This window comes from Marmota flaviventris, chromosome 11, assembly GCF_047511675.1.
Source record: "Marmota flaviventris isolate mMarFla1 chromosome 11, mMarFla1.hap1, whole genome shotgun sequence".
Lineage (NCBI taxonomy): Eukaryota > Metazoa > Chordata > Mammalia > Rodentia > Sciuridae > Marmota > Marmota flaviventris.
In genome coordinates, this window is record NC_092508.1 from 21,045,073 (window position 1) to 21,117,161 (window position 72,089).

Sequence of the window (72,089 nt, forward strand, 5' to 3'; positions counted from 1 at the left end):
CTCAATGGCTGCTAGCTTTGGTCTGGGACCTTTGCTCAGGGAGGAAGGCTGGACTGAAAGACCTTTCAACAAATTATTCTAAAAATACCCCACTCTGCCATGGTTTGCACGTAGTTCTCCTTCTAACAGCTTAGATACATTAAAAAAGTTTCTAGTAAATCATGTTGCATATGGTGAAAGTGAGTTCCATAAAGATCATAAATTTATGAGGACTGGCACTGGAATTTTTACAAGAAGAAAGACCTGCATTTTGAGTTGCTTGTCATCCATCTTCATCTATAAGGTCTCACCAACATTTCAGACTTGATCAGAGCATAAGTAAACTCGTCCTCTTCTTCCCATGACACATCTGTCTATAAGGTTCCCTGCCTTTTTAACAATATCATTAACTTCTTCATCACCCAACTTCCAAAATTAGGGATGTACTTAAAATCATTGTTTGCTTATTTCCAAGTCCTATTGGTTCTTCCTTTATACCTCTATTAGGCTACTATTTCTGATTTGTCCTGTATGGGGTCCTGGGTCACTCTCCTAAGGAGTTTAAATTCTGTCATTCTTCTGCTTACTTCCCTATCACAAATTCTGCCAGAACTCCTCTAGTAGTCCATGTACACTCCTCCCCATATCTTTACATAGTATTGTTGCTGTACTTCTAAAAATATGGATCTCAAATATATTGTTATTTTTCTATAAACATTCATTAGTTTTTCAAGAAAAATTTTTTTCCGTGTTTACCCATGTTTTTGCCTTTATCATATCCTCCCTCATTCCCGTCTGTAGAACTAAATTTCCACCTCCAACTATTCCCCTTCAATCTGAGTATCTTCTCTTAGTACATCTTACAATGTGAAAAATTATCTTAGTTGTTTATGAAAATATCTTTAGATGGCCTTAATTTTTGGAAGATATTTCATTGATAATAATTTTAAAGGTAATGCTGCCATTTCTTTCTGAGATAAATTCAGATTACATTCTCATCTTTTTCCCCTTGTACCTTATCTGTCTTTTCCCCCTCCCACTCCTTTTTTTAAAGATTTTTTTCTTTCCCTTTGTTGTGCTTATCTGTGGCTCATTGAGCTTTCTGTAGCTCTGAGTTGCAGTTTTTGATCAATTTTAGAAAACAGTTTTTCCAGTTTCTCCAAATATCTGTTTTCTCCTATCCTCCCTGCCTTTCTTAAACATGAAATATATGATTTAGACATCTCAATACTATCTCATAGGTCACTGGAACTTTGTCCATTATTTTGCAATGTTTTTCTCTGGGTCAGACCCAATGATTTCAGTGACCTGTCTTAAAGTTCAGTAACCTCTGTTGTCAACGTCCACTCTATTCTTAATCACGTGCAATGAGTTTTTTAACATACATTTTTCAGTTCGAGAATTTCCATTTTGCCAATTATATGGTTTTCATGCCTGTCCTTATCTCTTCACTCATGATGGTGATTTTTTATGTAGCACCCTTGACATAGTTTCATATTTTCAATTTTGTATCATCTAATTTTAATGTCTGCATAACAGACACGAGTCTTGTTTCTGTTCACTAACTCTCCCTGACTCTAGATCACATTTTCTTGTTGATTTGCCTACTTAGTAATGTTTGATTATATACCAAACGTGGTGATTGAAGTATTGTAGGGAATATGGTTTATGTCTTGCTGCTCTGCGGGGCTGAGTTTGGTTCCAGTCAGGAGTTAAATTAATCATGAACCAGTGTTTGCTTTCCCTCAATCCTGGGGTGAATTCCTTCCTACCTGAGCATAACTTTGACTCCTAAGGCATGGCTTTTCTTGGGTTTATCTGAAGTTGAAATTTTTACCGAGCCTCCTCTAACTCCAAAGTCTGTTTTTTCCTGCATCGTCTTAGATCTTTGCTGCTAAACCATGTCTTAGCTCTTTCAACATTCAAGGTGTCCAGGCTCTTCCTGCTGAGTGACCCTGATTCTCTCCTCTCACATGCATCCTTCAACAGTCAGCCAAGGATTAAGAAAATCTTATATGCAGATTTGGGGTTTCCCCCTCTAGAGCTCCCTTCTCTCTGGGATATCATTCCTAAATTTCCAGCCACCATAGCAATCCCAAACTGTACGTTTGACTCCTGTAATAAAAGCATGGTTTTACTTACAGCTCAGTGGAGATGAAGATTACCCCAGTGCGCGAGTCAAGTGTGTCTCTCACATTTGGGGGTCGCTTTTCAAGGATCAAATCACTAGTTCAGTTTGCTTTTGATTACTCTCCAGCATCTTCAAACAGTTGTTTGTAATATTTTGGCCAGAGTTTCTGGTTGTTTTCTTTGAGGATGTTACAGCATACAGGATGCTCTGCAATTGCAAGGAATCAGAACCTCTCTATTAATCATGAATGAATTCTGAAGCCTCACCCCAGGTTTCAAGATCCTCTAGGAGCAGTCTTCCTGAGGGTTAGTTTTATGTGTCACTTTAATTGGCTAAGTGATACCCAGATGACTGGTAAAAAGAAATCACTGGGGGCTGGGATTATGGCTCAGTGGTAGAGCACTTGCCTAGCATGTATGAGGCACTGGGTTTGATTCTCAGCACTGCATATAAATAAATGAATAAAATAGAGGTCCATAAACAACTAAAAATTTTTTTTTTTTAAATCATTGTTTCTAGGTGTGTCTGTGAGGGTGTTTCTAGAGGAGATTAGCAGTTGAATTGATAGATAGGGTCAAGATCACTCTTACCAACAGGTCAAGCATCACCCAATCCATTGAGGGCACAAATAGTACAAAAAGTTGGAAGAAAAACAAATTTGTTCTCTCTGCTTCAAGTGGAATATCCATCTTATCTCCCTAAGAAATCAGTCCTCCTAGTTCTTGGGCCTGGGAACTCAGGCTGGAATTTATACCGTTGACTCCCTGGCTCTCAGGCCTGTGGGTTTGGACTGGAACCACACCATCAGCCAGCCTTCCTGGGTCTTCAGCTCATAGCAAATTGTCAACTTAGCCTCTATAGCTGTGTGAACTTAGCCTCTCTAGTTGTATGAACCAAGCCTCCACAATAAATCTCTTTCTGGATATCTGAACATGTATCTCACTGGCCCTATTTCTATGGAGAGCCCTGACCTAGTCCCCAGTCTTCCTTTTGACTTCATCTTCTGTTTCTGTCTTCACTCAATTCCTGCCAATTCAGCATGCTCAGTGTTCCTTGACACTTTGCATCTGTGCCTCTGCTTGTCTGGTCCCCTCACTTCTTCTACCTCAACAAGGCCAAAGTCAATTATTAACAACTTTTATGAGCTAATAATAATACCCTTTTCTTCTTCTTCAATAGGCTCAGGAGACAGGCAGAGAAATGAAATAGTTACCTTTATCATTGATAAAATTAGTTGGAGAAGGAAGCATTAAGGAGTTCTTACTATATGGCAGAAAATAGATCAGAACATAAGCATCCTGCAGATAGGTTCCTGCAAAATGGGCTAAGCCAGGCATATCAGTTTCTGCTCTTGACCTCACTGAATTCTCTGTGGGAGGAGTAATGAGCAGGAGGTCACTCAGAAATGCTATTCTAACTCAAGTGTCACCACATGGAAACAGGAAGGAAGAATCAACTCCCCTTCTTCACACACACATCAAATATTAACAAAGACCCAAAACTCACTATCATTTTTGCACATCCTTCTAAGCTTGCTGCACGAATGTAATCTTATTCCTGCGAATGTTCATTTTACTTTATCTGATGGTTTAGTATTTATTATATCATGGAAGTATAATAACTTATTTCACTGTGCCACCTCTTTTTCCCTGGGATTTCCTTAAAGTTGGGGGCTAATTATTATTGTTTACATTGTAATACTCCTTAACTATTAACATGGTAACTGATAAATGGTAAGCCCTCGATGAGTACTTACCAAATGAACAAATGAAATAATCCGTGAAAAAAAAAAAAAGATGGCCTATTTCAAGCAAGCTAAAGCCAAGAATGATCTAATAATTTAAGCAAGAATAAGCAAGCCCATCATGGGAATGAAAGAACATATTTTGTTTAGAGTAGCTAATTGCTTCCCACTGGGAAGCTGTAATGACATCACCAGCACTGTGAGATTGCGCATGCCCATCATCTTCTAATCTACAGTGTGGGAGGCTGCTCTAGCAGGTGTGCTGAGAATAGGACCCGAGGGACAGCTGACAGCACCTTTCTGGAGCCTAACACCAGCTTCTCCGTGGGATTCAAACATCTTAAATTACATTAAAAAAAATAGAATGAGGGAAATGAATGAATTACAATGAGGAAGTGGAATTCCTGTTGAATGTTAATTGGAGACTATTTCTGGACTGTTTTGTCCAACTCTCATGCTATAGTTTAGATATAAATGTTCCCCAGAGCCCATTTGTTAGGGGCTGGAGGGTGGGACCATTGGAACGTAGTGGAACCTTTGGGAGGGAAGACCCAGTGGAAGGTCCTGGGACCATTAGACATCATGCTCTTGAAGGGGACTGTGGGACCCTGGTCTCTTCTTTTACTTTCTGCCACAAGGTGAGTCATTTGCTGCGCCATGTGCTCCCTCACACTGCCATCCAGCACGCACTCCAGAAGCCTAAAAGCAACGGGTCTGTTTGGTCATGGCATGGAACCTCTAATACCATGACCCCAAATTAAGATTTTTTTTTTCTTTTTTTCTTTATTTTTTAGTTTTAGGTGGACAACACAATATCTTTATTTCATTTTTATGTGGTGCTGAGGTTTGAACCCAGTGCTTCATGCGTGTTAGGCAAGCACTCTACCACTGAGCCACAACCCTAGCACACCCCCACACCTTTTTTTTTCCTTTCTAAGTTAGTTATCTCAAGTATGTTGTTATAGAGATAGAAAACTGATGGTATAGTTCGGATATGAGTTATTCTCCCCCAAAAACTCCTCTATTAAAATGCAAGAGATGAAAATTATTATGAGACCTGTAACCTAAAGCGGATTAATCCTTTTGATAGATTAATTATTTGAATGGACTAACTGGGTGGTAACCATAGGGAGGTGGGGCATGGCTGGAGGAAGTTAATTCACAGGAAGTGTCTTTGGGGTTTGTATTTTGTCCCTGGCTCCTCACTTGCTCTCTTTCTCTGATTCTTAGCTACCATGAGAGAAGCCATTTTTCTCCACCATGGTCTTCCATCGTGATGTTCTATGTCACCATGGGCCCAGAGCAGTGGAGTCAGTAGGCACAGACTGAACCTCTGAAACCATGAGCTAAACTAAATGTTTCCTCCTCTAAATTGTTCTTGGTGGTATTTTGGTCACAACAATGGAAAGCTGACTAAAAGCAACAGCTAATATATGTCAGTTCAAGACATAGCTATTTCTTTAACCTGTATCCTCAGGTCTATCAGAGAACATATTGGGAAGAAAATTATGAATCTTAAAGTAATTTTTATATTTTTCCAATGATAGAATTATTCCATAATGTTTTCTTGTTAAACATGTTTAGAAACATTAAATATAATTCTTTTTGTCTGTGTCAAATGCATATTTAAAATTTCTTTTTTTTGCAATACAGCTATCTGCATACCTGAACAAAATAAGAAAACGTTACTAGTCACTATCAGCAATAACCAATGTTAATGTCTTGATAGAAAAACTTTCATCTTTTTTTCTATGTTCATATGTGAGTTTAGTTATATTATCTGTCTATATACAAATTGGGAAAATTATAGTGTATGCTCATCAGTAAACTTTTTATTAATAATAGTTTAAGATTATAGAAAAGCTGGGAAGATAGTACAGAGAATTCCCACATAACCTGTACCCAGTATGCACTATTGTTAATATCCTACATTAATATGGTATTAACATCACATTTAACGAACAGAGCTAATGAACAAATATTAACACATTGCCATTTTGGATACCAATACTAGTACAGTACTACTGGCTAAAGTCTGTTTTATTTAGACATCTTCAATGTTTACCTAGTATTCTTTTTCTGTTCAGGATCTCATCTAGGATGCCCCATTACCTTCAGTCATGTGTTTCTAGTTTCCTCAGTTTTTTGGACTTTCTTGTTCTTGGTAGACTTGACAATTTTGAGGAGCAATGGTTCTGTATTTTGTAAAATGTCTGCATTTGGATTTGCCTAATGTTTTTCTCTTGCTGGCATTGAGATTATGGACTTAGGGTAGGAGTACTGCAGGGGTAAGGTACCATTCTCACCCTGACTCTTTTTCTTTCTCTCTTTCCATACCATGGTATTTGGAGATCATCATGTGGAGCCCACAATTAAGGGGTAGGGAGTTATGTTGTACTCCTTGAATCTTCATGAATTATTTGGAATTCTTTATCATGGATAATTTACATACTCTTTGCACATTTATTTATTAATTTACCCATTTATTTATGTTAGTATGAACTCACAGATATTTAGTTAATACCTTGGACTATAATCCAATGCTATGTTACTTATTTCGTTGCTCAAGTTGTTCCTGCTTTGAACTTTGGGAGCTCTTAGGTTGTTGGCTATGTCTGTTTGGCAAGTCCTCACTGTTGTGAGTGTCCTTGAGCATTTCCTTTTTCCTGGCACTACAGGATATTCCGGACTTGTGTGTTTTTCTGGATCCAGACCTAAAATCAGCCATTTCTCCAAGGAGCCCTGGTTCCTTTTACTGGAGAACAGTATCAGAGATTGAGATCTGGGGGTTAGGCATGCTCTTTGGTACTTGAATATTATTGCTTATTTTAAGCTCTCTCAGCTAACAAATCGAGGAAATATGAATATATATAATAACTGCTGTAGATACACATATCTATAATTATTTATTTCTCTATATTTGTATCTATGTTAAACTGAATGTGAGTTAATACTGATGCCTCAAGTCTAATCCAATAAATACTATAGGATTCATTCTAAATTCTTCCCTTGTTTGTCTATAAACTCCCACTCCAAGCATAGAAAACCATCTACCATCTGCCATCCACTTTCTTAGTCACTCAGTTCTAATGTACATGTATAGTGTTTTCAGAATTGTTAACCCACTCTCATGGAGAACAATTCTACCAACTAGTGAACAGAGCTTATGTAGTTTTAGTTCCTACTCTTATTTTTTATTATTATTATTATTATTATTATTATTATTATTATTATTATTATTATTTTGGTACCAGGGATTGAACCCAGGGGCATTTAAGCACTGAGCCATGTCCCAAGTCCTTTTTATTTATTTGTTTTTTATTTAGAGACAGGGTATCACTAAGTTACATAAGGCCTTGCTAAGTTGCAGAGACTGGCTTTGAACTTACAATCCTCCTGCCTCAGCCTCCCATGCACCACCATGTCCAGCCTAGTTCCTACTCATTTTTAAAGTTATTTAGTTCAAAAGTTTTATACTGGCCCTCTACAGTGAGGTCATTTTGTACACTTCTAAGTTTGATGGATTCCTTGGTCATAGTTTGCACTCCATCTTGGCATTCTCTTATCTCCTAAATTATTACGTTTTTAAACTTGTATACATTGTTTTACTTTTATGCTATAAAATTCTACTGGTTTAGAAAAACGGATAGTGTCTTGAAATCATCATTACATTATATACAGAATAGTTCTACCACACCATACCCTTCCTTCAAGTCCTGACAACCACTTATCTGTTTAATGTGTCTTGTTTTATTTCCAGAATGCCATTAAAGTTGTATGATACAGTATATAGACTTTTCAGATTTCACTTAACAATATACATTTTAAGAATTATGTATATTTTTGAATGATTTGATAGCTCATTCCTTTTCATTGCTAAATAGTATGCCATTGTATTGATGTAGCACATTTTATAGATTGCTTGTAGTTTGGGGAAGTTATGAATAAAGCCACCATGAATATTCTCACATGTTATTTTTTGTTTGTTTGTATGTTTGTTGTTTTGTTGTTGTTGTTGTTTTGTTTTGTTTTTTTTTTGTATGTGGGTGTATTTTCAGATCAACTGAGTAAAATACTTGAGCCTGATTGTGGGGTCATATGAAGACTGTTTTGCTTTGTAAAAAAAGTGCTAAATTGCCTTCCAAAGTGATTGCATCATTTCTTATTCCCACCAGCAATGAGTGAGACTTCTTATTGTGCAGCATCCTAATCAGCAATTAGTATTGTTAGTTTTTTTTCTTTTGTTTGTTTGTTTTTAGGTATTCTAATAAGTGTATCTATTCTTATTGGTTTTTAAATTTGCTTTTCTTTAATGATGATGTTGAACATCTTTTCTTATGCTTATTCCTCATCTGTTTATCTTCTTTTGTGATGTATTTGTTCAGATCTTTTGCTTATTTTTAGTTTTTTAAATTTTTGAATTGTAAAAAAAAATTGTTTTTTGTATTTTAGATATAAGTTCTTTATCAATTATGTGATTTGTAAATATTTTGTCTTTACCCTCTTAACAGTGTCTTTCCTAGATTACTCTTTCAATCTGCTTTTTTTAACTCAAAAATATGTCATTATCATCTTTTTATATCATTCTTCCATAACATCACTTTTTAAAGACTGACTTATTCCACTACTTGAATTTCCTATACATTGTAATATTGTTGGATAAATATTTAGATGGCTTCCAACTTTTCATTTCTTCAAAAACAAAGTAGTGATGGATATCCCTCTAACTAAAACATTCTTTACCTACTAATTTATAATAAATTTAAGTCAAAATTTGATATTTAAAGGTATCAACCCTTTAAAGACTTTTACTGGGAGATGTTGTCCTTCTCCTTGATTTTCCATGCTTATGAAGCACTTTGCTCCCATCTTTAGGTAAGGGTCAGAGGAAGGCCACGAGGGTCTTCTGATGTGTCCCATGCTTTGATAACCAGGCTGTTCAACTCACCTATAGCTAAGACATTGAGTGACAGCTGCCTTCTAACCCTCCCATTTGTTTCAGTTTGCATTCTGAACCTTAACCGAGGCCTGTGTCTTCTATAATCTTCCCATCTCAGTACTGGCTCAAAGTGACAGAGTTCACTGAGGCATTCCAACAGGTATGCCCAGCTACTTAGACTGTAGAGTCATTTGGGGCCCTTGAGGGACCCGGAGAGACTACTTTGGGTCACCATGGCCTTCCCTGCTTTCTAAACCTGGGTTAATGCCCTTCTGTTGCCTTTCCCATGACAACTGATCTGAGATTTAATATTTAATGTGTCTGCCAACCTATAAGATTTTGAATATCTTAAACTGAGTTACCTAAACATCTTGTTTTTGCATTTTAAAAAAGTACAGTAAATGGGGAAAAAAAAATGTTCCTTGAATGTTCCACAACCTTCTCTGAGAGCTGTTATGAAACAGACTTGTGCATCTCCCTCCTGGGGGGAGGGGGAAAGAATCATCCAAATTTCAGTTTCTGCTTTGTTTTTAAGCATCCTATAGAGTCTATAAACTTGTGTTGGGGCAGCATTCACCCAGAGCCTGAGTAACAGAGAGAGAAACTGTAAGAAGAATCGGGCTCTTTGGCCAACCTTAACTTTTTAGGTTTGGTTCTGTGCTGCCAGACGCTGCTGCTAACCTTTGGCCTACAGTAGTTTTGACAAATATGGAGGCTGTTAGTCAAAGGAACTCTGTTTCCCTAAGAATGTGTTGCAACACATTTCACTCAGAGCCATGTCAGTTGCAACAGAGCCTGTGCTTTAACAAGGACGTTGGATCTTTGAGAGAATAAACCAGTCATGGCTTTACAGGCCTTTTAGGGAAAGCTACTGCTGCGCTGAGTGCTCTTGGTGCTTGGGAATGTGCAGCAGTGCTGGATGCCAAGAATATAAACAGCCAGAACAATATGTTCAGCACTTACGGAAATGCAGCTGGATCTAGCAAATGTATATGACTGCACCGACTCCGTGACCAAAGGCATTTCCTCTGCACATTTTACCCACCAAAGTCATGTTGAACTGGAGGTCCTCACACACCTCTGCAGCCCCATGTGGTTTTGAAGATATGCTCATGTGTTTCTATGCACTTGTGTTTTTCACTAGATTGGGGTTGCTTTAAGGTAGAGGATCATATGTGTAAGTAACTATAAATCTTGCCACTCCACATGCCACCAACTCAAGTAAATTACTAGGAAGATAGAGTGAAGACTGATCGGGCAAATTGGTATTGTCAATTTGAGAATTGAAACTGCCTGAAACTTTTGGATCCTGAGTATCCCCTACCTTCTCCGCTATGTGCTGTTTTCTTTAAGTGTATGTAGCCACAGGAGTATACTCTCAAAGCCTGAAATTAGCACTTTTATCTAGAATATGTTTTGAGTCTCATCATTTAAATATAATTGATAAGAATAGACAAAAATCATCCATGATTTTAAAATTTGGGTTTAAAGGAAATTTTTAGACCCTGTTTTATTGCTATTTCTAAGCTTTCATGTAAGGGTTTTCGTCTTCGATTTCGTCATTCATTCTGCCTGAGACCTTCAGTGTTCCTGTACCAAAAGAATGCAGAAGAGGGACAGTGCATTAAGGATTTTGTTGTTGTTGCTAAGCAAGTGGATTTTAGCTGCTTTTGTCACCAAATAAATAATTGTGAGATGACAGAATGAATCAGTTTCACTGTCTAAACATTTCACAATCTATATGTGTCCCATAACATCATGTTGTAAACCTCTAATATATAAAATTTATTTTAAAATAAATAAGCAGAAGAATGAGGCAGAAAAAGTGAACAGGGTATTACAACCAAGGCCTTATTCCCAACTTCCTCTCCATCTCTCAACTTCTGATACTAATGGGGGAGGGAGGAAGTTGATCAAAAATAGAATTAATTTCCACAGTTTATAGAGCTCCTATAGCTTTCCAGATACTTTATGTACATCACATCACCTAGTTCCATGACAATTTTAGCAAAGTGGATATTATTTGTCCTATTTCACAGACAGGAAAAACAACGGGCTAAAATAATAAGTAAATTATTCAAAGACACAGAGCTATTGTCAGTATTTGAAGCCAGCTCTGTCTGGTTATGCAGAGCCCATTAGGTTATTCCCTACCTATGTCACATTGAACCCTTGGCCTGCACTTGGCATAAAGTTCTGTCGTGGAGGTTGGGGATTGGGGTTCTGGCTGAACACCAGAATCATAGGCAAACATGAAGGAAGCAGCTGCCTCCTGAGAGTGGAATTTGCAAAATCCTCTAGTTACAGCTAATGTAGTTCTGAAGACTAGACCCAGATCAGTCCAGGGAGATTTTGGTGGAGCTGGTAGGGAACAGGTGAGAATTCCCTACTTCGAATTTTCTGTTTGAGCAGAACTTCTCCTTTCCTGCCCCTTCAATTAAAAGGCAAACTTGGCTATGTCACTGTAATATGCTGATTTTAAGTCCTTTGGGTATAGGAGGAGTAGGATAACTGGGTCAAATGGTGGTTCCATTCCAAGTTTTTTGAGGAATCTTCATACTGCCTTCCAGAGTGGTTGTACCAATTTGCAGTGCCAGCAGCAATGTATGAGCATACCTTTTGACCCACCAACATTTATTGTTATGTATATTCTTGAAAATTGCCATTTTCAGTCAGATGAAATCAGTGTAGTTTTAATTTGCATTTCTCTTAACTGCTAGAGATGTTGAACATTTAGGTGCCCTTCAATAGATGAATGGATTAAGAAAATAGGTGTGTGTGTGTGTGTGTGTGTGTGTGTGTGCATTCACACACACAATGGAAAACCACTCAGCCATAAAGAGAAATGAAATGGTGTCACTTGCCAGTAAATGGATGGAACTGGAGACTATCATGCTAAGTGAAATAAGTCAATCCCAAAAAAGCAAAGGCTGAGTGTTCTTTCTGATATACAGATACTAACTCACAAAAGGGGAGGAGGGAGGAAAGTATAGAAGTATTTTGGATTAGACAAAAAGGAAATAGAAGTATTTTGGATTAGACAAAAAGGAATGGAGGGAAGGGAAAGGAAATGGGAATAGGAAAGATAGTAGAATGAATCAGATATTACTTTCATATGTGCATATATGATTACATGACCAATGTAATTTCCAAGTCATGTACAACCAGAAGAATGAGAAGTTATACTCCATACATGTATAATATGTCAAAATATATTCTATTGTCATAATAACTAAAACAACAAATTTTTAAAACATTGAACATTGAACAAAGTTAGGAAAGAAACCTATATTAAAATATAAAACATATTAAACATATACAAATCTTATATAAATATATTACAAGTATAAATCTTATAATATGCAAAGAAACTAAAATCAGACATAGTAATAATAATTTTTTAAAAAACCTCAGATTCCACATAAGTGTTCACTATTGCTTTGGGAATCTGTGCGTCTCTCCATGTTCAAGAGAATGTGTGCCATCTCTATACAAGGGAGACACTAAAGGTAACTTACCCCAACATAGAAAAGAGAATTCAAAAAGGAGTGATATTTTTGAAGTATTTATCTAAAATTTTACATGGGCCGTGCTTAATGCCCTGATTTCAAAATTAATTTCTCCCTCACACTAGTGACATCCCAGGAATCACTATCACTGCAATGACACCACACGTTGTGCAGGGGTGGCTGAGGGACATGCAGGGAGGGATGGATAGAGAGGAACAGGGCAAACATAATGCAGTGTGCATCCCTTGTAAACTGCAGACATAATTACCTTCAGGGTGACAAGGCAGCCAGACCGTGCCGATGGATTATTAGTTTGTTGCCTCACTGCTCTAAGTCCTGTCTGCTTTCTGGCTTTCTATACATTTGTGGGAAAATGAAGTTCCAGTTAAATCTTTGTTACTCTCCCCCTGAAGCAAAAATTGTGGGTAAAGCCAAGACTTATTTAGAACAAATCTTATTTCTGGACACTGCTTTTCTTCCAAGACCCCTTTTCCAAAATACCACTGATCTATGTAGACCATTGCTTTGCATCATGAATTGGTTCATTAGCCACTGCTTATGGGACACACTTAATGCACCCATCACTGTGCTAGACATCAGAGCTATAAAGACAAACTGCATCCTCCATGCCCTCAGGGAGTCCATGCTGAGTAGAGAAAGAGACAACTGAATAGGCACTATATAGAAGCTCAATAATCAAAGGCTATACAAAACCCGGTGAGCACATTCACTATATACAAGTACCCTCCAGACAGAGAAAATTCCTTATGTTTTCTGTGGGAAAAAAAATTTCCCTTATTAAGAAAAATAAGTTGGCACCATTCAAATGATCAGCCCCAAACTAATCAGTCTGCAGTCATTGGTGCCCTGTAGCTAGAATGGCTTTAGTTCTCCATTACTGAAATCTACTGACATACAGCCAAACCCAATATAATACAATCCTAGGGGAAATATCACATTTCTCTGGGTATGTAATTGAAAAAACTCCATACTTAGAATCTATGACATTTTCATTGCATAACAATTTGGGGAACTCACATCCGGCCACATATTTAGAAGGTAACCCATGGCAACCACAAGAAGTTGCTTTGGTTTCCCATAGCAGAACTTCAAAATGAATCCTGGTTTATCTGACGGCTGGAAGAAGCAGGGGCCACAAAACTCATCACAGCTCCTTTGCATTATTAAATCAAACACCCCTCTGGGCCTACATGAGTTTTTGTGAAGCAAGAAATCTGTATCCTTCACTTGGTCCCATGGATGTGGAAGATGATCTTTGTGTTTGATTTTTCTGAGCTTTTATGAAATGTTTTGCACACACATAGGGCAGTGTGGTTCAGTGAACACCACATCAATTAAGCAATTGGAGGTTCCTCTCTGTCAGTTTCTCTGTCTCTGTCTTTTCAACTCACTAAAAAACACTGTAACCTCTGATTCCATTTCTTCGCCACTAAAGGGATTCTCCCTGAAGGTTCATTGAGTTATGGGACATTTGAGCTTGCTGAGAAGTTCTGATGTGGTTCTGCGTGGCCTCTTCCAGACAGCCTCAAGTCACCCATCTCCCAGGTTCATTTAACCTTGAAGGAGGGAGGAGTTAGTTTGGAAGCACAGACTGAGAGGAGAGAGGGGCATGGAGGGTGGGGCAGAGGGAATAATATTTGCTGTCTTTTTGGCATCTTTTATCAAGTTGGCAAAATGCGCCATTTTACCTAGGTACCTTGTGAATGTGAGGCAGCATCAGGGTCAAACACAGGCAGGACTACTGGAGCCTGGTTGTGCTACTCTGGGATACAAATAATAAAGCAGGAGGCAGAGTTGGGTTGAGGCCACAATTCTCTGTACATTGAGGGATACCTCAAAGAGTCACCATAGTACCACAAGGACCGTCTTCCTTGGAGGTACCTCTAGCTATGCTGGTACTTTCCTGGTGAACTCCTTGGAGAGGCCATCATGAGAGCCCTTGTGGCCAGTGGTCACCTGGACACTGGAACATGAAAGAAATTGGGTGGCCATGATTATAACTGGTGGACTAGTTTGTGGCCCACGTGAGACCCTTTTCGGGGGTTTGGAGGAATAACTACAGTCACTTACAAGGACTGTTCAATCTATTCCTTCTACACTAAAATGAATGTACAGTTTCCCAATTATAAGTATTGGCCTAAAAAATTTTAAATACCTGTGCACCAAGAGGACAGAGCCAAAAGATCAGAGTTTATTTTTAATGACTGTGAAGACCAACCCACTTCAGACTCCCTCTTACCTCCTGTTATGTTTTGGATGTGACGTGTCCCCCAAAAGCTCACATGTGAAACAGTGCAAAAAGTTCATAGGAGAAATGATTGGGTTGTGAGGATCTTAACTGAAATCAGTGAATGAATCCACTGATAGGGGTTAACTGAAGTGGTAGGGTGTGGATGGAGGAGGTGGGAATTGGGGGCATGGCTTTGGGGTAAATATTTGTATCTGGCAAGTGAAGACCTTTCTCTCTGCTTCTTGATCACTGTGATATGAGCTGTTTCCCTCTGCCACACTCTTCCACCATGATGTTCTGCCTCACCTCGAGCCCCAAGAAATGGAGATGGCCTTCTATGGACATGGATCTCGAAACTGTGAGCCCTCAAATAAACTCTTCCTCCTCTCTATTTGTGCTGGTTGGGTTCTTTAGTCACAGCAGCAAAAAATCTGAGTAAAACACCTCCAGACCCCTACTAATTAAGATAGAAAATTATCGTGTTTAAACCACTGTTTTTCTCATATTTTTGTGATATGCAGCTCTCTAATTCATGCAAACATATGCCATGACACTGTTTGGGAAAGAATGGCTATGCATAGTAATTATTTTAGTTGAAAAAAGCATTACTTACATATTTGTATGCTACCCAGTTAAATAATAATAAGTGTTTAAACAATATATCAAGACAACAAGGTAGAAGATTTATCTGGTAGTAGATGGTTAATTGTCCGAAAAAAAGGATAAAACCCCAAGGATCGTGGGAATTCTACCATTAGCTGAGATAGAGAGAGGTTTTTTTTTTTGTTTGTTTGTTTCTACTAAGTGGGGGGGTCTTTTCTAGTAAGTGGGATTTAAACTCAGCAGGCAAAAGAATAGAGACACATAAAGGAGGGAGGAGTGTGAGTAAACATCTGAGTGTGGCGAGGGCAGCCCAGGGGGAGTTTTTGGGTTGGGAAGTAGTGAACGACAGACCCATTAAAGCCACTCAAGGAAGGGCTGGGGTTGTGGCTCAAGCGGTAGTGCGCTCGACTGGCATGCGTGCGGCCCAGGTTCGATCCTCAGCACCACATACAAACAAAGCTGCTCAAGGATCTCTAACACAGATCACCATCTCATTTGTGCTCGATACTGTTGCTTAGGGCCATCCAGTAGGTCTCTGCAGATTGAAAAGTTCTGGTCTTTTCCTGATTTGCTTCCCAGGGCATCTTCCATGCCCAGCTCCCTTCTGGGAAGGGCCCTTCCCCATCTCTATGCCTCCCTTCTGGGACATGGCGCCCAGAACAAAAACAAGCCAGCTTTCCTTTTTCCATATCAGTAGCCTTCCTGAAACTTGGCTCCAGACTGCAGGGGGAGCATCACTGTTGCTGAGTACATGGAGATATCGGAATTGGAGTTAGCTCTTGGCCCTGGCACAGACTGACTCTGCCCGTCCCATGATGGTTCCTGACCCCCTCTCACGGTGCTGTGGTCTCTCCCACTGCACAAGCCACTATGCTCAGTTACTTCAATACAGCAGGTTCTGAATTGATCTAAGGCCTGGGCATGATGAGTCCTCTTGCTTAGGACTCTAAATTCCTAAAGGAATCTCCTTCCATGTTGATCGAGAAACTGGCTCTACTTTTCCTATTTCTCCATTTGGGAGCTGTATTATCAACAGGCAGGTGAGGCTTCATGAATACAGAGGTTCCCAATTTACAACAGTTGGATTTAATAGTATCTCAACTTTATAATGTTGTGAAAGTCACATGCCACCAGTAGAAATCATACTTCAAATTTTGAATTTTTATCTAGTCCCAGGCAAATGATCGTGATACACGGTCCAATACTCTCCAGACACTAGGCAGTGTGATGATGAGCCCCAGTTACCAATCAACCATGTGATCTTCAGGATAGACCACCAATACTCTCCAGTGTACTATGTTGCTATGCTATGATGTTCAGTAGATGAGGGGTATTAAATGCATTTTCAATTTACAACAGGCTTATTGAGACATATCCCTATTGTAAGTCAAGGAACACCTGTATTCTCAGCAGTTTTCACAATCCAAGAACTGGAAAACATGCTCGGTGAACTACCTTTTGTTAGCAGCTTGCAGATGCAGGCAAAGTGAGTAGCTTGCAGATGCAGGCAAAGTGAGTAGCTTGGTTTTCCTTTGCAGCTGGCCCCTCCTCCCATCTCCAGCTTCAACCCTTCCTGGCTGCTCACTCATCAGAGGGTACGTCTTTAATGTGCCACTCTGACAAGGCATTTCAGTCATGCAGCTAATTAAAATCATTCTGGGGCTTCAGTGTGACAGGTCTTTCAGACTCATAAATCAGAAACCACTAACAATGTGCCTTTCCTGATCTCCTTCTCTTTTTTTAACATGTTGATTTGCTCTCAATGTGCACAACCCAAAAAACAAGCCAATAAAAATCCTGATGAAAACACTGGTGCCATGGCTTGGATGCATTGTGGACTCTGAGACACCAAGACGACAGCAGGAAAAACAACAAAACAGAAAAACCTCACCCTTGTCTTTCAGGGCATGAACACGCGAGGCAAACTTGAATTGCTAAAAATCAGACAGTGGTCTATCAGTGACAGACCTATGAGTCACTCCAGGGCTGTATTGAGACAGAGCCAGTGTTACCTGCAGAATGCAAAAAAAAAAAAAAAAAAAAAAAAAAAATGTTCTGGCCAAAGTCCCATCACCAGTGACCAAACAAAAGGATTCCCAGGAAAGAAGAGGGAGTAATCAAAGCTGGACAGCACCCAGCCCCAGTGAAAAATGACTGTGGAGATTTCCCATTAAGGATATTTGAAACCACAGTTCTTATCTCCCCCTACTTCTCAGCAGGGGGCATGCTGACTATCTCCCTTCTCCAATTTTATCCCTGTGCCTAGAGGCAAGCTGTGTTCACTTAGGTCAGATCTGGTCAGGGTGGAGGAATTAAATTACTGCTCACAGTTGATGAAAAACAGCAGCTTCAAAGCTGCCTGGTTTGCCAGTTCTATCAAAAAGATCCACACCCAGTAAAAATAATTCTTCGATTTACCCTACTGATGGGAGCTTCTGGAACAATAGAATGATTAAAAAAAACAAAACAAAAAACAAACAAAAAAAACCCCTCATACATCAAGTTTGAATAAAGCTGATCATTAGCAGCCTGAAAGAATGTGTTACAAGATTTTCAGAAAGATTGACTTAAAGCAAATAGTGGAATATTTTTTCATTAATTCATGGACACAGTAGTCGTATCCTTAGAGAGCTTTCTTTTCACAGCATACAATGGAGAATTTTTCAAACATTAATTTCCTGTTACTAGTTCCGTTTCCTTGTGGAATTTATTAAAGGGAAGAAGAGTATAATCTCCGACTTATTGTGTGGTTGCCAGATAAAAGTTCCAAACCCCAAAATGAAAAATTTGCTTAGAGTTATTACGTAGATATAGACACCTAAATTTTAAAATACAGTGGTTGAAAAGAGAAATTTATCAGTCCTATTCATGGAAATGTGCATTAAGCTTTCATCAAAAAGATCTTAAGAAATAACAATAAAGCTGGATGTGGTGGTACACACCTGAATCCAAGTTCAAGTTCAGCATGGTTAACTTAACGAGGCCCTGTCTCAAAATTTTAAAAAATCAAAAGGGCTGAGGATGTAGCTCATTGGAAGAGTACCCCTGGTTTAATCCCCAGTGGGGGGTGCGGGGGGGTGGAGAGAGAGAGAGAGAGAGAGAGAGAGAGAGAGAGAGAGAGAGAGAGAGAAAGAGAAGAAGAAGAAGGAGGAGGAGGAGGAGGAGGAGGAGGAGGAGGAGGAGGAGGAGGAAAAGGAAGAGGAGGAGGAGGAGAAATATCTATAACTAAGAGAAATGATAAGAATACAAAATTTTTAAGTATTTTTCAAAAAAGCATTGCACAGTTTAAATGTCTCTTAAAAGGAAACATGAAATATTAAACAATTTAAATAGGGTAAGTTATCAAAATATCTAAATCCCTGATCCAAATTATGGAAATAATAATGCACATTAACTCTTTCTTCGGAGAACACTTAAACATGGGTTTTTTTAAATGCATAAGCCAGGACGGGTTCTGCAACATTTGGGTGGCCTAGGCTATGCTACAATAACAAACAATCCCCAGATCTTAGTCACTTAAAACCCAAAGATTAATCTTTGGTTTTATCACATGTTGTTTTTTGAGTTCTTGTTATCCCCCTGCAAACTGTACTAGATCCCAAATTCTTCTAGTTTCTTCTAATTTCTTTCTACAAGTCTTATCCAGCTCATTCTGGTTGTTTAGTTGTTACTTGGTTCCTTGAGGTTTCATGGTTTAAAACTGTTCTACAAAACAGGTTTATCACATCACTATCATGTTTTGCTTTGTATTGTCCTTTGAAGACTTTGCACCTATTGCCTGTCAAACTTTCTCAGAACCACAGCTCCTAACACAATAATTTTAGTCCAGAGCTTGAGACAACATCCGATGCCTACAGAACTGACTCAATCGAACTTTAAGAACTCTGGGTTTAGTCTGAAAGTCTAATTGTTCTAATGTGGCCAAAAAGATCTTGACATCAACTCCTAGTTTTTGGCATTCTTCCCAATGTGGGAACAAACTCTACCAAAGGGTTGATCAGTGAGGCTTTCAAAGAAATATCACTTTGATGCCAAGATGGAGTCACTTATGCCAGATGGAAACCAGGAGGTCACAAGAGAGGAGATCTCATGCTTGCATGCCTGACATATGAACTATTAAAAAGACTCTCTGAAGATTCTTATGCACATATGCCTATGGTGAGAGCTCTTAAAAGAACTCCCTGGCAGCACAAACTATTCCAGATAAATTGCTTTTGTGAAGGCCTCACCCAGCAACAATTACTGGTATTGAAGAGTGATCGCTAGTTCCTGCAACGAGTCTCCATGACCAATGAACTTCGTTTCAAAACAGTTTATGTGAACTTTTCCTTTTTCCCTTTGAAAGTCTTCCTTTGCCTCGGTTTTTCCAGATATGTATCATCCATCATATTATACACAGCCCAGATTTTAACCCCAGCTCATCCCCTTGTCTGTGTTTTACTGGCAGAAGTAGAACTTGGTTCAACTTTTAGAACATGCTCTCCAAGACTTTTGGCGTATCATCGCTACTATATTTTTAAGAATAATCATATGCTACCATAATAGACCCAGACTCTGGTGTCCATGAGTAGAGGAAAGAGTTTAGGAAAATTTACAACTAAAAAATGACTGGAATCAATGCTTTCTTGTCAAAACGAGATATAACAAAAACTACACCTTTTCTTTACTCAGAAGGTGTTAAGGCTTTGATATGAGGCATCCCCTGAAAGCTTATGTGTGAGAGAATGAAGGAATAGTCAAAGGTAAAATGATTAGATTATGTATTAATGTATTAATATTTGAATGGATTAACAATGGGTGATAATCTCTCTGCTTTCTGGCTGCCATGTCCTGAGATGCTTTCCTCTGCCACACCCTTCCGCCATGATGTTCTGCCTCACCCTGGACCCAGAGCTATGGAGTTAGTCAACCATGGACCGAGTCTCTGAAATCATGAGTCAAAATAAACTTTTCCTCTTCTAAGATATTTTTGCCGGGTGTATTGGTCACAGGAAGGCAAAACTGGTGAATAGAGGTATGTGAAGTTTAGTTGAGAACACTGAGGAGTGGCATTCACAGAACATGCTAGTTTCTAACCATGCTTAAAAAGCATTAGAATAAAAAAAAAAAAAAAAAAAACATCCAAAGAAAGATGAACAACAACTAAAGCATGAGAATGAAAAAGGAATCTAGGCTTTTTTTATCAAGCCAATTCAGATATGTATTTGAGATAGGATGTGCAAGTAAATCACAACACTTACATCAACAAGTTTTTTAAAAGTAGTTTTATTGTAAAAGTGATACGTGTTTATTGCAGATAACTATCAAAATAATAAAACATATAAAGAGGAAGAAAAGAATCACACATAATCCCCTAGAAAAAATAATAAAAACATTTACTCTATTACTCCTAGCATTTTCGCTTGGTCTGCCATTTTTACACAATTGGAAAATATACTGTAGCTGGGCGCAGTGGCACATGCCCATAATCCCAGCAGCTCAGGAGCCTAAACCAGGAGAATTGTGAGTTGGAAGCCAGCCTCTCAGCAAAAGTGAGGCCTAAGCAACTCAGTCAGACCCTGTCTCTAAATAAAATACAAAATAGGGCTGGGGATATGGCTCAGTGGTTGAGTGCCCCTGAGTTCAATCCCTGCTAACCCCCTGAAAACAAAAGGAAAATATAGTGTAGAGGGCATACTGATCAGTCCATAACTTGAAATAACTGCCTTCATTTTTCCAAGGCCTAACCTAATTTCTATGTCCATCTTCACCCTGACTGGGAACAAAAGTTTGATCTTGTCAATCTGAGACAACCTTTTTCTTCTGGGGGTTCATTTTTTCAGGTACAGGGACTCGTTGATTATCTACCTACTCTTCTCAGCTCCAAGTCCACCCTTTCTACACTCTGCAGTGCTGAGACTGAGATTCCAAAAATGCATTTTCAAGTCGTCTTTGCCAACTGGCTCCCAGAAATCCTGAAAACTGGAAGCGGCCCAGAAGAGAAGGAAGCAGGAAGGGAGCAGTGGCTTCCTTCCTGTTTAGGGCTGGTCCTGTCAGTCCAGGAATGGCAACTTGTCCCAGGAGGGGCAGTTGGCTTTTGATCTGTGTCTCAGCACTTTTCAGCTCTGCCAGAATCCACATCAAGGTGGACCTCTTAGACCAATCACCCATCTCTGGGCCTCAGCACCATCTCCACAAGTCCCTCCCTGGAGCTCCAAGGTTTCACCAGCTGCTCCAAGGTTTCACCAGCCTGGATTCTTCCTTTTCTTACCCATGTCCCTGAGCCGCCAGTTGGAGCTCCCTTTTGTTTGTGTGTTGTTGTTTCCCTGATTCTTACCATAGAGCCTCCTTCTGTTCCTCTAACCAATTAGAGCTTGGAGAGCTAATTTCCAAAATTAAACCCACTCTTTTTGAAATAACGAGTGAGATACAGGCTTTTATTTCAGGAAACTTTGATTGTGACATTCTTCCTCAGTGGGAATTCCTGGATCAATTATGTTTTGCATCCCAGGCATCTGGCATGAGCTCCTTAAAAGTTTCATGCAGTTGGAAACACAAAAGCCAGAGACTCCCTGGCTCTCTCTTTTTCCTACCTTGAGATACTCTTCCTCCGGCATTGGGCTATGTGCTTGAAAGGGGGAAGGCAAATAAAGAGGAAATTATTACTCCTGTAAAATGCTTTGTAACCATAGTACGTTATATAAATGTTGAAATTTTTCCTGTTCCCAGCCACATCCCTATAGTCCTTTCCTGTGCTGAGCCCTGCCCAAATTTCAGACTTATGAACAGCGTAAATATTGCTAAGGCTTTAAGACATTAAGTTTTGGAGTAATTTATACATACCTACATTGTTCAGTATTGCCCCTATATTTTGTGTATGTGTGTATGCTTATAAAAATAGATAAATTTCAATATTCTGTTATGGGATGGCTTTCATGGGTTAGAAGTAAGAGTTTTCACTAACACAGCTTCAAATTCGACTTGAGAAGCTTCTGAGAAACATTAAATTTAGGGCTGAAAAAATCTATGGTTCATTTTTCTATGGGTACATAGCTTTGCTGAATATATTGTTAAATTCAAGGTACAATTTTCTCTTGTTCTGAATTATCAAGGATTCAAACTTTTTCTCCCCCATTAAAGTTGATTTAAACATACAGACTTACACAGGTTATATGGGATTTAGTTCCATGGTTGCTTGAACCAGAGGAAACTCAAGATGGATGAGCTGTGTTAACTCTATGCATCCATATGTGTATTTATGAAGCTGGAAAGCAAGCCTGAGATTTTATGTGCCCTTTAAAAGATAAAATCTTTAGAGAGAAGCATGTTCCTGCTTCTATAAATACTGCATCAATAACTTATGCATCATCTAATAACAATAATAAATATTTCCCTGTCGAACACGACTTTGAGTTTGCAATTGATTTTTGGCCATTATCCCACATTGAATAACTGCAGGTTGTAACAAAGCCAGAATGATGATGTAGACCAATATGCAAAGACAATTTCCAGTCAATTTGAACAGCCTATTTAATTCTCCAAATAGCTGCAAAGATAGGATTTTAGGTACTGAGAGGCTGAAGTACAACAGATAAAAGAGGTTTGATGAGGAAGACAGAATAGAAAAAGGTGTTACAAGTGACTTTAAATATGGTACCAGAATAAAGAGCATATTTCAAACACATTTAATTTTGAATGAGAAGCAAGTACAAATGAAGGTAACTCAAGAATTGTGTAAACAAGCATACAAACAAAATTCATTCTTTTTTATTAATTTTTTATTTATAAATGACAGTGAAATGCATTACAATTCTTATTACACATATAGAGCACAATTTTCCATATCTCTGGTTGTATACAAAGTATATTCACACCAATTCACGTCTTTATACAAAATTCATTCTATAGAAAGAAAATTATCCATTTTTCTAAAAGCGTGGAAGAATTTCTTGAAGCAATTTTAAATGCTAGCATGCTGAAATGATAGCTTCATTTCACAAGAATTCTGCTTAGTTTGTTGGAAGTCCCCTTGAAGAAGTCAGTCTGAGAACAGGGGAATTCCATTACTGGCAAAGGAGTTGTTCAATCACAATTGGAGTTGGGTTCCGACTAATGGTCCACAGGATTCTTGGGTTTGCTAAGACTCATCTGAAAGGAGTCTAGGGAAGTGCAGTCTGGTTGGTACTTATAAGGTTAGAATCAAAGTAGAGAGAATTTCATATTATTGGAGGGCCTGGAAGGGAACCCACAGGATGCTCAGCCATGACTAATGCCTCGGCTGGTTTGGCACTGCTCTGGGATGTAAAGATAGAAGTTATAGCCATATATGTATAGGCCCACTCTATTGTCATGGAAAACTCACTTAATAGTGTTAAATTTTGAATTTAACAATATATTCAATAAAGTTATATACTTTTAGAAAAACAAACTACAGATTTTTAAGCTCTATATGTATTAAATACATTAATATTCTTCAAAAGTCTTACAATAGGGGGGATTAGACAATCTTTTTATATAGCAGCAATCTTAAACAGAACTGTAAAACGACTTTTAAAACCAGAAGCCCAGGTTTCTTAAAGTAACAACCAATAACATACATCCTTTATATTAGAGTGAGATAAAAGTATTTAAATTTTTCCCCTTTTTATTTATTTTGTATTAAATGATGCAACAAATTGCAAGTGGACAGGTCAATGAACTTTTATGTATGCATAAACTATGGTCACCATACCCAGACAAATATAGAAAAAATTTTCTCTTCCCTGGAGGTTTCCTTGTGACTCTTACCAGTCAATATCTCTAAAGATAACTACTCTCTGACCTCCATTGCCACAGATTAGTTGCCTTTGTTTGAATGCAGTGTTTGAAATGTTTAATATAACTACTAATTAATTACTCATCTCCCAGGGATAGCACAGATAATATATTTCTTTTCCCTCATTCATTTATTTGCTTGTTCAAAATGCTACTTAGTACCAATGTTGTTCAGCAGGCATGACTGTCCCTCCTTCATGACCGTTTTGCTCAGTTTCCCAAACCCAGCAGTGGGAAGATTGGAAAAAGACAAACAGATACAAATAGAGAAAAAGTGGGACCCAGTGGATCAGCCAAACTCTGATGGAAGAAGACCATGCTCAGCATTTTTATTATATAGGTTTAAACATCAAAAGGATTTATTGTGAGAAAGCTTCCTTTAGATAAACAAAAATCAAAGTTGTGGGTAAAACAGCTCTATTAGAGCTTATCAGCTTGCACCTATAACTCTCTACCACCAGGCAGTTGGCGTTGGAACCTAAAGCTATGAACTAATAAATTCCATGGCTCACACAGAATTCCCCCTTTGAACAGAGCATCACCATCAGCTGGGTGTTTTCCTATGGGCGCCTCAGCAGGGAGAAATTCCCAAGGGAGGTGTCACCTCTGTGTTTGGGCAGTTCAAAGCAAGGGCTCATTCACTGCTCCCCAGAGACAATGTCGAAGAAAGAATCTGCATCTGCAGAGATTCTTGGAAGAATACACAGTAAGCTTGCAGTGAAGGCAAGTGTGGTAGGTGCTGCCAAATGACCAGAAAGGGTGCATAGCATGGATAAGGAGAGCACGGGGGCTTCTGGGACAAATGACACCAAGGCTGCAACTGGAAGGATATGAGCTAGGGCCAACCACACAGCAAGAGGAAAGAGAAGCAGAGGGAGCAAAAGTGCTGAGGCACTTGAACATTTGAGGAACTGAAAACAAACAAACAAAACCGTCCTTATAACTAGACAAGTGAACAGGGGTCAGAACGGAGGGGCTTTGCCATCACGTTTCAGGTGGACTTTAAGGGCCATGGGGAGCCACCAAAACAATTTCAGCAAGGGACTGTTATCGCCAGATTGCTTTCTGTTTTAAAATAGTATGCATTAGAGGGAATAACAAGATGGCCAAAAATATTTTTTTGAAAACCAACTTTGATATTTTTGTTTAGGATGAAAGATCTGAGACAGTATCTTTCTCATTAGACACTTTTTATGACATTTATTCTTTGAGTACAAGTGACAGACAAGTTAAGTGTACAAAAAGTACACCTAACAAAATAGGCATGATTGATTGGACATAGAGCCGTGATGTGGAGGATGTGTTATCTCAATTCTATCTTAGCAGAAAGCCACTGGGAGTAGACACCACTTCAGTCCTGTGCCAGCCTTTGCAGTGGTAAACGCAGGACACATATCTGCCTTCCACATGCCCGTGGTGTCCTCCGCCACACCTGGGATTTTCTGTTTCACATGAAACTTTTATCTATTTTCCTGATGTCTGAGATTTGGTGACAATCAGTACTAGCTTGAAGAATCTAGGAGAAAAGTTACAAAATTATCTTTACTGACCTAATTTCTAGATCTTCTTCTTTGAGATATTTCGATGAATGTTTTGGAAAATTTTTTCTAACACCTGCCCTGTTCACTTTGCACTTGCATTATCCAAATGGATATTCAAACTAATTAGATTAACTAGATAATCATCTACGTTCCACATTAGCAATTTTATGTAAAGTGCTACATGCTTTGTTGTCTTAGCCATGGGAAATTGAAATGCAATGCCTTCGTCCATATAATTCCTATTTACCTCTTTGTTTTACATGAATCAAATCCACTATTAAGCCTTTTTTACTTTCTCCCTTTACTAAGAGTCAACATTTCTTTATATTAATATTATTAGTAAGTTTTTTGTCATGGTTAAAATATTCACACAAGGGGCTGGGGCTGGGGCTCAGCGGTAGTGCACTTGCCTAGCATGTGCGAGGCACTGGGTTTGATTCTCAACACCACATATAAATTAAAAAAATAAAATAAAATAAAGGTCTATCAACAACTAAAAAATAAAAAAAAATTAACCCAATATTGAAGTGCTTATATGTCAATGTTCCTTGCTGTCTTGCTGACAGAGAGTGGAACTAATGGTTGGTAGGTAGATCTCATTAGAAAATCTTGGCTAAGGGAAGAAATTCTAGCATTATTTGCACATGGGCAGAACCTTATGCAAAGACTGGATTGATGCTGTCAAGGAAGTATCAGAAGCAAGGGGGAGTCTGTAACAGATTCCCCTTACCTTAAAGCCCTTCAGAAAGAGCATGGTTCTGCCAGCACCTTATTTTGGACTTCTGGCCTCTGGAACTGTGACACAATAAATTTCTGTTGTTCAAAGCCATCCAGTTTGTGGCACTTTGTTGTGGTATCCCTAGGAAATGAATACAGCAAGGATTGCTGCTCATTCATTCTTTTATGTCCTCTAGTGACTCACGGATGTTAACTGAATTGAAGTTGCATCCATAGGTCCTAGCTATAAAACAGAATGTCATGAACCAGATCATCAAGATTTAGAACAATTCTAGCACCCAGAAGATTCCCCTCTGTTCTTTCCCCAGGCTTTTGAATCTACAATATTTAATTAACTTCTAAGTTTTTCCTTCTAACCCTACTGACAAAGAATGTTTCTGTACTAAGAATCTGGGGCGGTTCACAAGGAATGTGAAATATAAAATCTGACCCAAAGCATATATTCTTTGTGCTGTCTGCAGGGACCAGGGCTTGCAAACTGACTGCCTATAGGTGAAATCTGCTCTATGAACATGATTTTTGTGCACTGCAAAATGTCTTTTAAAAGTTGAACCTAGGGCTCAGTTAGAGTGTTTGCCTAGCATGTGTGAGGCACTGGGTTTGATCCTCAGCACCACATGTAAATAAATACATAGAACAAAGGTATTGTGTCCATCTACAACATATATATATGTTGTGTGTATGTATATATCTCCAAAACTAAAACTAAGGCATTTCACATGACAACCCAAATTTAGAGAGGAGAAGACATTTATATCTTTAAAGTACAGAAAATTTTACGTATCCTCTCTTGGAAAAAAAATTCCCGTGGCAATAAGCCCCCCTGATGTTAGTGAGGCAAGGAGTGCTATTTCTCCACCACTGAGCAGTGGTCACATCTGTGCCTCCTGCTAACCTCATGCATGCACATTACCTGCTTGGTCTTTGGGCCAGCTGTGGCCAGACTGCATGGTAAATGTGAGATTTTTTTTGCAAAATATTTTTTTTTCCTTCTAGAAGGAAAATTATTTTCAGTACTCTTAAAATATTTTTAAAGGAAAGTAGAAAAATGGAATTGCATTTTAAATTAATACATTATTTCTTATAATTCTTTATAATGATTTATTTTCTGAAATAAATATGCATAGTAAATATAGATAAATAATGATTTTTATTCTTTATAATAATTTATTTTCTGAAAATGGCTATTTTTCATCATATACCATTCCAAGTAGTTTTATGCAGACACATGTACACAAACAGACATACACAGAAATGATGTCTAACACCTGGGTTCTGGCTACTGTTTAATTTTTAGTACAGCCATATGCCCAAAGGTACTTATCTGTGATGTGACCACAACTCAACTTTGGTGTTATCTTTTCTGCTTAATGAATTCTATTAGATTTCAAACTGAAGAGTGAATTAACTCATCTTTTGTCACCCTGTATATTGCAAAGGTGAAGTCGAGTCACCTTATCAGATCGATGTTAGACGTGTGCTTGGTGTTGAACATTATCTCCAGATAGAAATGCAAATCCAAATATGATATATCAAGAACTATGTAATGTTTTGAACAGCCAACAATAAAAAATTAAAAAGAAAAAAAAAAAAAAAAAAACTCCAAGGCTATTTTTATGTATTGTCCCACACTCACAAGTGAGAATAAAAGGTTAAGTGACTGGCAAAAAAAAAAAAAAAAAAAAAAAGAAATGCAAATCCTTTATGAATGACATTTGAAAGTAAGAGCCATTGTCTTTCATAAAACTCTAGGTACTTCTGAGTCTTATAAAAGTTTCTCATTCAAATGCAGTATAAAAGAGAAAAGCTATTTTAATGGGAAAACTACATGAAATGAAGATTTTGAATGAAAAGTGTTTGGGCTTTGCTTTTTTCCCCTTAATAACTTCTCTACTTCCTATTTTTACACAAGCTCAACAATTTTTGTCACAATCTATAAGATTGTGATATCATGAATTCCCATTTTCCCTATAACATAAGCACCCATGAGACAGGGATGGTGCTGACTTATCATACAGGCTTGTGAGAAGAATTTCTTTCTAATACATCAGATTGTTTTTAAGCAACTTCAGAATCATCAGAGATGTTTGATTTTCAAATTGATGAATAGACATGAAAAGCATAGAGACAATGGAATAACATAAAAGAAAGAAAATTATTTAATAACATAATCTTTGGGGATTTAGTTAGCTGTAGTTAAAGTTGTCATTTTCACACACACACACACACACACACACACGTACACATAAAAACACATGTGCACACACCACAGTGGCTTTATTTTTAAGTCCATGTGAAATGTTCTTTTTTCTTCGTCCTGACAAAGCTTAGCTAAATTAGTTTACAAACACAATCACTGATTTTCAAACTCTTCAGTTACTAGAAGTTAAAATAATATTTGTTTAGGAAAATGGAATCAGTCATGGTGTTAAATGCAATTTTGATCCTATTCAATGTCGAGGTTTAGGAGGAAGGAATGTCCAAACTTAGAGTTCACTAGGGTGACTAGTGAAATGCGGGTATGGCTGACAGGGACCCTACAGGTGGATTCACTCATTATGGTACAGCCAACCTGTTCAGTGTTTACGCCTGAAATTATGCCAGACATCCCAGCCGCATCTATCTGGCCTTCCTTTTCCTTTCCCTTCTCGTATGGATTGCACAGTGAGAACATCCTTCAGCCCTTTCCAGATGACTTCCCAATTCTCAGCTCTTCACTGCAACATTCCTCCAACACGTTCTCTAAATTAGTTTCCCCCTTCTGCCCTCTGGAACTCACTCCTGTTGGTCTTTCATCCTGCTGCATCCAATTCAACAATGCTCAAATTCTGGGATGAAAGCACAATGAACACTTTTTGGTTCAATTCTCTTACAGAATTCCTTTCTTTGACTTTCGCCCACTCGTGTTCCTCCTGTCCCACTGGCTGCTTCTCAAGTTTCCCTGGCTGGATCCTCCTCGGGTTCTGGATCTCCAGACACGGTTCAGGCTGCACAGTGTGAGTCAGACCCTTCAAGGCCCTGCCCTACGTCCCCAGCTCCATGTGTGCTTCCCTGGCTCAGAGCTTTCTCCAGCTCCCTGGGAGCCCTGACACACCAGGGACTGACCATCCTTCAACTGATAAAGTCAGGAATTGGTAGATAAATACTCCTCTCTTGACAGGACACTTCTGAAGTTGTTCTAGGTGCTTCCTCAGAACCCCACCAGGCCTCCACTCCTCCACTCCACTCCACCCCTTTGCATTCCCACTGGCTTGTCTCCTTGCCTGTTTCACTTTCCTTCTCCTCTCCCGTGCTTTCAGTTAAATTGAATTCATTCAAGTCTCTCCTTAGGATTATTCTCAGGAGAACTCAAACTAAGGCAGAACTTTAATCAACATTTACTCCTTGGATGATCCAGAAATTCTGGTCCTGATTCATTAAATATTGACTTATTTCGACTATTTCCAGATATATACACCCTGCCAGGTTCTCCTTATGAATCTGAGACTAGCCGACTTTTTACCTGAACAGCCAACAGACGGCTCAAGCATGAACTAAACTCTTTGCTTCTTCCAAAGAGGCTTCCTTTTATCTTTCCCATCTCAATAAATAGCACCCCATGTTTCGAGTTGCTCAGGTGAAACCTGGGAATCCCCGCTGCCTCCTGTGCCTTTTTCTCACACTGCACATCCCACCGCTCAAATTATTAATTTATTAATTTCACAATTAATAAACTGTTTATGTTTTAACATCCTTCATCACTGCTGCTCTGGTCCTACCTCCATCGATTCTCACCGGCATTATGAATTACTATTAATTACAACTAAGTATAATAGCCTCTAACTCATCACTTGGCCTCCATACTTGGCCTCCTGCAGTCTATTTGTGACACAGCAGCTAGGATGACCCTGCTGAAGTCAAGTGAACTGTGTCCCTCCTCAGCCAAAAGCTCCACAGAAGTCCCCCATCACACACTTACACGGAAGCTTCAACCCTTACAGGGGTCAAAGAGAGCTTCCGTGACCTGAGCTCTCTCAAGCTTCTGACCACATCTCCTACCATCTTTCTGCAGGCTGCTACAGACACACTGACCCTTCTCGTACCTTGGATACAGCAAGCACATTCATATTTCGCATCCAGTGAACGTGTAGTTCACTACACCCTGAAACCTCAGTGTTAGCCAGGAGTGGGTGCATGTGTGTGTTAGGTCTAGATAAAATGTGTTTCTCCCTTGAGCTCATAGGTTTCAATTTTTACAAAAATATTTGCCAATATATTCACTTGAATCAGATTGTCCTGGCTGATGACAAATACTGAGCTCCATCAAGTTATGTATGCAATATTCTCTGTGGTAATCTATTTGTATTTGTAATACTGTGGCACAGAAGAAACAAAACTAAGAACACAAAAAATAATGTAAGTTCTTCCACTCCTGAGATATAATTGATTAGACTTTAGATTACTGGATATAGCAGAGGTCCCTTTGGAGTCTTTATTCATTGAATTAAAGGACTCTATAGATATCCCCAAAACTATGTAACAATTTAATTTAGCATTTGTGTTCACTGAGAAACTAGGCATATACTAACATCAGGGCATAACCATTTGCAGCACAGACTACTCGAAGTTGTACAGAAGAGAATGTTTCCTAATTAGAGAAAACATACAAAAATTCAAGTAAGTACTTAAAACCGGCCATTTGGATCAATGCCCTGAAATAAGTGACACTATTTTATTTTTTCAATGAACCTTTATTAAATCCATTCTCAGAGGTGATTTTCTTGATTATGTTCTTAAAGACTGCACAATAAGTAAAGGATCAGGAAAAAAACAACAACAATCTCATCAAAAAGTGAAAAAGTATGTAAAGATTTGAACGATGTTAAGAAGGAAGCTGTCTAGCTGTTGGATGTGGGCTGAGTATCAGGAGGCTAGCAGAGACCAGAATGCAAGCAGAGATTGGAAGATGAAGTAGGAGGAAGAGGATTAAGTATTCTGATTTTTGCACCACCTTGGAGCTCAGTTGGTATAAATAAATATGAACCTTCCATGGTTATTATTATCACCATTACTGCTCTTGTCCAGGAAATTATAGCTTATTTGGTACTTTATTCCTCATATTAATGATGTGAAGTTTCAGGACAACCCACTAAGAAAATAAAAATGAAAATAATAAATCAGCCTGCGGTTCTTAAAAGCCTAATGAAGTCCAAACACTTCCCTGTGGACGATGACTCAGTGACACAGAATTGGCAGTTGTGCCTCATTAGATCATTGGTTTTCATTGGACTTTTTCCACTCTTAAGAAGGCATCTGCAGAACTGTCCTTTCTCTCATAGTCTTGGATTCATCTAAGGAGACCTGGATTTGAGTCATCATATGGAAAAACACACTAGAAGGATCCCTCAATTGCTTACCCTTTTCCAATGGATGTTAAATTAGGGCCACTTTTATTTAAGATGCAGACGAGGCCCATTTACAAAGCTCTTTTGTTTTAAGGAAAATCCCCTACCAGAGGTGTGAGGAATACACAACCATATTTATCATTTCAGCTTGGCCATACCCAGAGTACAGTGAAGAAAATGTTAATCTTCAGTAGATGCTATTGAGTAAAAGTTATCTACTTTTCCTGGTGAGTTGTTAGGAAACAAAAACTCTGAAAATAGGTTGCCAAGGATTCTAATCTGGGAATATCTTCAAATGGCAGACACCTTGTCTGGTTGAGAGGGTTTTCCTCTGTAAGTTGTCCTGTCAGTGGGCCAGGAATAACTGTGGCTCCACACCCGTGGTAGACTTGCCCCACTTGGCTTTTACAATCCAATTACAGCTACTTTAGCGTATTGAAATTGCACAGACTTACTTTATTGAGCACTTACAATGTACCACAAATCCTCTTATTTAAGCTGCATGATACCCTGCAAATGCTAGTTTATCCATTCAACGCCTTTTACTGAACCTTATTTGGTACTGTACTAGATGGTGAGTGGTGGTCTCATCTAGTAAGGCAGAGAGAGCCCCTCAAATGTACTAAGTTTCAGTGAGGTGGATGTGCAAATCACAACTAAACTAAACAAACAGGTGTCACAACACAAAGAAATAGGAGAAGTCAGGAGAGCTGCTCTCAAGAGGAAATGTTTAAGCTGATTCCAAAGACAAGGAACCAGTCATGAAGCACAGGATGAGAAGAACCTTCCCGCTTGACTGATGGTAAAGCTAGTGCAAAGGTCCAGAAGTGGGAAAAATCTCAGCATTTTTGAGAAGGCTAAAGAATACCTGTGCAGTTGTAGTGTAGATAGCAAGAAAGGGAGTGTTAAAAGATGAAGCATTATCTCTGTGTTTGGCAAATAATTCAGCATTTATTGATACTTTAGTGTATTTGTCAGAAATGGAACCAATAAGATGATAGATAGATAGATAGATAGATAGATAGATAGATAGATAGATAATTTATTTATTCTAGGAATTAGCTCACACAAAGTGGAGATTCAGAAGTCCCACAACATACTGTCTGAAATGTGGAGAACCAGGGAAGCTGGTGGTATATCTCTCAGTCTAAGGCCGAGGGCCCAAGAATCTAAAGGAACTTTTGGCCCAAGTCCCAGATTCCAAAGGCCAGAGAATCTGGAGTTCTGATGTCCAAGAGCAGGAAAAGATGAGTGTCCCAATTCTAGAAGGGGGAGCAAATTCAATTTCCTTCTTCTCACCTGCATTGCATAAGGGTGGATCTGCCTTATTCAATCCACTGATTCAAGTGCCAATCTCTTCTGGAAGCATCCCCATAGACACACCCAGACATAATGCTTTGCCACCTATCTGGGTATCCCTAACCCAGTCTAATGGACACCTAAAATTAACTATCACAAGTAGGGAATGGTAATGCAGAGAAACTAAACAATACCCCCAAAATTAGAAAACAAATAAGCCCCCTTCCCCAATCTCCTAGATCAGTTGTCTAATTGTGACATGCTTTCTATAAAGCTATATTTAGCTATGTCTTTTTAGATTATATGGACAAGTCTGACATTATTTAAATTTGAAATCCACCCAGGTGTGGGCCTGTCAGCAGAGTAAAGCTTCCTAATGGTCATTTTTTGGAATTGCCAATGGATATCTTTTGGGGCAAGTTACCTGAGAAGGCTGCTCACCTTATGGAGCAGGAGGGAAGTTTCTATGCCTCTATAGGACTGAAGATTTTGTGGTCTGTGATTTTGTATTTTTGTACTCATCAAGCATGTCATGTGATAATTTGGGGAAACTAAAAGACATTCATGGGCAAGCCTTCATTGTTATCCAGGGATAGTATTTTTCTGCTTGAGCATGAGTATATGAATATATCCATAAATACAATCACACAGAAAAAACACACACCAGTATTTTTTTTGAGTTACAAATATATGTGTTAGAAATGACAATATTACATTTAAAAAAATTCAAAATTCAAAAATAGGACGTTGAATTCCAAATTTATTCCTTATCATCAAAGATCAATTTCTGTTAGTGGAAGATAGAAGAATACTGTAGGTATTCTCTGTAGGAGTTAAGAGTAGACCAGTCACTTTATAGATATTAATTTATTAAATATTCTCAGTAGTCCTGTGCTGTGGTATTTAGAACATCTAGTTTAAAGTTGAAAATGGTATGGTTCCATGGGGCTGAATCACGTGCTCCTGATCACAGAGCTACGCATCACCAGTACCAGGAGGAATGGAACCCAAGTCTCCTGCACCTCAACCTCACCCTGCTGCTTTCCCCAAGAGGTCTAAAAAAACATCTCCCCTCTTAGGGGACTCATCCAACTGATGGTGCAAATTTACACTCTCATATTTCAAAGCATTATCTCTTCTCTGGCTCATGCCTTATGAATTACAAATATTCCTGTAAGAGTCTGTTTTCAGACTCAAGGAGGAAATCATTTTGAGTCTTTTATCTAAACTTTCACCCACGCCTTAAAATTAATTGCCCAGGACATGCCAACTTTCTCCTTTCATCAGCTGGAAGATGTAAGAAGGTCTCTTACTCAATGCTTTTTTAGTGGAAAGAGGGAAAAAAAAATGACAAGCTAATTCTCCTTTCAGCCAAATCATTTGAAGGACGTGTACCAATATGTGGCTTTGATTCCTATATCAGAAATACAATGCTCTTCATTATATTTTCATGATGACAAGCACTGAAAAAATAATAACTTTCATCTTCCCTGCTGTGAATCTGTAACTATATTTTGTGCAGCATGTTTAAGAGAGAAACATGTGTAAGAAGAAAAAGAGTCGAAGAGTTTGTTTTTTTTTTTTTTTTTGCAATTTATCAATGTATGAAGTCTTGCATCTCAAATTTTACCAGCAATTACAAGAAAGGCTTCTTGTTATGAATTGTTAGAAATATGTGTGGGCATGACCAAACTTGTGTGTGTGTATGTTTGTGTTTGGCTATAGGCCACCACTTGAACTTTAAGATCACAGATTTCCTGAGTTAAGTTGAAAACAAGCCTGAGGACCAGAAAGAATGGATATATTTATTATCCTCAGCTTATAATTAAGACGTACATGAGATTGGTCATATCAGAATATGGATGTTTTTGAAGTGAGCATCATTACAAGACTTGGCAGTGTGAGTCTCAATCAATTGGAATATAATTTAAAAACAGATGTTCTATGTGGTACTTTGCTCTCATCCAGTCACATGTTTCAGAAAGAAACGCCCCTTTAGCTCACCTCTCGTCCATGCTCCACCAGCAGGGGCGATGCTGGGCCCTTTGCAGCATCTGTATTCTCATGGAAAAGATGAGCTGCAGGATGAGGGTACCATGGAGGGCAGCAAGAGAGGAAAGCCTACCCACGTGTCTCCAGGCCCAAATGAATGTTTGTCATTGATCACTGGCCTCCAAGAAGAAGTGGTCCAGGAAAGGACCTTGCAAATGGTAGGGGGGAAAAGTAAAAGGGACAACTTTCACTAAATGCAAACCCAAATTCAGGCTATTCAATATTTAAATACAATGAAACGGACCTCTCCAATGAATGTAACTCAAAACCAAAGGCCAGGTGTTCTGCTAGTTTTAAAAACACAGTTGGAGGAGACTGAATAAGCTTTGATGTCATTGTGGAGAGAAGCCAGGTATAATACCGTCTGTGGCTGGATATGAAAACCAATACCTAGCTGTCTACCCCAGAGTAAAACAAAGTATAATGGTGTCTTTGGGTCTCCTGACTTGTTGGGAAGAAGGAAACCCATGTGTAGTGCCTAGTGCCTGTAGTCTTACGGCAATAATGGATAAAGAAAATTATAGACATTTAGGTTGGAAAAAGGCATCTCCCCATCATCTCTAATTCCTTTACAATATCCTCAAATTGGTGAGAATTTGGTGTTTCCTTAGGGAGCTGAGAGATCACTCTCAGCCTTCAAGAGGCAGAACTTTCTTTGTTGTTCACTTGCAATCACTAGAATGTTCTTCATTCATCTGAGTAAAAATACAATCCATGCATTGTTTCTACTATTGATATCTGGAATCAGAAATTAAAATTTTACATATTTCTCTATAGGCTGCTTTATATTTGAATAGACCTATCATCTTTTCTTTAGTTTTTCCTTCTCCAAGCTAGACCATCTCACTCGATAGAATTGAGCACTCTGTTGTAATGAAGTCAAAGGACACAAAAGGCCAAAGCTGCTCAGGACAGTATTTTTCCTTCATGTCTCCTAGGGAACATTTTTAGAGGTAACCACACTGAATCTGGACCCTGTGTCTGAAAAGCGTAGGTTCTTCAGAAATTCAAGTAGTTTCAGCTCCCCAAGACTAGTTAGTGTTAGGGCCACAAAACAGGGGACCCAAGACCTCATCCCAGGACTCCTAAGAAAATAACAGACAACTGCCCTGGGGTGATGGAAGTATTCGATAGATGAAAAGAATACTCTGATCTTTTATAGCCTTTTTTTAGATGGAAGTCTAGGGACTATAAGAACTTCTAAAAACAGCCTATATCTTTCATCAATAACACACACACACACACACACACACACACACACACATATATATATATATATATATATATATATATATATATATATCATGCATATATATTAAGAATATATAAGCAAAAGACATGGACAGAGGAGAATTACTTGCCAAAATAGGCATATAACTATTAAACAAAAACTTTAAACAAGGTACTTCAGAAACTGTATGATTCATCCATCAATGAATCTATTATCTATCTATTGATCAGTTCTTCTATGTATTCACATGTGTACACAGTGTGTGCGTCTCTGTTCTGTTTCTTGCTAGGACTATTTAGGCCTTGGGATACCTTTCTTGGAGGTAATAAACAAAAAACTGTTAGTTATATAATCTTGCCAAGTTATTGAGTTTTGGGGACTGCCTCGTTTCACATGGTATTATCCAGGGGATTTCAGGGTTTGCATTTAACACCGAACATAACTGCCAAATCTAGAAACTATAATTCTACTCACTAAGCCTATTCACTAAAGCCTTCAGGCAAGTTTCCAATACTCAATATTTGCATAATTAATTTTTTAAATGATGTGTGCCTCTTTATTCCAGTTTGCATTCATTTTGTTAATTTCAATTTGGTTTTCTGGCCCATGAGGAATATTTTGAATTTTAATTTTAATACATGTGGTATTAACTGCATCAAGCTTTAAATTCTCTAAAAGTTAAACATGCATCTCCATTCAAATCATCCATAACAAGGGAAGGGCGGCATCCTAGATCACTTCATCAGAGCTCTTTCCCAGATTGGCACAGATTCACAATTTCTTTCTTTTTTGTGTTCAGGTTACAGTTAGCCTCTATGATAACCTAGAGAACTAGTGAGAAAGTTGACTTGTTTCTGAGTCACCTGAATATCTACTTGGAGGTTCTTAAGTTTTCACACACTTAGATTTGGATTTTTCCTCAATAGTCAATTGATTTTCAATAATAGTACCAACACAACCCAATGGAAAAGAATAGTGTTATCAAGAAATGGTGCTGAGACAACTTCACATCCATATTCAAAAGAATGAGTTGGAATCAGAGTCTCATCCCACATAAAAAAATTCAACAAAAATGGATCAGATACCTAAGTATAAGAGCTAAGTCTATAAAACTCTTAGAAGAAAATAAGTATGAATCTTTGTAACTATGGATTATAGAATAAATTCTTATACCAAAAGCATAAGTGACAAAAAAAATTTATACCAGCATGAGAAGTTATACTCTGTTTATTTATTTCTTTATTTTTTAGACTTTAGACTGTCCCATTTTTATTTATTTATATTTTGTCCTCATTTTTTATGTAATTTTTAAATTTATATATGACAGCATGATGCATTATAATTCTTATTACATATATAGAGCACAATTTTTCATATTATACTCCATTTATGTATGATGAGTCAAAATGCATTCTACTGTTATGTATAACTACTTAGAAAAAATTAAAAATTGTTTTAAATTTTATTGGACTACATTAAAATTCAAAACTTATGCTGCATAAATATTCAATACATACAAAGAATGCAAAAAAATTTAACACCAAAAAAATAACCCAATCAATAAATGGGCAAAGGAACTAAACAGATACTTCTCCAATTGTCAACAAACAAATTAAAAAAAATGTTCAACATCTCTAGCAATTAGAGAAATGCAAATTAAAACTACACTGAGAAATCGTCTCACTCCAGTCAGAATGGAAATTACCAAAAATACAAATAACTATAAATGTTGGCAAGGATGTGGGGAAAAGGTACACTCATACATTGTTGGTTGAACTGCAAATTAAGGCAACCACTTTGGAAAGCAGTATGGGGATTCCTTAAAAAGACTAGAAATAGAACCTCCATATGACTCAGCTATCCAGCTCCTTGGCATATATTCAAAGGATATAAAATCAACATGCTATAGCGATGCAGCTTCATCAATGTTTATAGTAGCATAATTCACAATATCTAAGCCATGGAGGCAAACTAGGTGCCCTTCACCAGATGAATGAATAAAGAAAATGTGGTACATAGAAACAATGGATATTACTCAGCCATAAAGAATGATTTTATGGCATTTGCTGATAAATAGATGGAACTGGAGACTATCCTGCAAAGTGAAATAAGCCAGTCCCAAAACCTCAAAGGTAGAATGCTTTCTCTAATATACGGAAGCTAATACAAAATAATGGGGAGGAGATTAAAAAAAAGAATAGAAGAAAGATCAATGGAGTAGACAAAGGGGCATGAAGGGAAGGGAGGAGTAATGGGAAAGACAGCGGAATGGATGTGACCTAACTTTCTTGTGTACATCTATGAGTATACCACAGTGAATCTCACCTTCAGGTACATCCACAAGATACTAATTAAAAAACAAACAAACAAACAACAACTATAAGTAAATAGCAGAAAGACCAGTAGAATAGAGGGAAGGAAAAGGGGAAGGGAAGAGGAAAGGAGAAGGGGAAGTAGTAGGGACTAAATCTGAACAAATTATATTCCATTATATTTATATTTTCCATATATTTTTATATTATATTCCATTATATGTTTTTATATTATGTCAAAATGAATCCTATTGTCATGTATAACTAAAAAGAACCAATAAAAACCCTTTTATGTTGCAAAGATACTATCAAGTGAAAAGACAACCCCCAGAATGCAGAAAATTTTTGAAAATCACATTGCAAATAATAATAATAATAATAATAATAATAATAATAATAATGAAGTGCTGCCACATGGTCCTCCTTGGATGAACTTTGAAAATATTATCCCAAGTTAAAGAAGCCAGTCACAAAAGACCACACATAGCATGGTTCCTTCTATTCAAAATGTTCAGAATGGGCAAATCTACAGAGACAAAGTAGATGAGTGGTTTCCTGGGTATAAGGAAGGTTGGATAGGAAATGACTAACAAAGGGGTACTGGGTTTCTTTTGTGGATAATAAAATGTTCTAAAATTGATAGACCATGTTACATTAACCCAATTTTCCCTGTTAGGTTTGGTAGTCAAAGGAGTTGTGCAGACTTAACGCTTTATTTTTTCCATTAATAGGATTCTAGTATAATAAAAGTATCTTAAGGATGACATTTTTCTGCTTGGAAATAAATCCCATTCTAGATAATACTTTCATGAGTACTGAAAAAGAGCTGCAGACCCCACTTCATCAGAAAACATTTTTTTATGGCTTCCCTTGTTAACTGGAATATGCGTGGCCTGCAAAAAGCTGGCATGAGACTTGGACAGATGTAGGTGTAAGACTTGAATCTCTAATGGCTGTCACATTTAGCTTCTGAAGTCACTTAGTAGGTGACATCAGTAGTAATGAACAACATTAAAACAGAACATAAATTTGCCTATAATGAGGTCATATAACGCTGACTGTTCTCAGAACTGCAGTCCCAGAAACCAGCTTCAAGAGAAAGAGTACCAGGGATGTTTCTCTTCTCTCGGCTTTTCTCTCTCTTTTTCATTCCTTGATTTTGCTATGTGGATCAATTGTAAACAAAGGAAGCAAACAAAGCAAAACAACAATAACAAAAAAAAAAAGCCCCAGGTAGACAATGATAACTCTGCCTTAGGGAAAAGAGAGCTTTGAAGGGTGGGGAGGGGCTAAACTGGCTTACAAGAGCCACTAATGCTCATCTTTTAACATTTGTGAGTTCAGTGAAGTCATTTGGTAGGTTGAATGGTGGTGGGAGGATTTATACCACAAAAATTGGCAAATACCAGAAATTTGGCCTTAATATCCACTGGAACTCCAGCTGTTAAACTTTTCCTTGGCAGGTCTCTCAGAATTGGCCAACCAAGGTCAGGTAGAGCAACAGATGATGTATTGTCTCTGAATGTAAACAGCAGGAAAGTCCTGCCCAAAGATACCATGATGAGAACTGGCTTAGGAAACTCTCACATCTGTGATGAGAACACTGACTTAGAGTCAGGGTTAAAAGGAGACAGGCCATCACTTTTGTAAACAATAATGAGATCCAATTTACATTCGAAGTGTACATTTTGGTAAAGTGGTTTGTTTGGGGATGTAATTGTAATAACCATTGCATTTGTTAAATATACTCGATTCCTTGATTTCTCAGGAACAACTTTGCATTCTCACTAAATTCTGGAATCCAGAATGTAGGTGTAAGACTTGACTCTCTAATGGCTGTCACATTTAGCTTCTGAAGTCACTTAGTAGGTGACATCAGTAGTAATGAATGACATTAAAACAGAACAGAAATTTGCCTATAAATTTTAGCTTTTTTCTTTCGCTACACAGTGGCAGGCAGGACAATATCTAGCTAATACGATAGCTTTCCTTTTAAATCTTAGGTAAACAAATGATGCAATGTTTGGATTAATAGAAATGATTGAAATAGACATATAAAGTAAATATACTTCAAACAGATTCTTGGGAAGACTGAAAATGGAATTAGGTCGAGGGCACATGCTTAGGCCTATGTATACTGTGGCCAAGAATTCCAATGGAAAAACCAACATCAGTAGAATTGGATTTTGTTCTTCCAAGTGCAAAGTCAGAAACAGCAGGATCTGCTCTCTGTGGACAAACAGCATCCAGAGGCTTCTCATGGAAAGGCAGCGTCTGTTTTAAGAAGTCCTTTGAAGAAAAAGTATATAAACATGTGGGAACAGCATGGTACATACACTCCCTGGCTTAAAGAGTTGCCAGAGGAAGTAGGGAATCAAGCCCCTAAGACAGAAGCCATTCACTTGACTTGGCCAACAGAGCACCACCAATTCCAGCCTCTCTGATGTTTAACACATCAACAAAATGGAAGGAAATACAGTGATGGCTGGAATCAATCTTGCCAGTTTCCTGCCACGAGATCAAAGGTTACATTGCTGTACCTTTGCATATGAAAATGTTCAATTGGAGGGGAAAAAAATTGGAGGGTGGGGGTGATTTGAAAGTTCAGTGGAATCTTCCATGCAAATTTCTATTCTTATAATGTACCAGTAAGAAAGTTTATCAGGTACAATATTGTATCAGATCTCCTAAGCTAGGGGTTCTCAATCTTAAGGTCCTTGGATAGAATTCAGTCTGTGAACTTGGATTGTAAAAACAGAAATCTTTATATTCACTAATCTCAAACTGAAATCATCATTTTCTTCAATTCTGAATTAAGTCAACAAACCACAGTGACTGTTACTATGATTCATCAGTGATAGAAATCACAGATGTTTTTATGTCAATTGCAGTAGTTACAGATATCTTCAAATACCATTTACCCTCATCACTAATTTGAAATTATGATAGTTGCTAAACTTGCCACTATGACTTATTATATAATTGTTAATAAAGATGCACATATACTACTGCATCAAAAATTGAATATTTTAATATTTTGAAAATTATATTTCAACATAATTGGCTTCCTTTGGGAATCTATAAAATCCTGGGCATTTTATTTTAAGACTTTAAAAACATTATTGTGGGAAGAGATCCACACATGGGTTCCACTAGATGACTAAGGACCTCAATGGTGCAGGAGTGACAGAGGTGAAGAGCTCTGGGCAATCGGTCTTCCCTGAAGACTGTGCTTTCCTGGATGTTGGAAAGGAGGGAGGGCAAGTCCTGCCACACCCAGTTCAGTTGTAATCTTGTTTAAAGATGAAAGATAAAAGTGATCTATACAATATGTCCACCCTGAAAAGAGAGAAAAACAGTGTGAATTCCCAAAGAGGCGTGTGGAGGGATATAGAAAGATCATTTCCAAGCGTGAAACCTCTCCTTTAGGACAGATGCTATGACCCTGGGTCACAGAGTGTGTGCAGGGATGCAGACAAGGAGCATGAATCATGCCAGGCCACAGCTGCACACAGGAAGTCAGAGCATCTCCATGGTGTGTTGACTCTGCTATTACTGTACCTTCTTGTGTGATCTTGGACAAGGGACACAACCTCGGATGAGTTAGCTTTCCCATTTTCCTGGCCACACATTCCGTTCGACTGGCTGTGCAGAAGTCCCAAGACAAACAGCTGGCTGAAAGAGAGACAGCAATTTTTCAAAGGAAAGACAAAGCCAAGGTTTTGCTGCCAGGCTTTGGGTGTGGGCTCCACTCCTAGCTTCAGCTCCTACCTGTTGTCCTACATCCATCCCTGGTTTCACTCTTAGCTCAATTTTCCATTCGCTGCCCACTGTCAGCAGCAATGGGAGAATCTCCTTCAAAAAGCCATCCTGTGTGTGCCACTAAAGGAAGGGACGCTTGTCTTTGCTGTCCTCAGGCTTCTTCCTGTACCACTCTTTTTCTCAGTGGGATGAAACCCGCCATGAGACCACCCATTAACACTGGCATGCAGCTGTGCTCCTAAACCCAAAAGCCCTAAGCACCTCCTTAGAAAGAAAAATTCCCACTCACTCCGCAGGAAACGGATAACTTACAATTGTCAATTTGTAATTATGAGGCACAATTGGTAACTTGTCATCTACCAGTGCAAAAGAGTTTTGATTTTATAACTAATAAAAAATTACTGTAGAAGTGAAAATCCAAAATTATATGAAGAGTATTTGCTAGAATTCCCGTGGGTCTGTGGTGTTTCAGAAGCAACTGCAAACCTGTTCCAACACCACTTTAAGTCTTTGTCTTTTGATGATTAATTGAATTTTGGCAAAGGTTAAAGTTGCAAGCAAATAAGATGAAGGTGGGTGATGGGATTTCAGGGCAGGAATAAAGCATGACAAACCAGAATCCTTACAGACAAGTCTGGAATTACATAATATTGTTAACTACCAAGCATTTCTATTACTAAAGCTGGTTTTGATGAACTTTCTGAATGAAGCAACTCAAGGTAACTTTTAAAATAAAGTTACCATGTTGAATTAAAAGAGAGAGACTTCCTTAACTACTGCAAGGTCATGACAATGACAATATCTGTTGCCTCAAGGAAAGAGAAAATCTAGGTTATTTATCAGGTTTCCTGTAATGCCAATCTGACACTTAAATTATTGTTAAATAATTAATTAAGTTAAATTTGGAATCTTTGAGAATGACCTCTGAAATTATTAACCAAATAACAATCCTTCTATGCATTGACTACTTTCAAAAACTTGGCTTGGAGATTTATCCTGGAAGAATCCTGGTCATTCTATTTTCCAGTGTGTGTTTCAGCAGGGCTAAAGTGATATTTCTGTAAACCTACTCCCCAAACATTTACATTTCTTTTCCATTTTCAGATATAAAGCCCTTTTTTTCATCAAGCTAATTTTTATTAATTGAATTTCCACCTGCAGGCAATCACAAGAAAAAAAAAATGTAGGTATGAACACAGGTGGTAAGGCCCTTTGAATCACAGCAAAGCAAAGAAAGAAAGGCCTGTATCAGAAAAACAAGGGTTATTAAGACTTCGTGCCTGCCCTAATGACTTCTGAATGTGTTCGCACCTGGCTGTGTGGGACCCACACTGACTTACTGACTGTGTACCCAGCTATACTTCTTAAACCCTGTGCCCACTCCTCTTTTATGTTGAAAGTAAACCTTTCTGCATCAGGTAACTAAAAGTATCAGGCAGGCAGCCAAGTCAAAGGGATGGTTTATCCCAGGCATCAGCAGATGGACATCAAGCAATTGGAAAAAGGCCACTGCCCATGTAGCCACCCTGCCTGGCTTCAAGAGTCTGAATTATACCTCCTAGTCACAGGCCAAAGCGAAGAACAACATGACTCTTCTGTCCTGCGGAAAGTAGGCATCGCCTCTGCTCTTCTGCCAACCCACCACAGAGCCGAGACTTCCAGGTGGTTAGTTGGCAGTGCCTGGACCACTCTGAAGGTGGCAAGGCACGGATAACAGTGGCCCCACATAAAGGAGATGTCAGGTCCTCTTGGCAGGCCATCGTGCTCTCCCTGTGGAGAATCCACTGTCCCCTTGGTATCGGGTTAAATTGTCATCAGTTTGGGCATCAGTGGATCCAAGGTTACATTCCTTGGGCTATTTACCTTATTTCACTTCTGAAATCCAGTTATTTTGAATTAAAAGGAAACATGTTTGTGTTCTACACAAATTTAGTTTCTGGAAACGTTTTAGATTGCATAAACTCCTCCCCAAATATAACAACTTATATTCATACATTTTTTTCTTCAATCACCTGAAGAGTAGAACTTTTTTTTTTCTAACTCTAATTCTTTATTTAGAAATAGTGTGTTTAATGGGCACTTTAAGCTACCTGTTTTGTATTCATTTAGATTCATTGCTCTCAACACATCAAAACAGAATCTGGTGAGAGTCTTAAAATCAAGGAAACATTTACATGTTTAACATTTTTTTTAGGCTTGAATTAAGTCATGCCAAAGGTAAACTAATTCACCTATTAAGGCTTTATTTACTTCAGAAGGGAGTGAAATCTCGTATTTGCTCATCTTGGTTCAGAAACTATTTATTCTCTTCAAGCAAAGAACTCTCACGCCCATCAATAAGTGTGCTTCCAAACACATAAGCACATTATGAACTGATCCCAGAGAAAAGAGAAGTTTTGGAAAATGATTCAAGTTCAATTACACAGGGAATTATTTTCCTTGAACAAGAACATATAACAAATCTACAGAAGTGGCTTTCCTTCCTTTCAAGACAAACTGAACAAACATTACCTCTGAGGGTTTAGTTACAATGCACAGAATATTGGAGTTGCTGTGATAAACTGAATTTCCTAATTGTTTAACAGTTCCATATCAGAATTTCAGTTTGCTTTGCTGAAAACCTTTCTGAAACACATTTTTCTACTTTCATAAGAAGGGATTTTTAAAAATTCTTCATTTTGAAAAAATCAAGAGGTGTTTCTCTGGGAACTCCCTCCAAATCTTCACAGAACAATTAAATTAAGTAATTTGAATTTAATTCTTCATTGTGCATATTTTCAAACACACAAATATATACTACATTGAAGTACATAAGTACAAATGCATATAAACCTATAGATTGTAAAAAACATAAATTTTGTCAATATAAAATTACAATAAATATGAATAACACAGAAATCTTCATTTACCTCACTGAGATTTAACAGTTAACAGCATTCAGCCATTGAATCTCATTTGTGTCCAGCATCTCCAATTTTATCCTCCAGTATTTAAAGAAAATCTCAGCCATCATCTTAGCCTATTAATCGGTATGTATGTATCTATCACTATTAAGAACTTCCTTTTCTAAAACATAATCAAAATACCAACATATGCTAAAACGTAAGGATTCCTTAAAGTCATTTAAGTGTATATTTTTAATTACAAAATTGTCTTTTTATTGACATTTGCATCAGGTATCTAAGGCAAGGTCACACATTGCATTTCACCTATATGTCATTAAGTATCTTATCTTATCTTTTGTTTTATTTTGTTTTGTTTTTGGTACCAGGGATTGAACTCAGGGGTACTCGACCACTAAGCCACATCCTCAGTCCTATTTTGTATCTTATTTATTTTTGTGGTGCTGGGGATTGAATCCAGGGCCTGTGAATTCGAAGCAAGCACTAAACAAATGTGGTATATATACCCAATGGAATATTACTCAGCATTAAAAGGGAATAAAATTATGGCATTTGCAGGTAAATGGATGGAATTGGAGAATATAATCCTAAATGAAGTAAGCTAATCCCAAAAAAACAAATGCTGAATGTTTTGTCCGATATAAGAATGCTGATTCATAATGGGGATGGGGGGGCAGCATGGGAGGAATAGACGAACTTTAGATAGGGCAGAGGGGTGGGGAGGGGAAGGGGGGGCACAAGAGTAAGAAAGACGGTAGAATGAATGGTGTGACTCTACTTTGTGTACAACCAGAAACATGAAAAATTGTGCTGTATTTGTGTAATATGAATCGAATTGCATTCTGCTATCATATATAACAAATGAGAATAAATTTTTAAAAATCAATCAATAAAAAGAATCTTATCTGTAGTACTTTCTCTCTTTTTTTTTACTTTGACCATGCTGTTAAAAGGTAAACTGAGGATAAAATTTTTAAAGAATGTATTTGAATAAACAGCAATTCATGAATCGAATAGCTCCAAACTAGGTGGAATGAGGACTCCCCTGAAGGGACCCCAGGGGAAAGCTTTTACAGGGCAAACAGAGAAGCAAAGCAAAGCAAATACTGATTTTAGTTACAGTTATACAGTTGCCTTATTTGATCTATCTTGCTGGAAAGTCCTCAGTTATATGTTATTTGGTGGCTTCTGATTGATTAACATTAAGTTTCATTTTTCTTTAAATTTAAGTATTTACAAAAAATAACTCAAGGTACTTTTCACTTGTGCTTACAAATTGATCAAGGTGAAGGTCACTTCTAAGACCTAATTGGCTTTATCTGCCAGGGTATTCCTCAGTCCTGGTTTCCATTTAAATTTATTTTAATAATACTATTTATTTATTTTAAAAAGGGAAGGGGGAGGGATTGTAGGTCCTACAGGATTTTCCCACATTCTCTAGGTTCCTATCTATGTTCTCATGAAGTCGTTTAATATGTTTCCATATCCCCATTTCCAGTAACTGGAAATTGCTTCTAGTGACTTAACTAGATGCGCATTCAATTTTGTAGGTTGTGCTGTTTACTTCCTGCTGTATCACATCAGAAGGAACGGCATGTCTGAGCATCCTTTTAATGATGTTAACAATATCAATAGCTTCAGGAGTTAACTCCACTCATCTTGTATTCCTTCAACTTTTTACTTAATCCTTTTGAGAACTCCGGATAATCATCATTGCCTCAATTCATTATTTCCTTAGGACCTGAAAAAGTTGTGATTGTCTGAATTTCTTATTTATTCTGCCTTTATTGGGTGAAATCTAAAAAAAGAATTTTTCCTTATCAACTATTTGATTATCCTGAAATTCAGTGGGTACAAGAAAGAAGAATTGCTGATTTTTCCCCTTTTTATCGATAGCCATTTTCAGAAAGAATTAGTATTCTTTCTTCTTTAGCTCTCTTTTCTATTTCAATGACCCCAAGTTTACACTTTTTAAATGGAAAAAGTATAAAAAATAGAGCAAGAAGCCATAAATAATTGCTCCATAAATACAAATCTTACATCTGAAAGCAGTGGTGATTTTCCAGCAGAGAATGATCCTCAATCCAAGTCTTAGAAATATCACTAAATTATGCTACTCACGGGAGTTTTCTCATACATACATAAGGGTCTGCAAAAATAAATTAATACTTTATCAAAGCTACTCTTTACAGAAAAATCTCTTTCAGAAGTGAAAATGATCACTGGTTGTCCACTTACCTTTATTGAATCTGGCCATCTATTAAGAGTATTCACAAGCAATATCACTGCAGTTAAATTTAAAATTTTGTTTGCCTGCTTAAAATTAGTTCAGTAGTTCTGTACTAGAAAAACTGCTTCAGTTTGCCCCCAAACCTTTACACTTTATCCAGAGGATAAAGATTTATTTATTCTTTAAAAATCAATACATCAAGGTAGGAGACTCATTTTGTTTCATCTTTTTCTGCTGAAAAGATTAGTCAGTTCTGAGAATTTGAAGTTAACATGTCTTTGCAATGGCTGTGTAGTATGATTAATGTTTTCAAGAGCAGAGTATTCAGAAAAGTGGAGACTCAGGAGGGAAAGTAGATTTTTTCCCCAAAAAATGTTATATAAAATAAGTTTAGCATAATCATTCTCAATAATATTGTTAGTTTGTTAGAACGTCCACAGCTAGGGTTTTTTTAATTTAAAAAAAAAACTCATTAAAAGCACAAAAGGTCCTTAGATGACCATTTTTAGAGGATTTCTTTCTTTAATTTTCAAATTTGCTTTTGGATTAGCTGTCCTATAAACTAGGCACATTATCCACACCAAAAAGAAGCGATCTTGACAATCTTGTATGTAACTGATAGGCAAGAGGGAATATTTTCAGGCAGCAGTCATAATTTTTCCTTGACTGCTAACATCTGCTTGCTAAAGCCCGCACACATCCCCAGAGGGCTGGGGTTTGTAAACATTGCTTGATGATGACATACTGAATATTATGAAAATGCGTGTCTCACTCCACACCCAAAACCCTCTAAAGAACATTTCATATTTTCAGACTGTGGTCAGCAGGCTTTGGGGGGAATTATTTGTAGTTTCTTAGCTGAAAGTTAAATAGATTCTTTATTAAAAGTAAATTCCTGAGTTATGCTGGCAGGAAACAAGATACAAGGTCAATTTCGAAGTAAAATGTTATAGAAATAGTTGCTTCTTACATCTCCCGATAAGAATTGCTGCAAATTATAGAGCAGATTATTTGTTGAAATAGGCATATAAATAGCCAGAAAGGTATTTCTTTGGCTTTTGCAGACATCAAGACACCAAACCAAAAAAATAAAAATAAATAAATAAAGACACCAAACCACTTTTAGGAATCAAAAATAAAATTCACACTTTGGGCAATTCTCAGTACTTAAGTAACACTCTTTTTAGTAACATAGAATCTAGAATTTGATAATGAAAAAAAAAACTTGTAATACTTCTATGAGAGTGAAATTTAAATGCAGAATGAATATCTGAAATAAAAAATTATTAGGTTTACAGTATCAGTACTTTTTACTGACTAAAGTCAATAGGTCTACGACAAGCAGGGGATGCATGATAGGAGAAGAAATTTTACTGCACCCTCAAACAGACTTTCTCTATAATCCAGTACTTATAAAAGCCATTGGTATTCATGAAAATATGCTATGTACATATGGAGCTTCTTAAATGTGAAATTGTATGCTCCCAAATCAAGTGAAAATACTGGAAATGAAGAAATAATGAACAGGAAAAATGAGATTTTCATAAGAAGCAGAGGCATATATGCATCCCTGTGCTGTCTGCCTCTTGTTACTTTGAATATGGTCACTAAGGAAGAAGGATGTCATGAAAGACTTTGGAAAACTTATTCAACATTTGGACATAAATCATAAGATGCAACTACTGAAGGATGATAATAAAAAGAAATTTATGGTATATTTAAATGAAAATGATAATGAATTTCTCTGGTCCTCACACATTTTCTGATCAACAGTTTTCTGCTTTAATTATAATTAAACTCGTTAAGTGATATAAATTAATTAATGGGTATTTATTGAATTACCTTAAATCATCATAATTTCTCCAGAAGATAATTGCTTTTATTTTTGCCCATCCAAAATTAAATTTATCAAAACTAATTGCACAGTCGTTTTAAAGGAAAAAAAAATCTCTTCCTGTTATTCTTTGTTGTTGTTTGTTTTTGCAGTTTCTGGGGAATGAACTCCCAGCCCTTTTTAAATATTATTTTCTATTTTGAGATGGGGGTCTCAGTGGCCAGCCTGAAATATATCATATACATAAAAATATATATAAATATATCATATATAAATATCACACACAGACACAGACACACACACACCCTTGTGCAAAGTACTTGTGGAAGTCTTTGCTAAAGTCTAAAACATGACACTAGGATATCAACTCCATATGAGCAAGGGCATTATTGTGTTCTGTGAAATATCACCAGCATCAAAAAATAGTACTCAAGAAATGCAAAGCAGTCCTTTTGTGCACATAAGTAATAGAGAACAAAGTGGTCTTCTTTTTTTTTCCCCATACATGATTTAATTAATCTTTTTAATTGGAAAAATAGCTTTTATTGACTAGAAGAAATTTGAATGAAGTTTAAGGGATTCAGGAATGACATTGGTTAAGTAGTACTTAATTAAACTACTGAGTATACTTTGGCAGGTAGTGTGTGAAATGAGACTAGATATTCTATCACGTCTGCAGATCAGGGCTAGCTTCCTGGGCAGGTAGCCTGTGCGAAGTACACGGCCTCCGCTTAGAAGGAAGCTTGCTTGGCTCAATGCTGTGTTCCATGGTGTTGAATTCCTTCTTTGGGAGAAAAGGGGGTCCTAAATTTTTGCTTGTACTAGACCCTGAAAATAATGGAGCTAGTCCTGCTGCAGACAGATTCTATAATGGTTAAGTCAGCAAAAGAAGCATGCTATAGAGATGACCATTAGCTGAACACAAAGAAGATAGATTAGGAAGGTTAACTGTGAGCCTGCACTCTTGGAGATTTTCAACAAAGAGCACATAATATCAGCCTGCCTTGTTTAGATTTTCATTATATCCCCATCAAAAAACATTTTAGTTGCCCAAATCATAATTGAATTCTAAAGTTCTAGTGCTTTCTTAGGAAGGGCAAGTTTTTAATAAACACTTTGTTTATTTAAAAGAATAAAAAAAGAAGGGAAAGCTTTATTTTTACAGTTCTTAAGAATAATTCACCCACTCTTAAAATATCCTAATTTTTCTTGGAAGTCACTCTTCGTAATACAGAAATCATATGGCTCAAGAGAATTGTAAAGTCAGCTTCTTTAAGAAAATGAAAGTCACATCCTGGGGATTTACAGGTCCCTAAGGTGAGGGCTGTAGAGGGACTGTAATGTAGTGTGGACGTTTCAGACACATTGCCAGCCAAGCACTGGTGTCCTACTTCCTGCACACTAGGTGATTCACAGAAAATGTCCTGGAGTCCATTAAGACATGCCATTTGCTGGGAGTGGGGTTCTTTATAGTTCAGGTTTTACCTAGGAAGGCATATTACCCGTTCTCATACTTAATCTTAGAGACATTTACAATGCAATAGGTTGGAGTTGAACATACATCTTTACCCTCCTGTCCCAAGGAGGAAGGTTGGACAAGTTTATTTTGCTTTGTAGCAAAAGAGCCCATAGTATACTTGAACTCATTCCTTGGGTCATGAGTACAGTTCAAGGAGATTATAAGTCATGTTTAATATCATTGTTCACATAATATGTTTGAACACCCAAAACCATCCCAGAAAGAAGAAAAAGCATTAGACTAGTCCCAAAATGTACTAGTATTAGTTCAATTAAAACTAGATCCTATATATTTGTAAAAAGTAGATTTTAGAAGCAATTTCATCAAATCCATAAACTTTGCCTTGGGTTTGGTTCTGGACATGACTTCCCGGAAATAAACATTGCCCATATACTCTAGTTGGACAACTTTATTTTCATTCTTTCCTTGATTATACACTTACAATAGATCTTTATTGCCAATTACAACTCCTGAAAATTGAGGGACACATATGTGTGCAAATCCTTCCTGGGGACTTTCTATCTATCTATCTATCTATCTATCTATCTATCTATCTATCTATCTATATGGCATTTCATTTAATTCTTATTACATTCTGTAAAACCTGGTCAGTTCAAGCTCCTATCCCCTACCTCAGACTGGCTTCTGTAATTGGACTTTATCCATGCTACATCCTTATTCTTGTTTGCACTACTCTGCTGTGTATTATCCAACTCTTTTCAACAAATCTCAGGGAGTCACGCCTTCAGGAGCCAGATTTCAACTTCTCTGCCTTTATCCCAGTGTCACCCTGTATAGAAGGCCTTCTTTCCTCTCTCTTCCCTATTCCAACCCCTAGTGTAAGTCTCTCTTCTTTCATGAATATGATTCACATTCATTTACTATAAGTTTCCTGTATGGAACTTCTGTAGGAGAAAAAGTGAGCACACTACAGGCAGATGAATAGCATGACTCAAGAAAACAGGTAGAGAAAAGTTTAATAGTTAAGGAGGAATGAAAACTTGATATGGTTGGGTTATAAAGAATATGGTGAAAAGTGGAGGAAAAGCAGACCAAAGAACTGCTAGGACCAGATCATTAAGCCAGTAAATAAATAATTCCAATGGTACGATATGGTAACCATGGAAAGACTTTATAATAGAGGAGGGGCCCCACTGAATTTGTGCTTTAGACGGATCGCTCTATCTAAATAAGTAGAGATGGATGGTGAATGGAGAAAAGGCAAAATTGATGGGAAGACAAAGGAAAAAGTATCACAAATGGGTATCAGCCAAGCCAGAGGTTAGTGGGGAGACAGCAGGGAGACCTGGTGGGTATGGAGGAAGAATATTCCAGGCAGAAAGAACAGTACGTGCAAATGCTTTGTGGCAGAAACACATTGGGCATTCTAGAAGATTCCTAAGGAATCCATTTTGACTGCACCATTGGAAATGAAGGAAAGAATGCAGGAGATGATGACAGAGAGATATGATCTCCAGAGTCAAAGTATGTAGACCACGTAAACCTCCATAAGGATATTTGATTTTACTCTTAACGTGTTTGAGGAAGTCATTGGAGGTTTGGGGGCAATAGATTGAGGTGTTCAAACCTAAGACTTTCAGCATCACTTTTACCACTATGCAGGGAATTGGCTAAAGGCAGGGGTAAGTCGGGAGATCGATTAAGGTTAATAGAGCATTCCAGGGGATGCACGATTGTTGGTGGCTTAGACAAGGTTGTAGTAGGGGAAGTCACGGAAGGTTCTAGAAGACAGAATTTGGTGGTGTGTTAGATATGGAATGTGAGAGAAAAAGGATGACTTTACGAGTGAACAGTTATCACTGACAGTGGTCAGACCATGATGCAAATGCAAAAGGTGGTGTAAAGGCAAGACTTAAGGTGTAGCTTCCATGAATAGTTGCTTATAAGTGCTGGATGAAAGAGTGAGTGAGGAAGCGAGGAGTGAAAGCTGATTCTCACCTCTGTCTTAATTGTAAGAATGTGCCTAGTACCAGTCAAGGAATGAATAAAAGCCCCAAATCTTTCTTCATCGGGGGCCCCAGAACCTTCTTTCCTCTGCTTCACGTTTCCTGGAGAGCATATACCCGCTGGTCCTTGAAGTAGCAGCCAAACCCCAGTGTCCCCACCACCTTGTGTAGAATCAGTGCTGACTTACTCCACTGTGCCAAGTTCTAACACTTGACTTTGAAATACTAGATCCTTCTGGAGAGGCTTACATTTTTACCAGAATAAGCTGTGTTGTCAAACTATTTTTGTCTTCATTTTCTTAAAATAGATGGGTACAAATGTATTAAAATAAGGTTTGGTCATGTTTTAGCTTTATATTCAGTCCCACACATGGACTTCAGTGGAAAGTGGTTTTTTAAAAGTCACAGAAAGAGGCTTTTGTTACAAGTTTAAATTGGCCTTTTTTCATCACCAGCAGATCAGAGCTCTGTGTTGCAGCCAGTATCCAGCTGTGCAGGTTTTCAACAGCTGGAATTATAAGCGCCATTCTATGAAAATGAGCTCATTACAATTTAGTTTGTGCTGACGCTCAATAAATCCATGAAGTGCTTCCTTAGGATGGAAAAGAATTTCATAAAGCATTTTTAAAAGTAACTTTAATTTTGGCAATATTAAATTCTAAAGGTCTTTTTGCAATCCACCTTTTATTTTGAAGCTAAGTCTCAAAGCAGAGCAAATTCTACATACTAATATACCCATCTGTATATGCTAAAAAATAGCCAGCAATATTTGGTGTATTAAATATGTAACATTAAAATGAAAATTTAAACCAATATTATAATTAAAATTTAAACCAATATTATATTATAAAAGAAAGAAATAACAAAGCTATATAATAATAATAATCACAATGGCTATATTTTTAATCACAGTAGTTAGTTATAGTTTAAGCTTGTCAGACACTATGCTATCAAATGCTTCATTCTTCAAACCATGCATCTTAAATCACACAGAGAAATGAAAAAGTAATACAGTTAGTTACAGTTTTTGTTTGTTTGCTGGTTGTTGTTTTTTTTTTTAACTTTCACTCTGGTATTTATATTTCTGTGATGAGATCAAATCTCACCCTTGGGTTGATTTCATATACTTCAGAGAGTGTTCTTAGCATTAAAATTACAGTAAAGTAACTTATGATATAAAGCGACTTGCAAGGGCGGGGAGAAACCCTGGTTGAAAAATACATAGGAAACAGGAAAAAGAATTAAGAATCAATCTTGGTGTAAATTTAAGTAGATCTTAGTATTTCTAGTTGGATATTTGTGTCAGTTTTAGAAATATGAGGGAATAAAAGAATGGAGTCAATTTACTAAGTCTTACAGTTTAAAACTCTCCATTTCTCAGTCAAAATATTTTCAATGTGCCTCTTTTACATCCCTTTGATGTGAATTCCAAAAAGATTTAATGGAGATGCATCTGACCCATAATTAAAACAATAATGACTGTGAAACTCAACCTCTAAAGTATTTTTAGTGTGAATTTCCCTCTGTGAACAAACACCATAGAAAATCACAAATAACATAGTTTGATTTTGATTGACTGAGATTGTTCTAATCAGCTCAGACTCCAATGTGTTTGACCAATGTCCAAACCTTCCATTCATTATTAAATCACAGAACGCCTCTTTAGCAGATCTAGTCACTTGAGGATATAACCTTGAAACGAATACCACTTTTGTAAATGCCACTTAAGAGGATCCTCTAAAATCCACAGTGAGGTGCCACACTGGCCTTCTTGTTAGATTTTTTTTCCCCTCAAAGCTGATTTCCTTAGAGGGAGGGGGAGAGTGTTGTCTGGCATCAAAACCAAAGAGATTCCTGGGGTTTTAATCCCAAACTCTACCTCTTACCACATTCAACCTGTAAATTTCCTCTGTGTAAGATTTCACAGCTCAGAAAAAATGTCTTTACTCATATGTGCCTTGAAGAGGATAAAGTTCTGCTGTGCAGAGACAGCACCTTAGACATGAGAAGGAAGGGGATTCTTTACACAGTTTTGACCACTCTGGCTCACTGGCCAGCTACATCCCTAAAAAAAAAAAAAAAGACATTATTAATATTATGATTTAATTCCAGTTTACATATTGCAGACATACCATCTATTCCTGGGACATTTTATTCTGATTTCAGTACCTGACTGCTATGTGATTCAAAGAAAGAGCCTTATTATTACCTTATTTTATTCTTGGTTTATTAAAACATCTGCCCTGCTTTTTGTGAGATGAGGTAAAATTTAGACCTCCTTAGAGAAAGCAGAATGTAACAATGCAGAGATACAAGGGCAATACTCACCATTGTTATGCTGCCTCTGACGGTACCTTCCAGATGTTTTAGGGGAGGTAGGAGAAATTCCCAGACACTGAAAGCTCTTACAGTGCAGCTGTACTAGTTTAGATTATGATAACACAGCAGAAAAATTTCCTGCTAATCACCACCTGCTGAGATTATGGGCTTGATAATCAAACAATATATTTCATTTGGCCTGTATGCAGCCATTCAAAGAAAAAATATTACAGAAAAATCCATTAATCTCAGGTTTAAAGGAAATCTTTCTGTTTGCAATGTGAAACACATTCACTTTCCAAAATAGGGCATGATCTTCTTGGAATACTTGGCATCTTAAATCAGTTTCAAAAGATTTTCAGAGACATAAAATTCTCAGCTAATGGTTTGCAGTTCTCATCTGTATTCCTTGAACTTGTTTTATAACCTGGTAGGAGACCCCTTAATGTGTGAAATGTAGAAGATATATGGGAGAAGCCTACAAATCCATTCCAATAACAAAATCCATTCTTTTCATTAATGAATAGTAGCTATTAATTAAACACATATTTATTGCCAGAAATAGAAAAAGCTCTTGGACTTGGAAGGGATTTAAGGGGGATGGGATATGACATGATTATAGATATATTTTTAAAGCTCATTTAGTAGAGGAAACTGCTGGGGGAGAAAGAAATTAATGAGAAATAGAAAAATCAGTGAGGCAGTCATTGTGGAAGTCTCAATGAAAGATGCTCATGGCTTACTTAGGCTGGATACATAAAAATTCCATCTCAAAACATTTAGGAAAGCTTGATTTTTCTTTGAGATAAATTAGAGCTTGGGGACACTTGAAGAAACATGGAAAACTTGAAGGTCAATAAAGAAACAGAAAGACCATCCTGCAGTCACCACTCTGGGAAGTTGAAGGATTAGGGAGAATGACGCCTATTTTTTCAGTTTTTGCTGAAGCTGGCACTGTGGTTACCACCCTACCAAGAGAAGAGGAACTTGCTATCTTGACAAAAATTGCAACCAACATTTTTGATTAAAGAACGCTGCCTTTATTTTGATTGAACAAGTTTTCATTTTATTTCAGTCTTGTCTTTGATCTGACTTCTGTCGGAACCTTTCCTTCACAAGAGGCTTTGAATATTACAGGAGGCAACATCTGTAATTTAAAACAAAGTGGTCTGGTTTGGGCTAGCAATTACTTCAGAGTGGGTTTCAATAAGAGGACTAAACCTATGGTAAATGTTCCATGACTACCATGCCTTTCTTTCCTGGCCTTTCCCTAATGCCATCCCTAATCCAAGTTTAAGTCAAAGCCATAGAAACCAAAATTATTCATAGATATTAAATAAATCCACGATAATGCAAGCTCTGTGAGGGATTTTTACCTTGTTTTCTTTTTCTTTCATACAGAAACTAGAACAATAGTCACGGAAGAATGAGGAAATAAATGTCAATTCAAAAATATTGACATAATTTCAAATAGTTCACCTTTTATTCAACATCTAGTGCTTACTAGATGGAACTGTCTTCTTCTTACCCTGGTATTCCAACCCTCCTCAGCATAGTCATGACATATTTCATATATTCTAGCCAAACTATATTATTCCTGACTCTTTCTCCACAAAATAATTTTGATTTTTTTTGTTTGCCTACATTTTCTTATTTTGTTTCCTTATTAAAGAATTGTGCTTTTCATTTCCCATCTCTCACTGCTTGCTCGTGCCTCTAAGTAAGTTTTGCTTCCCTTCAGTACCATCTCAAAAACAAGCTCTTCCAGGAAGACTTTCCAGCAAGCTTCTCACTCCTCCTCCCACAAACCTAAGGCACATTGTCATTTATTGAAACTATCTTTTATGAAAATTATTTATGTGTCCATTCTGTCCTGTTATGTAATTCATTATTTGCTAAGGAAAACAAAACCACTCTAGATACATCAAATAAAGGGAATTGAATAGAGGGGATTTATTATATAACTTATGAGAAAGCAGACAAAACCAGAATGTTTAATGAGGCAAAGGAGAGATCAGCAATAGCAGAAATGTGATGTCACAGTTGGGGCTGGTTGCCAGAATCCAGAACCATCCAGCCCGATCCATTGCTGGGGCCAACAGGAAGCCTCTGGGATCATGGGTGGACAGCTGTCTAGCAGAAGCTGTAGCAGTAGAGGAGACACAGTTGCAACCAAAATTTGCACCCAATCACGTCCAGCTCTTTCCCCCTGGATTAGGTCTCCAGTGCCTTTCATTAGCCAAACTCACCAGAAACCAGTTGACAAAAGAGTCTAGGAAATGTAGCAACCTGCAATAAAGAGAAAAACAGGGAAGGTGAGGAAAGAATATGAGGAAAACAGGTAGCTAACCAGTGCACTCCCTTTGCTGGGGAGAAAACCCATTTGACAACAGAGACATCTTTCTAATACCCTTCAACACCTAACACAATATCTTACACAACATTTTACATGTGTTATTTTATCCATTTCCCAAATGGAAATTATCATTTTGTACAAAGATTAACATAATTTATACATAAGTGCTATTTAACCAGGAATCATTTCTTCATATCCACTAATCATAAAAACAATTTTTAAAGAACTTGAGACCTAGTCTTCATAAGCAAAATGTTATTATTAATTTGGCATTTCAGCTCCACTAAGTTCTGTCTTACTCTTTTTTTTCCTGAGACTCTCCTAGTATTTTGACTCACCAAAACTGAGGTTCTGAATCTTTTTGGGGTGGTCTTAAAAATCTGTGAACATCTGATAAAACTGCCAAGTCTCTTGGTAATTATCAAGAATACAAATAATAATAAACATATGTGAGGATATGGTGGGAAATGTTCACTGGTATATTGTTGGTGAGACTGCAAATTAGTATAACAACTATATAAAACAGTATGGAGATTCCTTTAAAAACCAGGAATGGAACACCATATGACTCAACTATCCCACTCTTCAGTATTTATTCAAAAGAACTAAAATTAGCATACTATAGCAATATAACTACTTCAATGTTTACAACAGCACAATTAGCAATAGCTAAATTATGGAATCAGTCCAGTTGTCTGTCACTAGATGAAAGGATCAAGAAAATGTGCTATATATACACAGTGGAGTTTTGCTCAGCTGTAAAGAAAAATGAAGTAATGGCATTTGCTAATAAATGGATGGAGATGGAGAACATCACACCAAGTGAAGCCGAATTCAGAAAATTGAGGGCTGAATGTTTTCTCTCATATGTGGAAGCTAGAGCAAAAGAAGGCAGAGGTGGTCAGATATTATAAATATAGGTGGAAGATCAGTGGAGTGGAAGGTGGAGAAAGAGAGGGAGGAGGGATGAGAGGGAGGAGGAAATATGAAATAAAATTAACAAAATCATGTTATATGCATATATAAATGAACCAAAGGGAATTTCACCTTTATGTATATGTAGAAAGTACTATTAAAGGAGTGAAAGGAAGATCAGTAGAGCTGAGGAAGGAGAATAGGTAGAAGGGGAGGAAAACAAGGGGAGGGAGAAATAAGGATTGAAATCAAATCCAATATATGTATGATTTGTCAAAATGAACCCAATTACTATGTATAACTATTACGCTCTAATAAAAAAATAAAATGAAAAAAACCCTACCAATTCTCTATCAATTGTGTGTGAGTGAGATGTCCTCCCACATATATACAGTGTTGCATACAGTTTGAGTGCATAACCAAAAGCCTGCCCCTTAGTCTCCTACATCACAGGTAGTTGGAAGTCTTGACATTCAAATTTAATCAAATAAGACTTATAAAATATCATACTGAACACACATGCCAGTTATCTCATTGTAGTAGCCTTTAGGTAAAGCCCAAAATGTCTATGAAGAACAACTGCCTAAAACAGTGGTTCTCAATTGGGGGTGAATGTGCCTTTCAAAAGATGTTTGACAAAGGTTTGACAAAGATGTTTGATGTCTGGAGATCATTTTTATTGTCACAAGTGGAGTGTGGGCATGCTACCGGCACAGAGTAGGTAAAAGCCATGGACATTGTTAAATATCCTACAGTGAACCAAATAGCTCCCATGACAAAAAATTACCCAGCTTAATAGGTCAACTGTGCTGACACTGAGAAACTCAGTTCTAGAGAATGAGCAATCATATTCTTCCAGATTTCACTACTCAGAGAGTTCACATTAATTTACAATTCAAGATACACCTTTCACTCCTCTGAGAATCTGTAGTACTCCAAAAAAAAAATAAACTCATGTTGCTGACATATTTTATTAATCAGATTGTACCTGTATCTTTCATGACAACATTGTCACTGTAACTGTGATTCATCTATAGCATGTGAAATGGTGAAACACCAATTTCCATTATGCTTAAAGAAGCCACTCTCTAGTCCAGGAAACCTGAATTTCATGGAAAAAATATGCCAAATACTATAAAAAGTATAACAAAATTCTCAATAATGCAAAAGAATAAGAAAATGAACAACAAGTACACTCAGAGAGCTTAGGTACAAGTCTACATTATCCTTTTCCCCAGACAGGTATGTGTCAAAATCCCTAAACTAAATATTCCCTGACCTCAGCTACACTCCTGTAATTCCACTTGCATTTGAGTAAGTTTCCAAGGCAACTTCAGGTGGGGTCCTTCAGTGGACCAGAATCAAGACACCTGTTCTATTTTGGAACAAGGGTTATACTGCAAGACTAGGCTGAAGCCAGGACAGTAGTTTTCCATGCTGGAAGTACATCCAATGCTTAGACTCTACCATCAACCTCCTGAAACAAAATCTCTTAAGAGTGGGGCTTGTGCATTAGATGGAAAACTACAATTCTGCAGAGTATATCCTACCATGGGGGATCCTTTCTAGAAAAGAGCCTGGACTTCTCCTCCAGGAAGACCAAGAGACAAGACGCTCTCCACACTCTTAATTCAATTTCTTGTACTTTAGTTATATGTCTTGAAGACCTCAGAAACTCTAGAGCTGACCAGGGACACATTCCAAGAGCTATTGAGGAATGTAAGGGCACATTCCATGGGGGAGCTAAATGCGCTTTCTGTAAATACTCAATGGAAGTTAATGTATGCCATCAACATCTCCCCCACCAGGCTTTAAACCTGGCATTGTAGTTCACTTTTGTTCTCCTTTGTCTCAAAGATTCTTTCATTGGCCAAGGATAGCCTTGTCTTTCTTTACAACATCTCTCAAATGTACTCTCTATTCCTACTACCCCAGGCTCAGGAGCTCATTGTTTTCTTCCTGAAACGTTGCAAAAGTATGTATCTCTTGCTGCTAGCCTAACTCTGCCAGATCTATGGTCTACAAATGCTGCTGCTGTCATTGTCCGTACACATGACTATGAGTCATGCTCTCACTTGCTCAGATCTCCTAAATGAACTCCCCATGAATTGTGGTGTGAAGCCCACATCCTTAACCTACTGAAAACTCTGATATCAGACCTCAACATGTCTTTTATAACTATTTGTTGCTATTTCTCTTCTGACACCATGCATTTCTGTCTGTTTCTTACAATTTTCTGACTCTGTATATTTACTAATATTTTCTCCATGTTAAATGCCCAACTTCAAATATGCTTAATTTTTCAAATGTCCCCTCTTCCATGAAGCCATAATTCAAAACCTTCTCTCCTCTGGACCATCTACTGCACTTTGTTTTCTTTTTTTTATTCAATATTTATTTTTTAGTTGTAGTTGGACACAATATATTTGATTTTATCTTTATGTGGTGCTGAGTATCGAACCCAGGACCTCGCACGTGCTAGGCAAGCGCTCTACCGCTGAGCCACAGCCCCAGCCCTGGCCCCGTCTACTTTTTATGTCTTACTGAGACTACTGCTCACATTCTTCCCTCTGTTATAATTACCCTCACAGCCCCTTCATGGCAGATTCATCTTGGTATCTCCCACAGAGCCTACTCAGCATGGTGCTTTGTACAGAGATGGTCCTTATATTTTGGTAGAATGAATGCTGCAAGCAAAATCCTGCTGTAAGTTTGGTGTTCAGCATCTACAATATTTTCACACTTATTTATTGAAGTAATTATTTTCAGTTGTTGCTATCTGGAAGAATACAATTTTATGATAATGATAACTCAAGTTGAAAATTACCATGAAGAATGCAGAATGATATGTAAACTGATGAACATTTCTTCTACATTACTCACTAGGATGGTTCGTTTTAAGGGTTAACTTGGCTAGGCAAAAGTTTAAACAATCAAGTATAATTTGATTGATTAGTCAATGAAACATGAAGCTAGGGTTCTTTGTGAAGATATTTTATATATGTGATCAGCATGTATAATAGGTTACTTAAAGAGATTATCCTGTATAATATACTTAGACATGATTGAAACAATTGAAGAGTCTTAAGAGCAGAACTAAACCTTCCTTGAAGAAGAAATTACACTTGTGGACTTCAGTATTGGCTTATGTCACAGAGTTCCCACTTGCCCTTCCTGACAGCTTACCCTTTGGATTTTGGACTTGCCTGATCATTCCTAAGAATTGTGTAAACAGATTCTTTGCAACAAATACCCCCCCTTCTCCCTCCTCCCCACACCTCGTCTTCACAACTGTGTAAGCCAATTGTTTGCCACAAATCTCTTTCTTTCTCTCAATACATGTATAATAGTGCCTTGTTTAATTATAGGGAAACATTCTGAGAAATGCATTGGTAGGCAACCTGTTGCTGTGTGAACATCATGGCAGAGTAGACTTGCACAACCTAAATGGTATAGCCCACCACACACCTGGTCTATTGGTGTGTGTATCTGTTTACCTATGGTACAGCCTGTTGCTCCCAGGGCCATGATGAACAAAACAACACGAGATTAAACCAAGAACAGGAGAAAATTATGCAGATAAGAATCTGGTAGGCCCTAGATACATGAGGCCGCTGCCTACATAGCATGGCACGCTGTTTTACAATAAATGTTTTCTTAAAAGCAAGAACACACTCTAAAATAACAATAAAAAAGTTAAATAGATAAACCAGTAACATATAGTCATTTATTCTTACCATCAAGATTATGTACCATATGCACATTGTTGTATGTACTATTCTTTTAAACAACTGGCAGTGTTTACACAATCATCAACATGAATGTGTGAGTAACACATGGCACTATGACGCTGTCATGGTTATAAAAATCACTCGGTGACAGGGGGTTTTCATTTCCATTATAATTTATGGGATCACTGCTGTTGGCTGAAATGTGTTATGTGGCTCATTACTGCAAATATAAATATATATATATATATAAATATATTTTACATATTTACAAAAAAATTTTGAGATATATATATATATATATATATATATATATATATGGTTTTGTTTCTGTGACATATCAGTCAAGAACTCTGCCTGATAAAACTAGTACAAAAATTTCCACCTAAAAATTGAATATATATATATACATGTTTTATATAAACATATTTATGTGTTTGTATGTACACACCTATGCTATATATAAAATGTATATGTATATACATAGTGCAAATTACAATAACAGCAGAATACCTTTTTTGCCTAAAAATATGAAAGTTCTAAAAATTATGATAATTGTCAACGTTTTTGAGAGTACTAGAGATAAATCCTATATAACTGCTAATGTAAATTGATACAGCCTTTCTGAGGAGCAATTTGGCCTTTAAAATGTCTCAGGCGCTTTCATGTAAGAATCTCTTATGCACGCAATGATTTGTGTACAGGTATCTGCAGTTCAGTGGCATCTACGATGAAGAAAAGTTGCAAGTCACTTAAATGTCAAGTAATGAGAACATAGCTTCTCCCTTATATTGCTATGCAGACTGTTCCGCAAATATTAATATTGTCTAGAAGAAAATTTAGAGACATGAGAAAATGCTCAAAATATAATGCTCAGTGAATGGATTATAAAATTACATATTCTATCAATTAGGGTTAGGCTAGAAAAGCAGGTGTGTGTGTGTGCGGGGGGGGGGGGCTGTTTAGAAAAAGAGAGAGATTTAAATTTATTATAAGGAATTGGCTTATGTAGTTGTAAATCTGAGATCCAGAGGGCCAGCTGCTGGGAAAGGACGATTACAGGGATTTTAGTTGCTGTGTCTCTCTTGATGCCTTAGCCCTACTTTTCAGGCTTTCCAGTTGATTAAGTCAGGCTGCCCAGATAATTCAGGGTAATCTCCTGTACTTAAAATTAATTTGAGGTTTTAATTTACATTTGCCACGCCCCTTCACAGCACCAGCTCGCAGTGATTGCTTGCGTGAGTGGAGACCATGGCCTAGACAGGTTGACACTTCCAAGGAGCCGTCAGGTCTATACATTAGATGGAAAGGCATCCTCAATCATCTCATACACAAGATCCCAAAACCTAGTGAGCCTCTGGCAGAAGACAGACCTGATAGGGGAGTTTTCAGTTGGCTCCTAGAAACGGTGCCCTGGGGGAGAAGTGGGGCTCAGAATCAGGGTGATTTCCCTGGAAAGAGACCCTGCACGGTTCATCTCTTGCTGTCTCAAAATACATGAAAGCTCCCACTTGATTTGGTCTTCATGTGCTTAACTACTGACATATTCACAAATTTTAATTTGGTACACTGATATTATCCTGTGTGTTGGGATTTTGATAAGTAAAAGGAAAACAGCTTTTCTCTAGTGTAAACAAAATGTTTTTTTTCCTCATAACAATTTACTCTCATACAAGCCAACTTTAATTCTTCAGTGAATTTAGATTATAAAATGTCAGAGCCAGGAAAAATTTTAGGCCAATTCCTTTTGACATATGAGGAAGCTAGGGGCCTATGAAGTAAAGTGACTTGAGGTCAAAGCAATGGGTGAGGACAAGGCAGGACTGCCACTTGGACCCCCTTTTATTCCAGGACTATGTAATTTCTGACACTCTGCCTTCTTATTCAGGATTTTGTTGTATCAGAAAAATGATCATCCTTCAATAAAGTATAAAAGAAATAAGAAAAAATTTTTGTTGAACTTCTCTTTTAAGTTTCATTTATTCTTTAATTAGGTCCCTTCAATTGGTTTCATTATATTCAAATCTGTGCTGTTAAAACTAACCACCAACTCAACCGAATTTACTTAAAATGTATCTGCTGTGACTGTAAATCACATTTAAAATATTAAATTTGAATTAATTTAATTTTAAATTTAAAAACTGATCCTTGACTTAGTTATTTAAAACTTTAAGTTTTGAACAACATGTCTGTATTAATCACTTTTTCATCTGTTAATTTCATGAAATCTAAATAAGGATTGAATTTCTCTAATGAAAATGAGATAGACTGTGAGTATAAAATAAATAGGATTTCAACGTTTAGTACAGAAAAAAAAAGCATACATCATTTTATATTGATTACATGTTGAAATGAGAACATTTTGTATATTCTGGGTTAAAGAAAATAGCTATTAATATAATTTTCACCTTTTCTTTTTACTTTTCTTGTTGCAACTACCAGAGAATTTGAAATAATATGCATCACATTTTCATAGGATTGTGCAGATATAAAATCTCATTTTTTAAAAATTTGTAACAAATTTTCTCTAAATATTTTGTATTTGGAATTACATGGAGGTACATACGAACAAACTTTTGCTTCTATTTACCCTGGGTCCTTCTTTATTAGTTTCTGTACAAGAAACATATTAATTAGGATTCAATGCCTGCAATTTGGGATATTGGGATATTTTACTCCTGGTGAAACAGACACTTGTAGTTAACTTTAGAGATTTTAAGGTTAAAAAAAAAGTAGTTGAGGGTAATCACTGATATTCAGGGATCTACATAGATTCCCTTTTATCATAGCAAATTGGTATAAACTCCAGAGGTGTGTTTTAAATAACCTGAGAGCCTCAGATGTTGCTTCATTAATGAAGACTCAGGGAGTGCTGAGACCCAAGGACTTGACTAGCATCTAAGTAACACCATCTTTTTCTTTCAGCCTAGTAACTAGCAAACTGCGGGCATTGAACTGATTAGATTCTGTAGCATAATTTCACTTGGGGATCATAGCTGAAAATGTTTGTGTCCTTGGTTCATCATATCTTAGACTTATGGCATGTTCCTCTCAATTAGCAGTCAAATATTTCCCACTGGGCTTTGTTCCCTTTCTGGGAAAGAGTAGGCTCTTGACATGCCCTTCCATGGGTATATCATGAACCTCAGTTTTATGTGCTCGCAAGGATACCTGGGCTGACTTCTGTTTTCTGGAACTCATACTTTCTTCAGATATCTGTTACAGACTGAATTGTGTTCTCCCAAAATCCATATATTGAGTTCCTAAATCCCAGAACAGCAGAATGTGACTGTGTTTGAAGATAGGGGCTTCTGAAAGTTAAAATGAGATCTCTTGGGTGGATCCTAACTTAACTATGACTGTGTCCTTAAGAGAGGAGGTTACACACATGTGGGTGTGTATACATAAAAAAGACCATGTAAGGACCCAGCAAGAAGACATCTATCTGCAAGCCAAGGAGGTGTCTCAGAAGAAATCAACCTTGTCAACCTTTATCTTGCTGTTGTACTCCCAAGTACAGTTTGGTGCTTTACTTCTGGTGAAATAGACACTCATAACAGAAAAAAACAGACATTTGTAATAGACAGGATGTTCAAAACTTACAGTTTTAAATAACCAAGTTAAGGATCAGCTTTTAAATTTAAAACTAAATTAATTCAAATTAAATTTTTTAAATGTGGATTTTAGTCACAGCAAATATATTCTAAGTAAATTCTCTTGAATTAGTGGCTAGTTTTAACAGCACAGATTTAAATATAATTAAACAGACACTTGTTTACTTGGTTTCTCCCAATTACCCTAAGGACTATGCTGTGCTCCTCAGAGTTCTCCAAAGTGAAGTTCGCATGTGCCACATAGTCTGTTTTTAACAATAGCCTCTGGAACTGTGAGAAGATAAATTTCCATTGTTTAAGTCAAACAGTCTGTGATGTTTTGTTATGGCAGCTCTAGCAAACCTAATACAACATTTATCTCAATTGCCCTTGATAAAGCATTCCTTCCCTGGTGGACCACCAAATACCCTTCATGTTGGATGTCACTTTAATTTGTCCTTCAAAGGACCCGTTTCTCCCAATTACCCTAAGGCATTTTTCTCAGAGTTCTCCAAAGTGAAATTCGTATGTGCCACATGGTCTATTTTTTAACAATAGACCATTTCATGTATCCCCTCCAAATTTGATGAAAATCTCCCTAGCCAATTTCTTTTTTCTTTTTTTTTTTTTTTTTTGCAATGCTTCAATAAACAAGCCAGAAGCAAGTTATATAGATTATGTTTAGGTTCTAGCAATCAGCCTATAGGTAGGATATATGTGTACCTCTAAAATTCCTATATTAATATATTAATATTAATAATCTGGAATATGACGGTATTTGGATGTAAGGACTTTAGGAGGTGGTTAGATCATATCATGAGGACAGGAGTAGGATTAGTGACCTTATAAAAGAGACCTCAGTGAGCTCCCTTGCTTTTCCTACTATATGAGAATACAGCAAGAAATGGTCATCTGTGAACTAGGAAGCTGACCCTTGCCAGACTAAATCTTCAGGAGTCTTGATCTTAGACTTCTAAGACTCCAACCTGTGAGAAATAGGTTTCTGTTGTTTATAAGCCACCCAGACTCTGAGAATTTGTTACAGTAGTTAAACAGACAAACACAAGGCATCTGGGGAAAAGTGGACAAGGGACCAGGGCAAGGCACATGCAGGATTAGCGAGCCAGGTTGTCAAGATCTGTCTGCACACTTACTTGTTTGGTGGCCTTGGGGAAGCCTGGTAACCCTCCTGAGTTTGTTTCCTCGTCTTTAAATTAGACTTAATAGTTCCTTCCTCAAAGGGTTACTTTGAGAATTAAATGAGACAACACATGCAAGGTTCATAGCAAATAATACTTCATACTAAATGTTAATCCTCTTGCTCCTGAGGCAATGAAGTTTTCTTTAAAAATATGACTACAGATCCTTTTTAAAAAACAACAACAACCAAAGTGTTTTATAGTTGAAGAAGGGGGAGGAATAACATCTGTTTATGGTGTCCTTTGGTGAAAGAACATTCATTTATATTCCAGGGCAATGGTGTAGCCCTAATTCTCCAGGCACGCAAGAGCTGTTAGCAGGAAGGCTTCATCATTTAGCCTTTCTGGCAGGGAGGGTTCGCTGGCGAGGGCTCCCAGTAAGGGCCTCAGAGCAACCATTCCTGAATTCTGATTGCCCTTTCCAGCATGACTGAGCTCAGGAAGAATATTTATGGCTTTCCTTTCTTCCTGATGCAAAATAGTAATGACAACGCTTGCTAAGGAGAAAATTTATGTTCTAGAAATTATTCAAAGGAGGTTCTAAATATATATAGAATATTTGTATTTATACATTTACACCTACACACACTCACATCTATCTATCAGGAAGTACCCAGTGCCATAGGAAATCTTCCTCTTTCATGGCTTAGGGCAGATCAATAGAGACATGGCCACTGGCTGTCTGCAAGCTATTCATGGCCCTGAAATGGAAAGGAGATGAGCAGAGAAATTAGATCTAGTCCTTGTCCTCAAATCTCAACACCCCTCTTCAAATGGAATTTGAAAAAGGTGGGGTAGTGTGTGAAACAGCTACTTGGGAGGCTGAGGCAGGAGCATTGCTTGAGCCCAGTTGAGTGTCGATGTCCAAGGTGCACGGTAAGCAGGACGTGGAACAGAACATCAGCTCGCCCTTCTCGTCTGTTTGCTAGTTAACTGCTGTGGCCCAGATCGTTTCTCTTGCCTTCGTTTGTCTGCTCCTGGGAACCCCTGCGGACCAGGAGGATGGTTCCCCTGCAAAGTGCTCTCTCCTCACTCTGCACTGAGCTCTGTGCTGGTGGCACAAAGCCCGAGTGTGAGACCCTCCATGCTGTGCTGTGCTGCTAAGCCAAAGGGGTCTGTTTTTAATCCACACACTCTTCACAAAAGGAAATAAATTAATTGATCCAGATGTTTTCCACAGTAACATGTCAGCAAGGTGATATTCTATCACCGTAAGTGACAGGAACATCAAATTCATTTATGTATTTTTCCCGTCAACTTTTCCAAGACTCAGAGAAAACATGTGACTCCTGACAGCACAAGGCAATTTAAATATAATCCTGTTAAATGTCAATATTTTACATTTCCTCCCTAAAGGCATTAGACTAGAAATAAAATATTTTTATAAGAAACATTTATTAAAGGTATAATTAGGTTCGGGGTGATATAGAGACACATAAAAGGATTACTGCACTTGAATTGATGAGAATTACTTGGGACACTTTATTCATCAGTTCAAGCTGCCATAACAAAATACCAAAACCGGGTGGCTTAAGCAGAGGAAAATTTATTTTTTCACAGTTCTGTAGGCTGGAAGTCTGAGATCAAGGTGTTGACAAGTCAGGTTTCTTTTGAGGCCTCTCTCCTTGGTTTGCAGGTGGCCACTCGCTCACTGTGACCTGACACCATCATGTCTCAGTCTGTGTGAGTGTACCAACCTCCTCTTCTTATAAGGACACCAGTCCCATTGGATTATGGCCACCTCCATATGACCTCATTTAACTGTAAATAACTCTTAAAAGACCCTTTCTCCAAATAAGGGCACATTCAAAGCATTGAGAGTTAGGACTTTAACACGTATATTTGGAGTAGGGAAGTTTAACCCATAATGGACACCACTGGGAAGATGTTTGGACTCACCTGATCAGGGTGACATTCTTTTTTCTGGGGGGAGGGGTGCCAGAGATTGAATTCAGGGGCACTCAACCACTGAGCCACATCCCTAGCCCATTTTTGTATTTTGTTTAGAGACAGGGTCTCACTGAGTTGCGTAGCACCTCATTGTTGCTGAGGCTGGCTTTGAACTCATGATCCTCCTGCCTCAGACTCCCAAGCTGCTGGGATTACAGGTGTCCCCCACCACACCCAGCCAGGGTGACATTCTTGACCTGACATTCTGTGTCATCTTCACCCATTGTTTGGGAACCATTCAGGTTGGTCATAGGGAGTCCAGTGTGGTGATGATGTCATTCTGGTTATAAAGATAGAACCACCAACGGCTGCCAGTTCTTACCCCTTCTGCATTATCTTGTAACCTTAGGTCAGAATAGACATATCAGAAGCCAGTAAGGACTCTCCATAAAGAAGGAGATCAAGTTTTTGCTCTGAAAATACTCATCAATGGCAGCAGCATTCTGTAGAATAAAGACCAAATAAGAAAATATGAAACCTCTCCATGTATGCTCCTGATCAGTAAACAATTTAACAATATTTCAAAACACTAGATTAAAAATTAGTCATTTTTATATGCATATAAACCAGTCATCACATAGTAAGCATATTGAGTACCCAGATTTTTACTTCTGTGCCCATCCAAATATCCTGAGACCCATCCATTCTTAGAACAAGAAAGGACTTAGATACCATCCTAGACAAACTATTTATCCTACAGGCATGGAAGCCAAATGCCCTAGAAGAGAATCTTGCTCAAGGTCATTGGGACCATACCATGGCTGAGACTGCCATTTGGACTTGACATTCTCCCTCCAGGATTTTTTTCACCGCATCATGTTGCTTCTTGCTCTGAAACGCTCTGGTCTGGATGGCTCTATTTCTAGAAGTACTTGCCCAACTAGCAGGATGCCCTCATTGTTCTTTATATACATTGTATAAAATAGCTGCATCTATTATAAATACTAATGTGTAACATACATACTACCCTGATTGTGTCTTCTAAATATGAAAATATATACTCTAAAATATAATAGCATGTATATAATAAATATACATTACATTTGTATATATATATAGAGAGAGTTATGCATATGATGTCAATATTTTGTCAGGTTCTGCCTGTGTCAGGGGCAGTCACACAACACAGTATCCTCTCTTTTCTCCTCAGTGACCAAAGCCACAATGCACTGTCCCCAACTTCTTTTGTGAGATGGTCGCCCAGTATCCCCTTGTAGCCTTTAGAAAACCATGCCTGTCTCCCATGTAAAGCTCCTTCCATGTCTGTACTGCTTTGCATCTGTTCTTCATTCTCCTTTATATTTCTTTAAGTTCTACTGACAATCCAGCCCTTGATTGCCTGGACTTGACCCCTCTGAACCCATATATATTCTCCTCATGTATCTATATTTCCCTGGGCTTCTCTGACCAGTGCTCGATCTTCTCTGTCATGAGGTCTTGCTGTAATATTCGAATCTGATTCAAGGCAATTTATATGAACTCACTATAGTGCACAGGAGGAAGCTCAGGAATTCTGGCTGAAGGTGTTTCTCCTTCATGTGCTTTAATCCCAAGTAACATTTTCTGAGAAAAAAAAATGGATAATGGTATGCCCTAGTTTTGGTTTTATATGTGCTAATGTTATTTCCTTTTTTCCGTTTGTAAAATTATCCCAGTTCACCCAACCCCATGGACCTAACCCAAAAATTACCCTCTGGGTCCTCTATCCTTTGGTTTTAATCAATAATCAAGTTCAGAAAAGGCAGCTGCTGAAAACTGTGAACATAAACTCATGAGATCATTGTAACATTCAATCACTACCAGATATCAATGTTTAATGAATCCAAGCTTTATGTGCTTAAAAATCTAGCTAGCTTCAGTCTGATATTTTACAGAGACATTATTTTCTTTTAGTCATGCCAAAAGCCAAATTTGGCCTTAATGCAGGTGATGCTATACTGAAGCCAACCTCCAGAAGATAAAACCATGGGCATGGATTTGGAGCAGACCTGTTTTCCATGAGTCCTGAAGTGGCAGTTTACCTAAATCTCTCATAAAAACCACACATACATTTGTTTTGATGATTTTTTCAGGAACTTAGTTTTTTGATCTAAAAAAGACATTCCAAGGATAAGAAATTCAAGTGGATAATCATGTTTCACCTCCAAACTGTTAATAATGCTTTTATACTTTCCTGCCAATTATGAGAGAGAGTAACATTCACATTTGAGTTCTGAGCAGAGCACAGAGTGAGATCACTTGCTGTCATGCTCTTTATCTAGGTGACTTTGATGGGCATTGCCCTTCTGGGAAAAATTATGGATTCTACTCTCCTGGCTTGAGGTTAAGTCAAGTGCATTAAAATTTAGACTTTTCTGTCTACACTAGGAAGTACTCCCAAGAGAACACAATGCAAAATGTACCTGATTCATCAACTAAAATACATTCCTCTGGAGAATTTTCTTAACATATAAGTCAACTTATATTTTCCTTCAAATGACTAAATCAGAGGGGATACCTTATGATTTAGAGTATGGTCTAGAGACAGACCACTGGGGCAAGTCCTGTTGCTTGTTTTTGATCTTTTTTTCTCTCTGTCTCAGTTTTCTCATCTGTGAAATGGAATTAGTCTTAATACCTTCTTTGTTGGTGTGAGGATTAACTGAGCTATGATATGTATAAGAACAGTCCTTGATACATTGTAAGCATCATTTATACACAAAATTAGTTAAGTAATATAATAATAGTCCACTTTGAGCTTTAATGAAGAATCTTACTGCTTTTTCATTTTCCTGTTGCATTAAGGCAAAATTTTTATCAACATCATGGGCTACAGATTATCTTCACCTAGACTATAATTAATTTATAGATTAAAGTAGTTCATAACATTCTAATATTCTACATTTGACTTCTCAGTGACACAAAATATTTAACATCAGTTGCAAAACTCATATAAGAGCGGCCTCATTGAGGATCAAGCCCTTGCAGAGTTGGGTGAAGGCAGAATCCAGCAAAATAAAGGCAATTAAAGACGGTGTTAGTCAGTAGCTACCAACAGTCTCCAGGGGTCTATTTGCGCAGTGACCTCAAATTGTACCTCCACAGGTTCTAGGGACAGGAGACTAGCAGTCACTGCAACGGAACTTCCATGGACAGACTGTCCAGGACTAAGTCTATGGAATAAAATGCCAACCTTTTGGGAAATACATTTGGGAAAGACCCTGATTCATAAAATTAGAGAAACCACACTAGCCATATTTATTATTTTAAAGTCTATCCCAGAGGGGAATCAAATCAAAGACGACTTGTTTCTATTAAATAAGATTCTA